At 33.8% G+C, this 72,089-nt stretch overlaps 7 protein-coding genes and 1 pseudogene across 8 annotated transcripts; 3 read left to right on the forward strand and 5 right to left on the reverse strand.

The window, feature by feature from the left end:
• Positions 1 to 8,938: 8,938 nt before the first annotated feature.
• LOC105787342 (late embryogenesis abundant protein D-113) lies at positions 8,939 to 9,439 on the forward strand. Its single transcript, XM_012613703.2, has 2 exons — positions 8,939 to 9,025; positions 9,185 to 9,439. The coding sequence occupies exons 1-2, from the start codon at positions 8,939 to 8,941 to the stop codon at positions 9,437 to 9,439; spliced, it is 342 nt and encodes a 113-aa protein (XP_012469157.1).
• A 1,299-nt stretch (positions 9,440 to 10,738) lies between these two features.
• LOC105786181 (amino acid permease 3-like) lies at positions 10,739 to 12,563 on the forward strand (annotated as a pseudogene).
• An 804-nt stretch (positions 12,564 to 13,367) lies between these two features.
• On the forward strand, positions 13,368 to 14,270 carry LOC105786182 (late embryogenesis abundant protein 46). The gene is made up of 2 exons (XM_012612517.2): positions 13,368 to 13,525; positions 13,597 to 14,270. The coding sequence occupies exons 1-2, from the start codon at positions 13,439 to 13,441 to the stop codon at positions 14,002 to 14,004; spliced, it is 495 nt and encodes a 164-aa protein (XP_012467971.1). The 5' UTR covers positions 13,368 to 13,438; the 3' UTR covers positions 14,005 to 14,270.
• Positions 14,271 to 28,116: 13,846 nt separating this feature from the next.
• On the reverse strand, positions 28,117 to 30,425 carry LOC105786184 (zinc finger CCCH domain-containing protein 14). The gene is made up of 3 exons (XM_012612519.2): positions 30,134 to 30,425; positions 29,858 to 29,918; positions 28,117 to 29,137 (listed from the first exon to the last, which is right to left on the reverse strand). The coding sequence occupies exons 1-3, from the start codon at positions 30,204 to 30,206 to the stop codon at positions 28,384 to 28,386; spliced, it is 888 nt and encodes a 295-aa protein (XP_012467973.1). The 5' UTR covers positions 30,207 to 30,425; the 3' UTR covers positions 28,117 to 28,383.
• An 802-nt stretch (positions 30,426 to 31,227) lies between these two features.
• Positions 31,228 to 33,035, reverse strand: LOC105786185 (rhodanese-like domain-containing protein 9, chloroplastic). The gene is made up of 5 exons (XM_012612520.2): positions 32,870 to 33,035; positions 32,161 to 32,399; positions 31,917 to 32,067; positions 31,616 to 31,701; positions 31,228 to 31,527 (listed from the first exon to the last, which is right to left on the reverse strand). Exons 1-5 carry the CDS (start codon positions 32,917 to 32,919, stop codon positions 31,352 to 31,354), a joined length of 702 nt encoding a protein of 233 aa, XP_012467974.1. The 5' UTR covers positions 32,920 to 33,035; the 3' UTR covers positions 31,228 to 31,351.
• A 2,656-nt stretch (positions 33,036 to 35,691) lies between these two features.
• Positions 35,692 to 38,015, reverse strand: LOC105786186 (outer envelope pore protein 16-3, chloroplastic/mitochondrial). Its single transcript, XM_012612522.2, has 3 exons — positions 37,874 to 38,015; positions 36,735 to 37,075; positions 35,692 to 36,025 (listed from the first exon to the last, which is right to left on the reverse strand). Exons 2-3 carry the CDS (start codon positions 37,069 to 37,071, stop codon positions 35,880 to 35,882), a joined length of 483 nt encoding a protein of 160 aa, XP_012467976.1. The 5' UTR covers positions 37,072 to 37,075; positions 37,874 to 38,015; the 3' UTR covers positions 35,692 to 35,879.
• Positions 38,016 to 38,523: 508 nt separating this feature from the next.
• LOC105786188 (uncharacterized) lies at positions 38,524 to 44,943 on the reverse strand. Of its 2 annotated transcripts, none has more exons than XM_052634831.1 (2): positions 44,816 to 44,943; positions 38,524 to 39,229 (listed from the first exon to the last, which is right to left on the reverse strand). In XM_052634831.1, exon 2 carries the CDS (start codon positions 39,194 to 39,196, stop codon positions 38,780 to 38,782), a length of 417 nt encoding a protein of 138 aa, XP_052490791.1. In that variant the 5' UTR covers positions 39,197 to 39,229; positions 44,816 to 44,943; the 3' UTR covers positions 38,524 to 38,779. The 2 variants fall into 2 exon arrangements, with proteins under 2 accessions (XP_052490791.1, XP_012467978.1); XM_012612524.2 differs by lacking the exon at positions 44,816 to 44,943 and adding an exon at positions 40,076 to 40,452.
• Positions 42,887 to 44,809, reverse strand: LOC105787093 (transcription termination factor MTEF18, mitochondrial). The gene has a single exon (XM_012613540.2). The coding sequence runs from the start codon at positions 44,685 to 44,687 to the stop codon at positions 42,948 to 42,950; it is 1,740 nt and encodes a 579-aa protein (XP_012468994.2). The 5' UTR covers positions 44,688 to 44,809; the 3' UTR covers positions 42,887 to 42,947.
• Positions 44,944 to 72,089: the final 27,146 nt, after the last annotated feature.

Below are 72,089 nucleotides of genomic sequence, written 5' to 3' on the forward strand. Positions count from 1 at the left end.
TTGAGTATTATTATAAATAAATCATTGCAATATATGTAAAAATAATTTAAAATATAAAATTTATTAATATATAACAATATATGTAAAAACAATTTTTGAAAAATATTTCGAAATCCGCCAAACAGTAGAAAATATTTTACATGATTCAATCAAACACCGAAAATATTTTCCAGTAAATCATTTTCTGAGAAAAGTAAAACATTTTCCGAAATAATTTTACGGAAAATATTTTACCGGCAATCAAACAGACCCTAAATTTTAATTGATTTAATCGATTTATACTATTTTTAATTTTTCTTTCCTTAGATATCAATAAATTTTGGATCCAACCAACCAACCAAATGTTAATTCTCCTTCCAATTTTTGTAAGTTTGTATATTTTTATAATCCTTCTATTTCTCAAATTTTATCTCATCTACTTCATAATCCGTGATAGATCATCTATGTTTCAAATTCAACCATTTAGCGATCACCCAATATATTTTCATATAGGACTTAATATAATAGTGAATCAAATTATTTTGATAAAAAATTCATCTCTCGAACCAAATTTCTCAATTCGAGAAAGAATTGTTAAAATTGTGATTCCATGTTATCCTTATCACTTTTCAATAGAAAAATGACAAGTTAGATTTTTTTTCTCTTGAAAAAATTCAAATCCAACTAAATATGCTAAAAATCAAGAGAAAAAAATCTGATTTATCATTCTCCTATTGAAAACGGATAGAAATGACATAGAATTGTAGTTTCATACAATCCATTCTCACCATATCTGTTTTTTTTTCCAAAAATAGTTATCTCAAAGCCGACCTTATTTAGTACGGCTTAAAGTAGCTCTTAGATAAAAATTAGGTAGCTAAAGTGGTTAGGAAATTTGGACCGTGGGGTCAAACTTTTAAGAAAAATTAAAATGTTGATAAAAGTCTTATAAATTAAAATATAATATTTTTTCTTTTCTTCATTTACTTCATTAGTAGGCATTCTTTTAAAATATTTTCCATTTTTGTTAACTATTTAGGCTAAATATGTCTAAGCCTTAAACACATAAAAGTTTTCATGAAATCAATAAATCATTAATAATTTTCTTTCACAAAAATAAACATTACTTAGTATTTTTGGTGTCATGAGAATGTAATATATCAATTTTCCAAACACAAGATTCACGATAATCACACTAGTAACACTAATTTTTAAATAAAATGTTAAATTTTAATCAATCCTAATTTCTTCAATGATTTGTATTAATCATCTTCTAAAAATAATTACCCACTCACGATGTTAGGAATCTCTTACAAAATCATTCAATGAAGAAAAAACTAAATACTACATAAAATCCTAATCTATCATAAGAAAAGCCATAATCCTATATTTTTAGAGATTAATAGTAAATCACGAAAAGAAAAAGAAGAATTGTTACCAAAGTGGGAGACCAACATGAAAAATTGAACACTCATCCTGTAAAAGTTGTAGAGAATAAGAGAATAAAAAATTGAGAAAAAAGGGATGAGTGTCGAAAGAAAATAAAAAAAAATTAGAGATTTTTGGGTTTTAGTGATTGGGGAGGAATTCATTTATTTATTTTATATAAAATAATTTAATTCTATAAGATAATTATTTTTAAAAGAAAATTTGTGGGATCAATTTTTGTGAGATTATATTTTGATTTTTTTTGAAATAATACATCAATTATATAATTTTTTAAACCTTATTATTGTTCGTAAAAATTGAAGTTATTTATTTATAGACTAATTTAACTTTTGTTCAATTTTTTATTTATTGTATATTATATTAATTGAATTCTACGTTATAATTGATCGTGCATATATTTATATATTGCTTGTACTTAACAACTGTGGACCAACTAGCCCTACCCTGAGACAATTTAACATGTTTTACTCCTATTTTCATATTAATCTTAATATTTTCTCTTTCAATCAAATTTCAATTGAATCGAATGGATTTTGAGGCAGGATAAAATTATATTTAAAATTTAAGTTAATTTGATGAATTTTGCCCAACACATTCAATTAGGGTTATGGAAAAACATCTACATTTATAAATGTTGATTCTATATATGCTCCACCTAAATTCTTTTATTGATTTTTAAAAAAATAGTATTATAAAACTATATATATTTATAATTTATTCATGAAAATAATTTCAGTATATATAATCCTTTAGTATATCTATATGGTAGCATATATAAAATATGTACAACATATGTTCACATATAGATAATTTTCTTTGGGTAATAACACATATTTTTAATATATATTTAATATGTATCACTCTCTTCATAATCAATTGAATTGATAGATCGGATCAGTTAGACCAAAAATCAATTAAGGTATTAATTCGAAAAAAGGTTGAATTTGTAATAGGCCCAATTTGTCCGGGGCCCATTCAGAATAAGTAGAAGAAAAAAACCAAAAAATAATTAAATGTCCACAGTCTAAATACATGGGCCCAACGTGCCCAAACCGTTTTAACCTAAACTACCCAAATTTAACCTAACCCCAAGCCCAATCACTAAACCCAATTACAATAACCACATAACCCACTATCTAAAAAGCCCAATCAGCCCAAAGCTAAGAAAACAAGAAACCCTAGGGTTTCTGCAGTATCCAGTGCCACAACAATCAGGGCCCCCTCCCGCGCGTGCTACGCCTCCGCGCGTACGTGCTTCTTCTCCTCCAGGCCGTACCTGCAACAAACGAAAGACGAACAACGTAGCACCAAACAAAAAAAGGACAAATAACAGTTGTAAAAAATTCAGATTTTATTTATTTTGGATTTTTCGGCACTATAAAGGCCAATTTAAAAAAAAATCTGTAAGGGGATGAATATTGTATGAAATCCTAGAAAGAAAAGCAATAAAAAAAACAGTTCTTAAAGGTGATTTCAAAGTTTTTATTTTTCTCTCTTCAACCTGTTCTTTGTTTTGATGTCTATATATATATATAAGTAATAAAATAAAGAGAGGGAAGGAGAAGGAGTTTTACCTTCGTGGGTGCGCCGATGAAGCCTTCTTCTCCTCAGGGCGAATCGGAGTTGAATGGGCGGAGGCCTAGGATTTGAAACGCTAAAGAACGAGGGAAAACAGAGAGTTTTTGGATTCTCGACCACCGTGTGTCTGCAATGGCGTCATTGGTAACCGACGACCGACCTTGATGGTTTGGTGAGCAGTAGCCACGGATTCGGTTTTGAAAAAGAGAGAGGTTTTCCGATTTTTTTTGGAAAATAAGGGAAGAAATGAAATTTTTAAGAAAAAATCTGGTTTTATAGAGGACCTAAACAGCGCCGTTTTGAGCCTCAACCTCAATGGCAAAAAACAACGTCGTTTGCCCACAGCGACCCGCGCGGTGACTTGACCAGGGGAAGGATCCGCGCGTTTTCCAAAACTTGGGCATATTGCGCAAAAGGTCATTTTTCTTTTGCAGGATCTTTAAATCGGTCCTTTTTTTATTTTTTAATTTTTGCCCCGCATTTTGATATTGTTTCATTTCAGTCCGCATCACTGCGCTGCGTTTTAGGGAATGGAATAATTTCCAACCTAGCCCCCTTCATAATTCTCGAGTTGCAGTTTGGACCCTCCGTGTTTTTAAACTACATTTGTGGCCTGTTATTTCTGTTTTGACTGCGATTTAGTCCCTCTTGCGTTTTCTAATTACTCAACTATTATTATTATTATTGTTATTATTAATGTTATTATAACTATTAGTATTATTATTTATATTGGGTTATACGTCTATTTACCTATGTACATATGTAATTATTTTGTTATTTATATTATTACTTTAAGTTTCGAATCCTTATCATATATTAATAGTTAGTTTCAAGACGTATTTTTTATGTAGTATTATTTTATATTATAAATAAAATTATATTACCACTTTAGATTTATTATACATTTATTTTAAAATTTATTATGTATTATTGTTTAATCTTCATTATGTATTGTTATTATAAATATACGTACATATACATATTATTTAATGTACTTTGATTTACTTTTACGTAATACTTACTTTAAAATTTATTTGGACACTATTATTTTATGTAGTATTTATCTTTAACCGTATTTTTAATTTATTTCAAATTTTCATTTATATACTATTCATTTTAAATTCATTTTAATATATAACTTCCTTTCTTTCATATTTTTTTAGCTATTTCAAATTTGTACATTGGGTTGGTGTTTGTGTTGATCCGCTTGTCACTTTTTTAAGATTAACTTTTAATTCATTTTGCTTGCTAATATTGATGTTAGTATTTGCGTAATATAGGATATAAAATTGTTGCTCTTATGTATATGATATTGTTTATGCGTATATATCGAATCTTTGTTATTCATTAATGCATGCTTTAGTTTACAAATTATCATTTCGCGTTGTACATTATTATTCAATCGTTTTTATTTATTCAAAAGATTACAAATGTTAAAGTTATTTCATGCAAAAATTTTCAAAATGACGCAATATTCAAAATTTGGAATCCTCGAGAGAATTGAGCCATAATGTATTGGGTTCCAATTTTCCTCATTGAATCTAAATAATCGAGGATATGCTTTAATCAAAACACATAAATAAAAGCTCATTCTCGAGAATTCGATACGTTGTCCTAATACATTGGATATGACATGTTATTTTCTCGAGACAAGGATTCTTCTAAAAATAAAGGCAATATGCGATATTTAGGAATTTTGGGAAATTGAACCCTAACTTACTGGGTTTTGATTTTTCATTTGACCCAAATAACCAAATACCCTTCTTAAAATGCATAGGTTTCGAAAATCAAAAGATAGACTTAATTTTGAGGATTTAAAATGTTGCACTCTAACTTACTTAGTGCGACAATTTATTCCTTTGAAATAAATGAGCCTTATCATTCAATTCATTTTTATTCAAGATAAAAGGATCGTATTTTAAAATCTTTTCAAAATTTCGACATTAAGACATTAACAATCAATTCGGTACCAATTTTGGGCGTCACGAGGGTGCTAACTCTTCCTCGTACGTAACCGACTCCCGAACCTGTTTTCTCAAAATTCGTAGACCTAAAATCATTTTTTAATGGTGAACCGATCACACCTCAATAAAAGATCTATGGAGACTCTAATTTTTATTTTTTAAAGTCGACAACAAACTTTTTTGTTTTTCAAAAAATGGTTTCGACAGAATTAAATTAAAAACTCGATTGAACTGATTTTGTTTAAATTTTTAACGAATTTTTAATCATTTATTTAATTAAACCGAACAAACTAATCAATTTGAACAAATCAAGAATTGATGACTTGATTGATTTGATCATCAATCTAATTTTAAAAATCTTGGTATACATAAAATATTATATAAAAAGTATATAGAATACCATAAGGTGTAAAATAGTAACTTCGAAAATTTGAGTCGCCAAAGCGGAGTAAGCATTACCCTACTACTAGCAAGACTCCCGAATCGATGTGAGTCAGTACAAAATTTGTGGAGCCGCTTGGGTTTCTATATACCTGCATCTGATTAAGATTACCATTTTTTTTAAGAAAAAGAACCATATAAAAATAGAAATATAAACATTACACATAATAGTATAAGACTTCAAATTAGTATACAAATGCCACTGTTTCCAAAAAGAGTGCAACTATAACACTGAAAAGTTTGGAAACAAACAAAAGGTTTATTATCTTGATCAACTGTCAATAATTGCATCTTAGTCTTGTCATTATCAGGCTAATTTGACAGAGAATTTCGGTCAAACAATTAACCACTTTCAATAGTCCCGAAGAGATCATATTGCACTAGTGACGCATAGAAAACCAAGTCTCAAATGTCTTATCCTAAAAAAATCTATAATTGGTTTTTTTTAATTTTTATAATTTTTCAAGTTTAAATTTTTTTTTTGGGGATTTTTAATGGTCTTTATGTAACTTTTATTTTATTTTTTGACACATGACAACATGTAATTGGTTAGTTTAATTTTTTAACGAACAATCATATTAGAGTAATGGGTACCAAAATGATAATTTGACCATAAAAACTCAGACTTGATGAGCTCATTTAATTTGAATTAAAGTGGATGAAAAAAATGGTTGTGATGGATGTTTAGTCTCAAATTAGACAAAAAGTGCAACATTGGTGTTTGGGATGAAAACAATAAAACTAAAAAAAGGGTCAAATTTCAAAATAGTTGGTCATGGGATGAAAACAAGAGCAACACCTCATTTCAAGATTAAACTTCTATTAACAAGTACCCAAACTGACTTCATATCATGTCCACCAGACAAGAAACATGTTAAATTGCGGGGTTTTGATTAGTGTGAAGAAGAAAACTAAATGCAGGCGATCAAGGAAAAAGCAACAAGCGTAGTGGCTTCGGCCAAATCTGGCTTGGTAAAGGCCAAGCACACTGTTGAAGAGAAGGTCTAATAGATTAGTGTTGTTTTATGACCACAACTTATTATTTCACCAACATAAACCAACCCAAGTTTTATTGCTTCGAAGCTTAATATTTTATTATAAAATTTTAACATTCGGATCATGTGGTGGTGCAGCTGGAGAAAGCAAAAGGCACAGACAAAAAGCATAAAGAAACGGGGAGCCAAATGAAAGAGGAGAGCATCCAACCAACAGATGAAACTTGACGAAGAAGAGGATCTTAAGCATGACGCTTTCTCCCTTACAATTTTTGTAATTTTTATCTTTTTTTGATTCTTTAAGTTTGATCCGCCTACTTCATCCATAAAATAAATTTATTGTGAAAGATTTATGATTCAAATTTAGCCAAACCAAGTTACTTGGGTTGATTGTCAAAAAAAAATTATGAATCAATTTTTTTTGGTGAATAGACTTAAAACAGTTCAATTGCATTATATTAAACTGAGCAGAAACACCACTTGTTTTATCAGAGTAAAGGATTGCTAGCATCTCCTTAGGAGGATCACCTGTAGGCCCTCTTTCCCTTCCGAGACCATTTTAAATATATATCAGCAGCTTGGTTATCCTCCCTTGAGACTTGTCGTAAATTCAATATTGCTGATGAAGTGTCTTGGAGAACCTTGACCTCCAAGCAATTACTTTGAATCATCACCCTTTGGTACCTTCGGCCTTGAAAAAGAATTAGATCATTCAAAATACCTATAATTCGGTATCAAACATTGCCTCAAATAACAGTTGTACCTCAGAATCCAATCTCCATTTCTGCCACATTAGAAAAACAATAGGGAAAAAGAACTTTGTCCATTAAATTTTGTAAAAATGGAAGGTCAAACCTTGGGGAAAATTTAGTTAAGACTTAATCAATACGTCATAGTTTGAGAGACTATGCAACAACTACTTTAGACGTCTTGCACAGAACTATTAGGCATATAAGTATTACGCGATGTAGTTTAGGTAAAGTTGTATAAATAAATAAATAAAAAGTGTAATTTATGCTGAAGGGGGAAAAAATTCATATCCGGTATCCTATAAAGAAATATTGTTCAAAATTTTTAAAAATATTTTTTACGACATGTCAAGTTTTGAATATTTGTATAAGTTCCATAAAATATTTTCCCCCATCACATCATATAACACAAGCTTGGGAAAAATGATTTAAATTAATGCTTAATGTCAACAATCTTTTATTAAATTACACTTAGTCAAACTCAACACAAATGGTCTTATTTCGGCTCTTAGTAATAATGCTTCGATTGGAGGAGTTTCAGAGATTCTTGTGCAAATTGGCTGTGTGGTTTTGCTATAAGGACTGGCAAGGATATAATTTTTAAAGTCAAATCAAGAGCTATTTTAGAAGGACTCGTCATAGTATGGGATACTGGTTTTAGACCAACAGAATTGGAATGTGATAATGCTTTGTAAGTTGAAACAATCCTAGCTGGAGGTGTTGTAAATAGTAGGATGTCGGAGTTGTGCCTGATCCACTATCTCTTATGCCACGACTGGGAAGTGCAAATTCAACATATTCCTAAGGACCACAACAAAGTTGCTAATCTTATGGCTAAAATTGCCAGCTTAAATTACAACAACTTGCAATCGTTTGAAGAACCTCCGATTTCAATCCAAGATTTACTTAATGACAATCTTGCTACCATATCCAATGTCGCCCGTTAGTGTTTTCTTTACCTTATAGTCAATATTTTGCAGTATTTTTTACTGAAAAAAATTAATGTGTCTTAAAACACTTTTCTCTTGTTAAATCATAACAAAATGTAACGAAGTGATATTAAAATTATTCAAATAGTTAATTGAGATTTAAACTTTGTTGCATGCATAAAAAGGTTTATATAACAAATCAAAATTATACCCTAATACAAGGGCCATTATAATTTGAAATTAAAGCTTGATGAACTTATTTTATCGAAATTAATAAATGAAAATAAATATAGATTCAAATGCTTTGATTAAAATGGATAAAAAAGAAGGTTAAAGTCTGCAATTAGTCTTTATACGATGACAAATTTTGAGATTTAGTCCTTGTACTTAAAAGTTAAAATTAAGTCTTCCTACTTCTTTATTTAAAATCTTAATCCAATCATTAAAATCATAAGTATTTTTAGTCAAATTGTCAAATTGAATTTTTGTTAGGTTCTCATATAATGTGACATATGAGTAACAAAAAATAAACATGTTAAACTGACAAATTTGGATAAAACTACCAATAACATTAATAATGCTTGGGTTATGATTTTAAACTAAAAAAAAACAAAAGGATTGATTATTTAACTTTTAAAGTATAGGGACCAAATCTCAAATTCTAAATATGTAAAGGGACTAAGTGCATATTTTAACCAAAAAAGAACGGGTCTATTGGATCTTTGTTCTAGATTTAGATAAACAAGTGAATGGAACAGTACTTCCCTCATTTTATGTTTAACGAACCAAAAAAATCATGTTAAATTGGGAATACCATGCAAGATTTTGATTAATGTGTGGAGGAAGAACATAAAATGCAAGCTATAAAGGAAAATGCATCCAATGCAACGGCTTCAGCCAAATCTGGGTTGGAAAAGGTCAAAGCCATCGTCGAAGACAAGGTGGTCTATTAGATGAACATGAAGGAACCCAATGTTTTTTTTTTTAATGTCTTTCAAGTGTAATGACAAAGTAAAATGTTATTACAATTATTTTAACGCGATATGTTTGATTTTAACAATGGTGGATATATATATATATATATGTGTGTGGTGGTGCAGTTGGTGAAAACGAAAGGTAATAATAGTAATGACGCTAAGCAGGAAGAAACGGTGAGCCCAAAGAAAGAGGTGAGGATGGAGCAGGCGGAACTCGATGAAGAAGAGGCACGCCTACACGATGCTGTGACCAAGCATATGGGAGGAGACGGTGGATTCACGGCTGCAGGTACTGATCTTAACTCTCAAGGTGGGTGGATTCCCATCTATCCAACCGCTGCACATTACAATGGAGCTCGCAGTTTTTCTCTCAAGTAGTAGTCTTCATTATGTAATGTCGGTATCTTGATTTTGTGTCACCATGGTACTTGAATTGATTTTGTGTTAAATATATTTTCAACCACTTGTTGAGTTAATTTATGTATTCTTTTTTTAATTTTGGGTAAATTACACCCATAAATATTTAAATATTAGTTTCTTTATTATCTACATTGTCATTTTCTTTAATCTATTTTAGTAAAAAGGAGGTTTAAATTTATTACTGCCAATGTTTTTGGAATCGAATGATAGGAGACTAATTAGACCATCGATTTTTGATTTGATTGGTTCATTTAGTTTTAAGTAAATAAATTATTAAAATTTTAAAAATAAATTTAATCATCAATGTTATTGACATTTAATTTTTTCGTCACTCTCCCATTAAATCATTAATAAAATACTGTTGCGGCCTTTTTAATGGCTTGGTAACAAATCTTGTCCTCCAATATTTACATATATTATCAATTTAATTCTAATTTTAAAAATTCAATAAATTTAACCATCAACTTTACATATTCTATCAATTTAGTTTTGATTCTAAAATTTTAAAATAAAAAGTTATTTAAAATTCATTTTCTACAAAAACATATAACATTAATAGAATTTTATATATTTTATTGTTTTTATAGTTTTTACAATTTTAAGTATTTTTATGGAAAATATTTTTTTATAATTTTTATTTTTATTTTTATTTTTTAACGTTTTTAGAATAAAATTAAATTGAAAAATGTGTAAAGTGAATGATGGAATTTGTTGAATTTTTAAAATTCAATATCAAATTAATAAATTTTGTAAATATTAGATGACTATATTTATTATCATGCTAATAAAAAAACACCATATTAACATTCCACTAATTATTTAATCAAAGAGTAGTTAAAATATAAATGTTGATAATATTAATGATTAAATTTTATTTTTTTCAGAATTTAATGAATAAGAACTTGCGACTTCGAATAGAATTTTATTTCAATAGTAAAGCATGTGAATGTAAGTGTAACACATTATTCAAAAATTAAAAGCGAAATCAACTTTTTTTTAATTTGAATTGATTTAGAGTTTGCATCATTATATAAAAGTTATTTTATATTGATATTTTATATATTTTATAATTAAATTTATATAAAATATTGTTGGTATATAAATAATTCGATTGAAAATAATAATAATAGTTTATTTAAATTTGATTTAATATAAACTTAATGAATAGCCTTGTTACCATTTATAACACTCTCTTCCTTGATCTCTAGGTGTTTTTTTGGTTTTTTTCTGTGTAAATCTCAGTGTCACTTGGCAAAGATGGGAGAGAAGTGTGCTGGGAAAACTCAGCTTCACAACAACCAAGCTTTTGATCTCTCCGTGCTTCCACAAGGTGGTTCCAAATGCTTTGATGATGACGGCCGACTCAAGCGAACTGGTAAATTCCACCAAGTTTATGACGACATCCCTTTGCACCAAACACTTGCTTATGTGATGTCACTGTTTTTTCCCTGTGCCAGGAACTGTATGGACGGCAAGTGCTCATATTATTACGGCTGTGATTGGTTCTGGCATCCTGTCCCTGGCTTGGGCCACTGCTCAGCTTGGATGGATAGCTGGTCCAGCAGTTATGTTTTTCTTCTCTTTTGTAACTTACTACACTTCTACTCTTCTTTCTGCTTGTTACCGCCGTGATGACCCTGTTAATGGCAAGAGAAACTATACTTACATGGATGCTGTCAGATCCAATCTTGGTAAACTAAAATGAAACTTTCATTTGCATTAACAAAATGTGAGGATTCTTCCTAAACTTGTAAACTTAACCTTTTTGTTTTTCAGGTGGGTTTAAGGTGAAGATATGTGGGTGGGTTCAATACTTGAACCTTTTTGGAATTGCCATTGGATACACAATTGCATCATCAATTAGCATGATGTGAGTTCCTTAACACAAGGGTTCCAGCCAGAACATGTTTGCTTTCTTTACTTGCGTTTGTTTGGGGGGCTAACAGGTTTTTTTTTTCTTTGTTTGTTGGTGTTTTCATTATAACGGGGCTATAAAAAGGTCTAGTTGCTTCCATGAAAGCGGTGGCAAGAATCGATTTCACATGAATAGCAACCCTTGTAGGATTGCTTTTGGCATTGCTGAGATCATTTTCTCTCAAGTTCCTGACTTTGATCTATTATGGTGGCTTTCCATTGTTGCTGCTGTTGTCCTTCAGTTACTCTACAATTGGGATTGGACTTGCTCTTGGAGTTGCTAAAATAGTAGGTATGTATTAACAGCATTCTTTTAGACACTTAAAATGCAATCAGCCTGATGTTGTTGAGATGAACTTTTTAGAAAGGAAAATGGGTACGGTTTAGCTGACTTAGGGTGCTTTGTTTGGATAATGTACCAGCGAATGGAAAAATTAGGGAAAGCCTGACTAGGACCAGTGTTGGAACCGTTACTCAAACACAAAAAACATTTAGGTTCCAGGGACTTGGAGATATAGCTTTTTGCCTTTCTTACTCCCTCATACTCATTGAAATTCAGGTATGTCATGTAACTTCATTTTATCTAATTTATCTAACTCCAATAACAGTATGATACTTGTATAGGACACACTTAACGCTCCACCATCCGAATCAAAGACAATGACCAAGGCAACTTTGTTAGGTGTTGGAGTGACAACCTTGTTCTGCATGTTGTGTGGTTGCATGGGCTATGCTACTTTCAGAGACTTGTCCCCCGGAAACTATGAAGCACCGACATGGCTCTTCCGCCATCGTACCGGTGTCATACGGGTAAGCTCGGATATGTACAAGACACGCTGGGATACGACAAAAAGAAAGAGTTGGACACAGTCAAGAAACCGAAGTTGGAAAACGGACACTGGCGATGAAGAAGAGAAGGGAAGAAGAAGTAGTTCCACAGCGGGCAGTTTCTTTGGGTTTATATTAAACGCATCATTTTCTCTCCAAGTGTCCTTCTAGCTGATTGGATTTGGAGGACTTGGTTATTTATTATAACAAGCAATGGGTTATATTTTGGATTATACACTTACACTTAACCCCATAATCCAATGTCATATTTGCTTCTTTTTTGTAGCAAATCGAAAAAGGATGCTCCATTTCCTACCATTTAACAGTTTGATGCGCCGAATCATAAGCCAATAGAATAGAAAAAAGAAGAAAGTGTTGAAAGTTGAAAGAAGGGGCAGGGGTGTGCAAAATTCGGGTAAAACTGAAAAAATTCGGTTAATTGACCGAATTCGGTTAATCGGTCAGTTAATCGAATTTTTTCGGTCGGGAGTCGGTTAATTATTTTTTGATTTTTCGGTTAACGGTTAATTCGGTTCGAAACCGGTCGGTTAATCGAATTTTTTCGGTTAACCGAAAAAATTAATAAATAAAAGTATAATATATAAATAGGTCCACTATTCATCTAAACCCAATCTAAACCCAAGTATTTAACCCAACTCAATTATCCAACCCAACCCAATCATAAAATTAAATTACAAATAATTTAATAAATAAAAATAAAATTTTAAAACTAAGACTAAAATTAAAGTCTAAAAGTCTAAAAATAATTTAATTATGTAGTGATTCAATTCGGTTAATTCGGTTAATTCGGGTAATTCGGGTAATTTGGGTAATTCGATTAATTCAGTTAATTCGATTAATTTAGTTAATTTTTAACCAAAAATTAAAAAAAAACATATAATTTCCCTAGAAGGGGAAGGTGAATTGGCATGGAAATCAACATTAGTCCTCCTAATAGGACCTCCTCTCACCGCATATCCTCAGCTCGCCATGTGTCAGGTCAAAACTTCCCTCCCCAAATGCAAACCGCCATAAATAAATAACAACGTGGCAGCACCTTAGAAAAAGACATCTCAGTAAGTGCCACGCGTAATTTTTAGCAATAAGTGGCAGAAACCCACATCCCCCTTTGCTTCTATTTAATTGAAAAACGATAAAGCTGCAAAAAACCATGTTCATTTTGACAAGTTTGATCCATTGAAGAAGAAAAGAAAAATGCAGTCCATGAAGGAAAAAGCAGCCAACGTCGCGGCTTCGGCCAAATCTGGCTTGGAAAAGACCAAGGCTACCATGGAAGAGAAGGTGGTCCTTTCATTTCCTTCTCCTTGTATTTTATACACCAAAAACTTATTCTAATTTGGATTATGGTGCAGGTGGAGAAAGCAAGAAGCAATGACCAAATGGAGAAACAAATTGCCAAGGAAAGGAAAGAGGAGAGGATCCACCAGGCGGAGCTTAACAAACTAGAGGCTCGTCAGCATAATGCGGCGGCGAAACAAGCCGGAGCGGAGGGCGGATTCACCGCAACGGGAACTGGTACTTACAAAGCAACTGGGACTCACTCTTATTCCACCACAGGGGAACGTGGACAATCCACTGGAGCTCATCAGATGTCGGCGTTGCCTGGACATGGGAGTGGGCAGCCTGCAGGGCAAGTGGTTGAGGGTACTGCTGCTGCCCATCCTATTGGGTCAAATCTTGGTGTGGGAGGGGCCAAATCACATAATACTCGAGTGGAAGGAAATCCCCATGGATATGGTACTGGAGGGACTACCAGTTAATCCCTTTTTTCTTGTTTTATTAAAGGAAATAAGTAATGCAAAACATGATGCAGTTATGTTATGATAGAAATCAAATATTGAGCTTCATAGTCTGAAACAAGGTTTTTGCATGAAGCTTGAGCCTAATGGTTATGATAACGCATAGACATTAACTTCAACAAAAATCAACTTTTATTGAATGAGTAAATTAAATTTGTATGTTTTTAGGGAATTAAAGCAAAGTTTTCGATAGGTGATCGCTTTTGGTCACTCACTTTGACAGCTAACATTTTATCAATTAGCTGACCACATGAATAATCTATTAACTTGGCATTCTCCAACCTTCTCCTCTCCCCTCTCCCCTCTCCCCTCTCCCCCTTCCAACTCCCGCCGTTATCTTCTCATTGTTGATCCTTGTTTCGAAGCTTAAAAAATTTAAGTATGGCCAATTGTTACAATTTATTTGTGCAATTTTTACTATAGCAAATTAAATATTATTGATTGGCTATTTACCTCATCCACATATAATTAGGTTTAAATTACAATTGTACTAAAAATTTAATTAATTATATCATATTATTGACTCAAAATGGAAGCTATTAAACTAAATGGTGTGATAATTTACAGGCCTGTTAGAATGTAGTAATTTGACAAGAGAACAAAGACCATTCTATCAATAATGTGAACTTATTATTCCAAAAATGAAATGTAAAATTATAAGAGTCATAAAGATATAATGATATTACTGTTTTTCTATTAGTAGGGATGCATATCAATATTGTAGGGCCCAGTTTTTGACCCAGGGTCAATTACAAACCCAAAACCTAGAACTTAATTACAATACCCAAACTTAAGCCCAACCAGGCCCAATACACAAATTCTCAATAGTCAAACTAACTGAAACCCTAGCCTAGCGCCGCATGTCCACTTGCCCTGCCCTCTGACATTGCCGCCGCCTGTCACCGTCGCCCACCTGCTCCATCAACATCAGTTACCTGCAAACAATAAAGAGAAAGCAAAGCACAGCACAAGTGGAGGGGATAGGATTTTGTTTTTTTATTCCGGTATAAAAATCGATTGTAAACAGATTGTAATGGGGGAAAATCAGTTTTAAAGAGACTGATCTTTACATCTGTAAAAGGGGAGATTTTGGAAAAAAGAAAAATTAAAAAAAGAAATAAAAAGCAGAAGTTTTTAAGGTGATTTTTTGGCTTTTATTTTCTTTTTTTTTATTTAGAAATAATAAGAAAAGGGAAGAGTTTACCTCTATTCGCCGTCATCGGAGTGTTCGGAGGTCCCAAGGAGTGCGTCGGAAGAAAACGGGAGGCTTTTTAGCTTTTTAGCCGCCGTGTATGGCGGCGCCGGCGCCGATGATCGGCGGCCGGCGCTGCAGCCGACGACCACTTCCTTGGCTGGACCTTGGCCGATTTCTGGAGCAGGGGAGAGTGTTTTTTGAAAATTTCTTTTTCTTTTCTGAAAAGTGGGAAGAATGAAATTTTTGAAAAAATTTTAGCTTAAATAGGCTTCCAAAACGACGTCGTTTTGGGCAGCCTTCTCAGGCACCAAAGCGGCGTTGTTTTGACCTGACCCGTTGGTCGACCAGACCCGCTCCAGGGGGATCCGCATGTTTTCAAGGGATGGGCTAATTGCACTTTTAGCCCTTCCGCTTTTTAATGGTTTTATAATCAAGTCTTTTAGTTTTTTTTTAATTTCTCCCTATGATTTTTTTCGTTTTTTAATTTAGTCCCTTCTGAAACCACGTCATTTTAAAGGAGAAGGACAAATTGCCTTTTAGTCCCTCCATGCTTTGCGCGTGTTCAGAATAGTCCTTTCCCCTTATTTATTTGCAGATTTAAACCCCCACTTTCGTTTTAAAGTTTAATTTAGTCCTTTTGGTTATTTGTTTACTTTCTTAATAAATTTCATATTATTACTGTTATTATTAATTATTGTTATTGTTATTTGCTCATTATATTTTTAAATTTGAAATTTTCAGTTATATATACATACATGTGTTTTTATATAATATATATAATATGCATATTTTATAATCTATCTATATATACATATACGTACCTATATATATATTTATATTTTATAATTTTTATACATATCTATATACATGTCTATATATGTATTTTATTTTCATAAATATATATATACTTACATGTTCTTCATATTTTTAGATATGTATTTTATATATGTTCTTTATATTTTATGATTCATATATATACCTATATATATACTTTTTATATTTTATGATAGTTACATATGTATATATGTATATGCTTACTTATATATATATATATTTTATATAATAATTTTAAAATATGTAAATACATATATTTTCATATTTCCATAATTTTATGTATATACATATATATATTTTGTAGTTTTATAGTTTTATACATTTTCTTTGTTTATTTCTTTATTTATATTTTTATTATTTGTTTTGAAAGAATGTTTTAATTTTATTGCTTATATGCTTGCGATTGTGTACTATATTAGTTTGTCTTTGTATTTATTTTATTTTGTAGCCCTTGCTTGTATTATTTTGTTTACATCATCATAATTGTCATTCCATTACGTCAATTTTTACCTAGATTCAAAAAAAAAAAAATTTTAAAAATATAAGTAATACTCGATATTTGGGATCTTCGAGAGAATCGAGCCCTAACGTATTGGGTTCCGATTTTCTTCGTTGAATCTAAATAATCGAGATTACTCTTTTAAATATATATATAATAAAAAAACTCATTATCGAGAATTCAATACGTTGTATCCTAACGTATTGGATATGACATGTTGTTTTCCCGATATGAGAATTTTTTCTAAAAAATAATAAAGGCAGTATTTTGCATTTAGATTTGAGAAAGTCGTGCCCTAACTTACTGGGTTTCGATTTTCACAATAAATCTAAATACGTGAATATTTTCAAACTCAAGTTTTAAACGATCTCGGGAATTAAAAAAATTGTGTCCTAACTTACTGATCGTGACCCTTTTTTTTTCGAGATAGCTAAATATCTTTTAAATAAGTAAATTTTGACATTCATTCGCGTATTGGGAATTCGAGACATTGCGTCCTAACTTACTGGATATGATACTTTTTTTTTCTCGATTAACGTGAAATATGCTTCTTTTCCCAAAAATTTTCAACATTTTAATACAAGGATCGTATTTTTAAAATTCTTCAAATGTTTTTAATTCTTGACATCAAGACATTAACTAATCAACTAGGTACCAATTTTTTGGGCGGTACGAGGGTGTTAATCCTTCCTCGTACGTAACCGAATCCCGAACCCGTTTTTCTGAATTTCGTAGACCAAAATCGTTGTTTTAATAAAATCAAATCGTTTATTAAAAACAACCACTTTTCGAGGTGATCCGATCACACCTCATCAAAAAGGATCGGTGGCGACTCCCATTTTAATTTTTGTTTTCAAAATCCAAGTCGACCCCGTTTTATCAAAAAAATGGTGTCAACAGCTTGGCGACTCCACTGGGGATCCAAAATAAGTGAGTCGAGCCACAAGTTGATTACTTTTTGTCTTTTTGTTGAAAATTGAAAACTTGATTTAAATATATCATCCTTTCATTGCATTTCATTCAACATTATTACAATTTTCATTGTTGTGGTTTATAATTGCTGTGTTGGTTTAAATTTTGGTATCTTTCTGCACATTACATGGCATGACCTTTGGTCACACCCTTTTCAAGTGGGAGTGAGAAGCTACTCCTTCGTGAGGTTTTCACCTCCGTGCAGGATAGTGGATCGCTTTCAGGATACATTTGTACTTATGTCTTCGTGAGATTTACATCTCCGTGCAGTCATAGGGAAATGTATTCCCCTAAACCAAACTCGATCCATATGAGCCTATAATGGGTGAGAATCGAGGAATCTACTGGTTCGGGTACCTTTGCTTTAGAACCAAAACCACATGTAGAAGACCTTAGGAGCCCACCCTAGGTAGAACCACTTCAAACCCCTAGTAGTCACCTGAATAAGTGTTTTATTTATTCTTGCTTGCTTTTGCTTTGTACTAACCTGTTTTCTTTTTTGTTATGATTGCATTGCATTTTCATCATAAAAAAAGAGGCGTTGATTCACGTTCAGTTGTTAAATAGAAAGTTTGTCATAAGAAAATGGGTTTCTTGATAAAGTGGATGATAATACGGTTGTCCGAATATGGTCCAAGAAAACGTGATAGTTTAATGGATGACTACACGACTATTGCTCTGTTGCCCGAGGATTCAAGATGACAAAGATTATTCGAGAGCCGCTGAACTTTCTTAAAGAGGAGCCAACGAGCATCACGACGATGAATAAGTAACGAGTCGCGGCCCAGATAAAGCAAAAAGGAGATAGAAGAGATGTCCCTTTTAAGGAGTTCGTGAGATTTATCTTAACGCTCGAATAAAGAAGAGGATCGAATGTCTCCGTCTATGAGGGCAAAGCCGTATATATATCCGCTTTATGTAAAGAGATTTGTTTTCTAGTAAAGTTGTTCTAATAGAATTGAACCAAGAATCAACGTCTCTTTTTGCATTCATTTCATGCATTTGCATTACATTGCATCATATGCATTAGATTTTTACAAAATGACCCTAATTAATTAAAATTATTACAGTTACCCTGGAAACCAAAAAAATTTGCCAACTAGATATCACTACGGTACCCGTCGTAAAACTAAAGCAATGGACCAGAGATTAGAAAGACTGGAACAATTGCAAAAGGAGATGCAAGATTAGATGCAAGAAAAGCTAGCTAAAGCAGCTAGACATGGAAGAATCCCAAAGAGATTTATTGAGTCATTTAAAGCAGTTAATGGCTGGGGGGCATGATAAGGGAAAGAACCTTGTGGTAAATTCTGGAGATGATCACGAAGACCCTGCCTATCTTCCAGGTTTCGCCCCAACTAATATCCAGGCGCAACCAGAGGTGTACCCAAAAAGGGTACCTGTCACCATTAGATTTCAATACCAAGTCGGTGCCCCGGCATCGATGAACTTTCCAACAGGCTCGGGTTCTAATCCCGGGGATAATCATACCAATCCTGTAGTTCCTGATCTCGACGACGTAGCAGAAATAGAGAATGCAATAGCGGACCTGCCAAAACAACTAGAAGACCGGTGTAAGTAGCTAGAGGAGAAGTTTAAAGCCATGGAAAATGCCGATTACCATCGAGGAATGGACGCTAAAGATTTGAGCTTGGTACCAGATTTGGTGCTCCCTCCCAAATTTAAAATGCCGGAGTTTAAGAAGTATAACGGGACTAGTTGCCCTGAGGCTCATGTCACTATGTTCTGTCGAAGGATGACAGGATACATCAACAATGATCAATTGTTAATTCATTACTTCCAAGATAGTTTGACCGGGTCGGTTGCCAAATGGTACAACTAGTTGAGCCGTGCCGACATCCACTCATAGAAGGACTTGGCACAGACTTTTATGAAGTAATACAGCCATGTAACAGACATGACACCTGACAGAATTACACTGCAGAATATGGAAAAGAAGCCAAGTGAGAGCTTCAGACAATATGCCTAAAGATGGAGAGAGGTAGCGACACAAGTTCAGTCACCTCTTTTGGAGAAAGAAACCATAATGCTTTTCATCAACACTCTGAAAGCACCGTTCATTAACCATATGTTAGAAAGTGCTACCATGAGCTTCTCAGATGTAGTGATGTCTGGCGAGATGATTGAAAATGCCATAAGAAGTGGGAAGATAGATGTGGGGAAAAGTGCCAAAAGATCAACCCCAAAGCACAAAGAAAATGAAGTGAGCAACCTGAGCTTGTATAATAAAGGGTATTCAAAAGTAGTCACTGTAGGCCAGCCAAGGACGGTAGCAGCTAGCTATCAAGGCCTCTCAAAGCAATAATCTAACTCGAGGCCAAACACAGAAAGACTCCAGTTCACACCCATCTCGGTGACGTATAAGGAGTTATAGCAGAATCTGTTTGATGTGCATGTAATATCCCCTTTCTACTCAAAACCCCCACAACCGTCGTACCCCAAATGGTACGATGCGAATGCACAATGCGATTATCATGCGGGAATTACGGGGCATTCCATAGAAAATTGCATTACCTTTAAAAAAGTGGTTGAAAGGCTTATCAGTATGGGCATTGTCAAATTGGATGATTTATCTAGTGCAGAAATTCGCTACCCAATCATGATTGATAATAGAGTGAATACAATGCATGAAGAAGTTGAGAAATGTTCACATCAATGCTATTTGTGAAAAAGAAATTGAAGAAGAGACCTTATGAGATATTCGCTCTTATAAACCTGGGAGTGTTCTAAATAATGGGACAGCAGAAGAGACCCTGTAGTATTTAGAGTCTACTTAGAGTAATATTCAGAACACACTTGTTGCTTTCAGCCTAGAGGCAACAAGAACTCTTTTGCGAAATAGGCTCATGTCTGAACGTCGTTATTTTAATGAAATATATCTTTGCGATCATTTTTGAGTCAATATTCTTTCATTCTTTATGAATAATTATTCTTTCATTCTTTTTCTTCCAAATCAACCTTTCATTCATAATCATACTGTACAGATAATTTTTCTTAAATTCATACATTCTTTGTATATTCTTTTGCACCTACAATAGGTCCTTGGATATCAACGACATGAGTGACGCTGCTACAGACTCAGAATCTCCTTTTGAGTGAGACATGTGTTTAGAGGGATCTCATGACTTTGAAGGTGACATAGATTGTAGCCTATCTCCAGACTTGTTGAGGATGGTAGAATAAGATCCTACCTTACAAAGAATCAATGGAGTCCATGAAGGTCATTTGGTCAATCTCGCCAAAAGATTCTGATGGTCATCAATTTATCTTCGTAGGTAGAAGCCGCTTCATGTGCCAATGTCACAAAGTCGACAGTCAGCAAATTCTTGAAAAATATATATGTCGGTATAGAATGCCAAAAAGGATCATATCCGACAACGCACTAAATTTGAACAACAGCACAATATCAAAAGTTTGTAGTCTGTTCACGATTAATGTCATATCGCCCAAAAAAAAGAAGAGAAAGAAGAAGAAGGAGAAGAGTTTGCCCTAGATGATTTCACGAGAGGGGTCTGGTATTGAAGAAGATCTTCCCCATGCAAAAGAACTTCATGCCAAGCTGGGAAGAACCTTATGTGAAAGGCCTTATCTGGAAAAGCGTCAATCTTGATCGGAAGGGATAACAAGGACATGCCTAATCCTATGAGTTCAGATTCAATAAAAAATATAAAAAAAGAGGAAAAAAAGAGAAAAAGAAAAAGAAAGAAGAAGAGAAAAGAAAAAAGAAAAAAAGAAAAGGAGAGGCCAAGGTAAAAACCTGCAAAGGGCGCCTTGAGACCAAAAGGGATTTGAGTTGAAAACCCGAAAAGAGCGGCTCAAATTTTGGATCAAATTGGGGCATGAGGTGATCAAAGCAGCTCAAATTTTGATCAGATCGGGGCATGTGATTATCTTGCTATACCTAAATCAACAAGAAAGGGTAGGCAACATCTTGAGGCATCGACAAAGTCCAGTAGATCTCCTAAACACATGTCAAACTCAGAAAGATCTTCAGAAAGTTTGTACAGAGAAGTTCAAGCTGCGATATCTGGGGCACCTAACCTTCATACTATTTATATATTGAATTTGTTATTCTTGGAATACTTCTTTCTCAAAATACGTGTTCCCAATCAATTCCTCTTTTATTCTTGATAATTTATTCATTTCAAGTTATGCTTCCAAATCAATTTTATTTTTATCCATGGTTATGATCCTTTTGCAAGCATGTTGCATTGGAATAATGATTAATGGACTAATAATACTTTCACAATGGAAGTTTTGCATATTTACTCTAGAAGTTTTTAAATGATATAGGAACCTAAAACAGGACTATTGTTTAGAACACACCAAGTTCAAAGGTTGAAATGTCTAAGAAGGAAAAGTCTAAATTCAGACTATCCTTTCAGATTTTGTTGTCCAAACATTGATAGAACAAAATGACAAGATATCATGTAGGTGACAAGCAGTGATATCCAAGTGAGAAGAAGATGGTGTCCTAAAATTACAGTGGACTTAACCTTGAAGATTACAGCGGATAGAACTCTGGAGATTACAGTGGGGGTAATCCGATTAAGTAAGAAATGAGTGTTACCAGTCGAGCAAGATAGCATTCTGACGTGTTAGTAATGAAACCTTGATGAAGAACGAGGAATAATAACTCAAACATTAAGGAATCATCTTCATGACATTCTGCAAATGTCATTTATACGCGTCTAGTTAGGAGCAGTTGATTCATTCTGATCATGTCATCCTAATCACTAGGCACAATTAGGTTTATAAAATAGAACATACAGGTCATGTTCTCCAGAGAACAGATCAATGAAGATAGCAGATCTTGCCCTCCCTGATCGACAAATGAAGCGGATCGAAGATACCACTTTGCCTTCCTCTGATCGACAATGAGCAGATCAAGATAGCAGACCTTGTCTTCCTATATTGGCAGCGAAGTAGATCGAAGATAGCAGATCTCGTCTTCCTATATTGGCAGCAAAGTAGATCGAAGATAGCAGATCTTGTCTTCCTGTATTGGCAGCGAAGTAGATCAAAAATAGTAGATCTTACTTTTCTGTACTGACAGTGAAGCAGATCAAAGATACTATAGTTTGCAATAAAGCAGACTGAAGATAGCAGATCTTGTCTTCCTGTATTGGCAGTAAAGTAGATCGAAGATAGCAGATCTTGTCTTTCTATATTGGCAGCGAAGTAGATCGAAAATAACAGATCTTATCTTCCTGTATTGGCAGTGAAGTAGATCGAAGATAGCAGATCTTGCCTTCCTATACTGACAGTGAAGCAGATCGAAGATACCATAGTTTTCAGTAAAGCAGACTAAAGATAGCAGATCTTGCCTTCCTGTACTGGCAGCAAAGCAGATCGAAGACACCAGCCTTGTCTTCCTGTATTGACAGCGGAACAGACTAAAGATAGCAGATCATGCCTTCTTGTACCGATAGCGAAGCAGATCGAAGACACCAGCCTTGCCTTCCTGTATTGACAGCGGAGCAAACTGAAGATAGCAGACCTTGTCTTCCTGTATTGGCAGCGAAGTAGATCGAAGATAGCAGATCTCGTCTTTCTATATTGGCAGCAAAGTAGATCGAAGATAGCAGATCTTTTCTTCCTGTATTGGCAGCGAAGTAGATCGAATATAGCAGATCTTGCTTTTCTATACTGACAGTGAAGCAGATCGAAGATACTATAGTTTGCAATAAAGCAGACTGAAAATAGCAGATCTTGTCTTCCTGTATTGGCAGTGAAGTAGATCAAAGATAGCAGATCTTGTCTTCCTGTATTGGTAGCGAAGTAGATAAAAAATAGTAGATCTTATCTTCCTGTATTGGCAGCGAAGTAGATCGAAGATAGCAGATCTTACCTTCCTATACTGACAATGAAGCAGATCGAAGATACCATAGTTTTCAGTAAAGCAGACTGAAGATAGCAGATCTTGTCTTCCTATACTGGCATCAAAGTAGATCGAAGACACCAGCCTTGCCTTCCTGTACTGACAGCAGAGCAGACTGAAGATAGCAGATCTTACCTTCATGTACTAACAGTGAAGCAGATTGAAGACACCATAGTTTGTAGCAAAGCAAACTGAAGATAGCAGATCTTGCCTTCCTGTACTGGCAGCGAAGCAGATCGGAAAACAACGAATCTTATCTCCCCAGCGTTAAGACTGAAAGCATCAGATCTTGTCTTTCAGATTGGCGCCAAGTAGATCAAGATGATGATCTTATCTCTAAAGTTGCCGTAGAGCAGTTCGCATCCAATCTTATCTCCCTGAAGTTGCAGTGGAGTAGATTGAAGTTAGTAGTCCTATCTCCCTTATGTTGCAGTGAAGTGGATTAAAACCACAGATCTTATCTCTCTGAAGTTGCAGTAGAGCAGATCGCATCCAATCTTATCTCCCTGAAGTTGCAGTGGAATAGATTGAAGAAATCAATCCTATCTTCCTGAAGTTGCAGTGAAGCGGATTAAAATGACAGATCTTATCTCTCTAATTTTGCAGTAGAGCGGATCACACCATGACAAGTCTTATCTCCCTAAAGTTGCAGTGGAGCAGACTGGAGATAACAAACTTTATCTCCCTGAAGTTAAAATGGAGCAGATTGAAGCTACTAATCTTATCTCCCTGAAGTTGCAGTGGAGCGGATTAAAATGATAAATCCTATACCTCTGAAGTTGCAATAGGTCGAATTAAATCTATCATAGCAAATCTTATCTCCCTGATGTTGCAGTGGAACAGACTAAAACCACGAATCTAGTCCCCCTGAAGTTGCTGCAAAGAAGATTGAAGCTACAAGTCAGATCTCTCTGAAGTGCAGTGGAGTGGATTGAAGCAACACGACACCGTGGACTGGAGTAAAACTACTTGAGAAAGAGAAGTGCCAGAAGACGTCAAGATTCAGCAACACCGAGCAAAAATTGGTCCCTTTTGATGTCTTTACTCTATTCTCGTTACACGACAATGAGCAAAGAGGGGCAGCTGTAGGGCCCAATTTTTGACCCAGGGCCCAATTACAAACCCAATACCCAAAACCCAGAACCCAATTATAATACCAAAACCCAAGCCCAAACAGGCCCAATACCCAAATTCCCAATAGTCAAACTAGGGTTTTAGTTTTCTGAAGCCCTAGCCTAGCGCCACACGTCCACTTGCCCTGCCCTCTGATATTGCCCCCGCCTGTCACCGTCGCCCACCTGCTCCATCAACATCAGTTACCTGCAAACAATAAAGAGAAAGCAAAGCACAACACAAGTAGAGGGGATAGGATTTTTTTTATTTCGATATAAAAACCGATTGTAAACCGATTGTAAGGGGGAAATCGGTTTTAAAGAGACCGATCTTTGCATCTGTAAAAAGGGAGATTTTGGAAAAAAAATAAAAAAAGAAATAAAAAACAGAAGTTTTTAAGGTGATTTTTTGGCTTTTATTTTCTTTCTTTTTATTTCGAAATAATAAGAAAAGGGAAGAGTTTACCTCTATTTGCCGTCACCGGAGTGTTCAGAGGCCCGAAGGAGTGCGTCGGAAGAAAAATAGAGGCTTTTTAGCTTTCCTACCGGTGTGTATGGTAATGGCCACGCGATGACTGACCGGTCGATCGTCGGCGGTCAACGATCGGTTCCTTGGCTGGACCTTGGCCGATTTCTGGAGTGGGGGAAGAGTGTTTTTTGAATTTTTTTTTCTTTTCTGAAAAGTGGGAATAATGAAATTTTTGAAAACATTTTAGCTTAAATAGGTTTCCAAAACGACGTCGTTTTGGGTAGCCTTCTCAGGCACCAAAGCGGCGCCGTTTTGACCTGACCCGTTGGCCGACCCGACCCGTTCCAGGGGGATCCGCGTGTTTTCAAGAGATGGGCTAATTGTACTTTTAGCCCTTCCGCTTTTTAATGGTTTTATAATCAAGTCTTTTAGTTTTTTTTTAATTTCTCCCTATGATTTTTTTCGTTTTTTAATTTAGTCCCTTCTGAAATCACGTCGTTTTAAAGGAAAAGTACAAATTGCCTTTTTAGTCCCTCCATGTCTTGCGCGTGTTCAGAATAGTCCTTTCCCCTTATTTATTTGTAGATTTAAACCCCCACTTTTGTTTTAAAGTTTAATTTAGTCCTTTTGGTTATTTGTTTACTTTCTTAATAAATTTCATATTATTACTGTTATTATTAATTATTGTTATTGTTATTTGCTCATTATATTTTTTAAATTTGAAATTTTCGTTATATATACATACATGTGTTTTTATATAATATATATAATATGCATATTTTATAATCTATCTATATATACATATACGTACCTATATATATTTTATATTTCATAATTTTTATACATATCTATATACATGTCTATATATGTATTTTATTTTCATAAATATATATATACTTACATGTTCTTCATATTTTTAGATATGTATTTTATATATGTTCTTTATATTTTATGATTCATATATATACCTATATATATATATATACTTTTATATTTTATGATAGTTACATACGTATATATGTATATGCTTACTTATATATATATTTTATATAATAATTTTAAAATATGTACATACATATATTTTTCATATTTCTATAATTTTATGTATATACACATATATATATCTTTTATATTTTATAGTTTTATACATTTTCTTTGTTTATTTCTTTATTTATATTTTCATTATTTGTTTTGAAAGAATGTTTTAATTTTATTGCTTATATGCTTGCGATTGTGTACTATACTAGTTTGTCTTTGTATTTATTTTATTTTGTAGCCCTTGCTTGTATTATTTTGCTTACATCATCATAATTGTCATTCCATTACGTCAATTTTTACCTAGATTCAAAAAAAAAATTTAAAAATATAAGTAATACTCGATATTTAGGATCTTCGAGAGAATCGAGCCCTAACGTATTGGGTTCCGATTTTCTTCGTTGAATCTAAATAATCGAGATTACTCTTTTAAATATATATATAATAAAAAACTCATTATCAGGAATTCAATACGTTGTGTCCTAACGTATTGGATATGACATGTTGTTTTCCCGATATGAGAATTTTTTTCTAAAAAATAATAAAGGCAGTATTTTGCATTTAGATTTGAGAAAGTCGTGCCCTTACTTACTGGGTTTCGATTTTCACAATAAATCTAAATGCGTGAATATTTTCAAACTCAAGTTTTAAACAATCTCGGGAATTAAAAAAATTGTGTCCTAACTTACTGGTCGTGACCCTTTTTTTTTGAGATAGCTAAATATCTTTTAAATAAGTAAATTTTGACATTCATTCGCGTATCGGGAATTCGAGACATTATGTCCTAACTTACTGGATATGATACTTTTTTTTTCTCGATTAACGTGAAATATGCTTCTTTTCCCAAAAATTTTCAACATTTTAATACAAGGATCGTATTTTTAAAATTCTTCAAAGTTTTTTAATTCTTGACATCAAGACATTAACTAATCAACTAGGTACCAATTTTTTGGGCGTTACGAGGGTGCTAATCCTTCCTCGTACGTAACCGACTCCCGAACCCGTTTTTCTGAATTTCGTGGACCAAAATCGTTGTTTTAATAAAATCAAATCGTTTATTAAAAACAACCACTTTTCGAGGTGATCCGATCACACCTCATAAAAAAGGATCGGTGGCGACTCCCGATTTTAATTTTCGTTTTCAAAATCCAATTCGATCCCGTTTTATCAAAAAAAATGGTGTCAACAAATATCAATTAATTTTAATTTATTTTGTTCTGTAATTTCAGATTTATCAAAAATTTTAAAAAAAGAGAGTAAATATTTAATATATATATATATAGATAGACAGATAGATATTTAATATTAAAAAATTTGAAATGTGAAATATTAATTTCAATAAAAAATTATTATTTATTACGAGTAAAAGAATTTGAACTTCAATATTTTTCAATTCAATTAGTAGGGTATCTAGATGGTCGGTTCGTTATTAATCGAACCGAGCTAGAATTAACTGAATTAATTGAATTGTATAATTTTTAACTGTTAACCGAATAAAAAGTTTCAAAAAGAATTAACCGAATTGAATTTATATGTTTCTGCGTTTTGGTTAAAACAAGTATAAAATATATAAAAGAATAGATTGAAATTAGTTGAAATATATATATACTTTTTGTCTTGAAAGTTAACCAAATTAATTGAAATTTTATGTTTTCAAACACTACATAATTAAACACACTACATTAAGTCTTGAGATTAACACATAATCAACACATAATATTAATTATTAAGTTCAATTAATTCAGTTAATTATCTAATTTCAAGTCGAATTAATCAATATCCAAAATTTTAAAAATTATCAACCGACTTCTGACCGAACTAAGTTCGGTCATTGACAAATTAACCGAATTAAATCAATTTAACCAATTAATTTAATGTTAACCAAAGTTTGAATTCTACTAATACAGATTTGAAATTTTGATGGGTGCAAAACGGATTGCACCGATTTATTACTGAAAGAATATGCAGCAGTCGACAGGATTACTCTGAAATGACTCAAATCAAGTATCTCCTTAATGAAATGGAATTGTCTGGTAAAAGAGAAAAAAAATAAAATAAAAAAAAGGACTTCAACGCATAAACTTGGATTATTTGGCCTACCAATCAAAACGCTTACAAAACAACATTAGATACTGAAAAATTGCGGATACCAAACCTGAGAGTCATGAAGTAAGAGACTAATTAAGTAAAAAACTCAAACAGTAAAAACACAGCAATTCAACGGCTAGCATGTTAAACAAGGGCTCTATCTGATACAACACTTCATTACATGAATCTCCTGCTATTAACTACTTGGAATGCACTAGTAACCAATGCAAGCCCTCACACTACTGACTTCCGCAACTCCGCTGCACCATGTGCAAAGTGACATCTTTCTCCAAACGTGCAACTTCCCTTTGCAAAATTGTCGCACAACTTCGTTTTGTAGTTGCTTCCTGGATGCCCTTGACCACCATGCGCACCAGGTGTTTTGGCAGGACCTGGAACCGGACCTAGGCTGCTGATTAGTTCTCTAACCATTGCACTCGCTTCTTTAATTTGCTCAAATGATCCTTCAAGCTCGATGTTCCTAAGTGATGGATCTGACTCATGCTCCCGAATAGATAGCTTTGCTCCTGTTTGACGACATATCTGTTTCGAGTGCACACCACCTTTCCCTATGATGGCTCCTGCAAGGGAAGCATCCACACTAATTTTTGCAGTTGCTGAAGCACCAAATGTAGCAGCAGGACCTGATGGGGGCGGTGGTTCCATCCGACTGCCCATACGACCAGGAAGAGGTGCCATGGAACGGGGATCATCTTGAGATGGAGCAATAGGCTTGCCAAGTTCCCACTCTCCATGTGCAAAATGACATTTGTCACCATACTTACAACCTTCAGGGCCACTAAATTTGTTGCATAAGCGAGTTTTGACTTGGGAGCCAGATCCATGCGGGACTGCAGCTGTTGCTGTCACATTTCTAGAAGCCGGTGGAACAGCTGGTGCAAGGTTCATCATCTGGGCCACCGCATTGTAACCTCCAGGAACATAGTGCAGGAAATGGCAGCTCTCACCAAATTGACAACCAGCAGTACTGCAATTAAAACAACACAGGAATCAGCTAAATATAAACCATTAGAAGATGACATACATACACTTCACCGGTATAAGACGTCAAACCCAGAAATTCAGTAGACCAGAAACCTAGCTAGAGCAAGCACACAGCAAATATATCAAAGCTTAAATGCATAACAGCGAAAAGAACCAGACCACACTAGTTCCCTGTCATGTTTTCTATTAGGGTTTGCAATCACCGGATCAACAAAACAAACCACAAAACCTTCATCCAGAAAATAGTAAAACAACATCAAACATGAAAGAGCTCCAATGACATAATTTTGACAAAAACACATCATACCTGAATTTCATCATGCTTCGATTTATAACTTACCATCGGACTCGATAACTGTACCGGTTTTGAAAGTTTTTACCATTTAATTCAATCTTAGGTACAGTTTATAAGTTGAAACAAATGATACATCTTTGATATAATTTGCCTTTTTCACCAAGCAGATCTCTGTTAATCACTAACTTGATTATGATCAAACAACAGTAATGTACCTGTCATAGCTCAATACCCCACATTTGATTAGCAAAATCACAAATTTTTAACTATCAGTATTGGCTAATTTATAAAGTTAAATTCTTTACAGTATATGCATTAGAAATGAATTATTAAAAAAACAGAATTTAAGTACAATATAAACTGAACAACACCAATATTTATTATTTAGGTAGGTATAAGAATTTTAACCTGAAAAATTTGGTGCAAGGCTTCGATTTGCTTCCTACACCAGTTGATAAAGATTCCATTTCTGTTGCACAACATTAATTAATTACTTTTTCTCTTTTATTGAAATTACCTCCAAAAAATTACACGTTATTAATTCTTCATTTAAGCTGTTATTGAAATTTAATTACTAATAATTATATAATTAATTACTTCTATATTAACACTTGAACAAGCTGGTGAATATTAACAGGAACAAAGACCACATATTAGAGAGAAAAAAGGAGGGGAGGGGCAAACCTGGCTTAGATTTCTTGATGCCGCCATTAGCATTAAACCCAGCTTCACGTCTTCCTCTTTTACGAGTATCCATTTGAGAACTTTGCTTTTAATGAAAAATCACAGATCCATATCCAAAGGAAAAAGATACCAACCAAAAAATCAAATGACTGCAAGAGTTTCAGGAACCCTAAAAACCCAAGAAAGAGGAATGTAAAAGCCCAGAGAGAGAAGGAAGAAGAAGAGTAACCCTAGCTTGGGAGAAGATGAGGAAGAGAAACAAAGCCAGAGAGAGTGGGAAAAAAGGTTGAAAGATAGAGATATTTAATAGCTAGTAGCTAGGGCTGAAAATTCACGGCCATAATAATCCAAAAGAATCTTAGCCATTTTGAGGTCCTTTTTGGGCTTTATTTCTAATCCAACTTCGATTAGGTCCAAATCAGCCTAACTTTCTTTATATCCATTCAAGTCCAGCCCCTGACTGCCATTTCCTCTTGGGTTAGTTTTACTTGATACCCTCCATACTATAAACTAATTTTTAAATTGGTTCCCTAACTTCAAAATGTTTCAATTTAATCCTTGAACTAAAGTACTTCTAGCCAATTAACTTTGGCATTAAATGTCAATTTGGATCTGATGTGATATTTTTTTTAAAAATATGCATTAATAATTATTTTTTTTGATATGTTAGATTCAAGTTAATATTTCACGTCAAAAACTAATGATTAGACGGATAAAAGTAAGAAAATGAAACGAGGATTCAAAATGATAGTGCTATATATATAAATATATAGATCTATTATCGACCCCTTGAAAAAGCAAAATGAGCTAACTAAAGAATATTGAAGTAAGTATGGAATCGATTTAATCAATTTGGTTCAGTTGATTTTGGAAATTAACTCAATTGCAGGATCGGTTTATTTGATTATGTCAGTTGATTATTGAATTTCATAATCAAACGCGACTAAACCGACATACTATTTAACTAATATTTGTATTCAGTTTCGTCTATTGAACTCAACTTGTGACAACCTATACTTTTTTAACAAATCTCACCACCATCATTTCTTTCATACTCAACCTTGAATTTTCAGCATATTTTTTGAGCAATCATCTTTAAAAGAAAAGGATTTAACAAAATAAAATATACAGTGTGAATGACGAAACTCCATGTTTAGAATTCCCTTGTTGGCATTGGCACTGTGAAAACTACAAAACTTTAAGGTTCCTCGCAAAGGGCTACCTTACAGGACTCATCTGAAGCAGCTTCTCCGCTTGATCCGGGAACAAAGTTATAAACAGATATGCACAGATGAGTACAGTTCCGAGCACAGCCGAAATCTTGCCTTGAATTGTCACCAAACCAGCTTTGCCAGCATCTTGCAACTCAGCTTTACCTACGGAATCAAATGTACCTGCAAAAAACAAGAACCATTTCATGTTTTTGTTCCTTGCATACATCACAAGCATGGTCATTACAACAGCACGCGGTTGATGTTTAACCTGGTTTTACAGTTTGAAGCCCTGATGTTATACATGCTATATTCTGGAAACCAGCTTGCTCCAATTTATTGGCAGCAGCAGTAGACCTTCACATTGAAAAAAGAAGTTCAGTTCCATCAATGATTACTCACATTGAGGCTAAAATGAAGATAAGGGCATCGAAATAAATTCAGACCATTCATCAGTTGAGTATATTCAATGCAGAATAGCCTTTAATCGGATCTAGAATGAATCGGATTCGGATGTATACTAATAAACCAGATTGCAAATCAAGCATATCCAGAGCATGGTAAGAACTAACCTCAGCCCCTCTTGACATACAAGTAACAATTTAGATTCGGGCGAAAACTGACTTTTCACGGACTGTACAAATTCAGGATTGAGTTTTGTAAATGGCAACCCAAAGAATAAGCCTGAAAAGTTATTGTGCAAAGTCCTCTTAACAATTGTGCCTGCACAAACAGAACAGATCAACATGTAAGTTATGTAGTACTTAAACTGAGAAATGAGCTGAGTTTAGAAGGAATGGAGATAGGAGGTTTCACCAGGATCATTGTCTGTGTTTTCAATGAAAAGGGGAACATGATAACATGATTTGATATGAGCTCGATCGAACTGAGATTTATCGCGGACGTCGACAACGGCATAACCCTCAACAGCTATAAGTTTTTTGGCTTCTTCAGCATTTACAAAATTGACTTCAGCTCTAATGCTTAAGTTTCTTCTCCGGATAGGTGTGGCTCTTCCATAGTTGGTCTTTAATTCCAACCAGGTTTTCCTAGTGCTGAAATCTCATCTCAATTCATTACTTCCAATGTTCATATCTTCTTTTTTATTTAAATTTCTACAGTAGTTGTGATATTAAGTACAAATATCCCAACAAAAATGTTCATGCATAGAGCAAAATCAAACTGCATTGAACAAACTACTACATTCTAAGATCACTAACCCATAGACATAGGAAAACTCAAAAATTCATGTTCGTTTTTTTTTTTTGTCCATTTTCTAAGGAATCCAAACAAAAATTTACACAACAAATTACTCCGATCCCACATTTCTTGGTAAACACAGTGATCTTTACTGTAGAACATTTTCAATTTTAGCACTCAATATGTATATTTCTTCGAGAAACTTGTCTTTCCAAACTCAAAATAAAGCTCAATATTGGAGCATTCTAATTTTCTCAGAAACCAAACAGTAGACCCAAATATCAGGTTTCGAAATTGAGCAAATTTGAGAAGAAAAGAAGTTTACCTTGTAGAAGAGAGGGTCAAATAATAACAAGTAGTAGCAATTCCAGCCATTGAAAGAAATATCTACTTGGTTTTGTTGCTGCTGCTCCTCTCCGTGTTTTCAGAGTGGTTACACTGGAGCCAGCTTAGAATTGAGGATAGCCACGAGATTGACCCAAGAAATTTGGAAGGAGCAATGGGTTTCTGCCACGTGTACATCAAAATCGGATATATGATATTATTATTTCTGGAGCCTTCCTCCTTTGATTTTGCTTTACAAGAACAAGCAATATAAAAAGTTGAAACTACATTGTATGGTATTATTATTATTTCTGCCACTCGTTTGATATTTAAGTTCTTTTTCCTATTTTGGCAATTGAGTTTGGTTTAAATGTTTATTATGGTATCCGAATTTTCTCAATTTGATATCTATATTTTTTTACCTAATGAGTTTTAGCTCAATTGACATCGAGCTTATTGTCACCGCAAGAGGGCATGCATTTAAACGCGTTGAAGCATTATTATCTTTATTATACCCCTACCTCAATTGGGAAACGTGACAACACAGGAACCAACCAAAAGATACTCACTAGCAACTCTTTGCCTTGTACCATCCGAATGGTACCCCTCATGGGAGGGACTGTCCATCCAATTAAATCCTCTATTAAGCCATTTGCTATTAACGGGTTGATACGGAATGAATGGAGGAAGCAGAAGAAAAATCGAATTTAAGTTGTTCGACTCGAAAAGGAAAGATTTGGATCCGATCTAAAAAGAAGAAATAAAGAAATTTAGTAATAAAGAAATCAAAAATAGTAAAAGAAGAAATTTGAGAATAAAAAATAAATAAGAAATAGAAATTAAAAAAGAAAAAATGTGAAAGATAGACGAGTAAATCGATGAATATGATAATAGAAAGATAAATGTCCAATTGAAGCATTTGAGATATAAATCCCAACAAACTCAATTAATGGCTCTAATAAACCCTCCGAGAAATAATCCTTGGCAAAATTAAAAGGTGAAGAATGAATTCCACGACTCCTTGAAGAAAATCGAGAAAAAAACTACTTCTAAAAACCACAAAAAATAAATCTTACACAAAGAAACAAACTCCCAGAGAAAAATTTATTAATGAAAACCAAATTATCTGCTTAATGAACAATAAAGAAACCTTTATATAAGCTACTAAGTACATCCAACTAAAACTCTAAAGTATACTAAAACTCTATTTAATCTAAATAAGTAGTTTTGAACATTGTTTTTTGTTAACAAATAACTTAAAATACTTAATAATTATAAAAAATTCGTAATAAAAAATAAAAAAATAATAAGAGATATTAAATACAATATTGGACTCATGTATAATAAAAATTAAACCTAGGACTTGAATCCAATATGAAACGCTTGAGGTTGTGGGATTGATTAGGGTCCTTATAATGAAACGCTTAAGCTTGTTAACGTTCTCCACATGAGCTTGTCATCATAGATTGGGAGTTTAGGCCCACAAACAAAATTAATCCCTTCTAATTCATCCTTGCTCCAAAATCTATTGTCTTGAAGCTTCAACTCTTCTTCTCGAATTTTTTTTTTTGTGATAAAGTCTTGAACGAATAAGTTGAATAAGTTGAATTTTTTTTTGTAGGACTTTAGCTGCTTGGATTTGGATCTTGTGATTGGGTCTTGAGGGAAACTAATCACATTTCCATTATGACATTTGAATTGGACCAAGCTGCTTGTATCACAAGTGCATTCTCCTGAAGAGGGGATCACCTGGAAACCATTACCTCTCCTGTAAATATCCCAAGTTACCACATAGAAAGGAGGCTCTCTCCTTCCCACCAACAAATCTTAAGATGCTAAGCTCTCATCTTTCTCCTCTCCATTCTCCTACTTTTTCGACTCTCGGCCTCGGCTTGGGTGAACTCATCTTTTTCGGCACCACTCACTCTCCTCTTTTTCCATGATATTCTATATAAACAATCTTCCTATTTAAGAGTTGGGAGGAGTTATAAGTAGTTCTAAACGTTGTATAAAAAAATATCTATATTTTTTTATTAGAGCACACATAAAAAATATTAATTGGGACATATAATATCATTTGATCTAGATATCAAATTCAACATTGAAATTAAATTTAAGTACAAAATGATACATTAACTCTTATTTTTATAAGTTATAGAATTATTAATTATGAAAATGAATTGTTGATAAGGCAAACTCATAAAGTTCTAAAATGGCATGAGAAATGGATCTGAGACACCCCATTGTTGTGAAAAGATAAAAGGTATAAAATAATCAAATATTAAAATTGGTAATTAAATAAGTTAATTGTATTAAAATTGAATTATTATTTGATATATTTTAGTGAAATTTTTAACTTCATAAATTGACACGTGCCCTTAATTAGCATTTTAGAAAAATAAAATTAAATAAATGAGACAACTCATTTTTTTAATCTCACTTGTAATTTATAGAATCTAAGAACTCGACCGTTAATATATCTATTCAGTCCTTTTACTATTAGGAAGTGGGCATATTGGACCCGTCATAATGAATTGAAGTGCTTAGGCCCTTCTGCTTTTAAATTTGAAGCTAATTGGCAAAACTGAAACGTGAGTCACGGGATTCGTCCTAATTTATGGTGTGGCACGTGAACATTGGGACCTAGATGGCATGTCATTTGGCAATGTCAACATGGAACCCTAAATTTAACAAGTGCAATTATGGATTTCACATTTAGCTAAAGCTATAACAGATTTATGGCAAAGATCTTCTCTTTCATTTCATTAACAACGATACTCATTATAACAGGCACCAATATTTAACAAATGCAACAATTCGTCGTCAAGAATTCCATAAATTCGGATGCATTTTTATTCAAACCAACATCCTCACTTTAAAAGTGAACAGCAAAAAGCAAAATGGAGTCCGCGAGTATGATTATATCTTCCAAAAACAAAGACAGATCATCGAACAGGATCGATTATCTCACGTTTCACTGGAAGTGCCTTCTCAACAGCGACATGCAAGATTTATGACTCAACAGGCCTTTTCTTGGTGGTGTATGGGTAATACTCCTTCCCTGTGTCCAGCCTTGTAGTCTGACCTCCAGCATCAATCACCGCAGAGGTGAATGCCAGAGCTGATCCGGCAGAAATAGCTGTTGAGATGCTCCTCCCTAGGAAATACATAACACGTAACATTACAAGTGGCCAAAGCTGATTAAGTTTAACATAGATCAAGAAACCCATAAAAGGGCATCGACAATCCATTTTATTCTCCTTAAAAGCACAAAAACTTATGGAGATCAACTATATTAAGTAATGCCTTTACTCAACCCTCTGCTTCGAAAGTCAAACTCAGACCCCTAACTCCAAGGATTTTTATCACAACATATTTCAGCTCAAAATTGTCAAGTCTTGCTCGACTCTACAGATAGTTCACTGTACAGATGAAACAACAAAGCAAGCAACTATCGAAATGTACGATAAAAAAAAGAAGAAGGAAATGATAGGTGAAATCAGAAAGTATTAACTTTTACTATTCACAAGATGCAGAACTCCTACCACTACACGTATAACAAGTAAATATGTTTAGTAAATATCAACAAGACAAACAAAAACAAGTCAAAGCAATACTGGAATATATGAGTATAACTTTAGCACCATTCTTTAGATGGTAGAGGAGATCCTAAGAACCATCACAAGTTTTGAAATTGTGAAGAGGTAAAGTTTTCTAAGGTTAAAGTTTTCACTGACTTAGTTTAGATGAATCATCCAAGCTATGCCAATTATCAGAAAATATTGCTGTAAGAAACAATAAAATCAGATAGAAAGTCACGAGGCGCACAAAGCATACCAGACTAGCACTCTGAATAAAATTTATACCTTTGAAACCGAGAATGGAAGCCCCAGCCACGAAACCACCAACAGCACCATTGACAAAGTCTCTCTTCATCCTATAATTCTGCAACAGTTGCTCAACACCAATATAGACTCCCCCAATTGCAGCAAATGTCATTCCATAATTTCCCATCATCTTTAGCGTTCTTACAAGCCCAGGTATGGCAACACTTCTCTCAACACGAGGCACATCATACCATGTAGCAACAACGGTTCCCCAGATAGTTCCAGCAACAAAACCAGTAGTTGCACCCTTGATTGTTTTCATTGTTGGAGTGTCATCATCCTCATAATACCTAAGCTCTGAGGGATCCGCAGCCATCTTACTGCATAACAACCAATATCGAATGTGTTGAGCCACAGAACTTTGTCTAGCATATATATTATAGGAAAAGGAAATGACCCAATTAAAATACATCTGCAAAGTAACAAGGATTGGGCGTGGGATACATAGAGGAAGGTAGTTCTCTCCATCCCATAAATCCCATCCTTTCCTGAGACTCAAGCTTGAGAATCTCAGACTTCTAAGTTCAATTTCAAATTTTAACCATTTGGTATACTTTCTGGAACACAACAACGAGCATATCATCTAAAGCAAATTAGAATTCAAAATGGACCTTCGATAATACCGGAAAACAACACAAATTCAATGCATAAAATCAACATAATCATACTGTCATATGTTCAAAATAATATAGAAAAGCACTTACAACTTGAAATAAAAACACATCCATATATTTGAAACCGTTAAATACAGTGAAAAAGGGCAATGAACCAATCATTTTCAGTTTAATTGCACAGCTGCGAACCAACAATGCCTATGTACCAAATTAAAACATCTTTTTATTTCGAAAATGAGAAAAAAGAATTTCTGAAATGCTAATTTACTATCGGTCAGATCCCAACGGAAAAAATCATATTAAATTGAAAAAAAAAGAGAGGAAACGAAGGAATTGAGAATAGATCAAATCAAGCAAATCACAGGATTAGATTAGATTTATGAAAAGAAAACCCTAGATTATGCAGCTGACTCCAATAAATTGAAAGCGATAAGGTGTAGGAAAATAGCGGTAATTAATTAAGAAGAGAAAAAAGAGAAGGAAGAGAAAATGGAGGAAAATTACCTTTCGGAGGAAATTGGAGAAGACGAAGTGAAAGAGTGAGGGAGTTTAGCTCAGAAAGGTTTTCGAGAAGTTCATTTGCTTCTTGATGATGCGCTACTAAACCTGTTACCCGCCCCGCCCGGCTCCAATAAATTCGGGTCTGGATAATTTTAAAAATACATAAATATTAATTAAAATGAATTAACTTTCATTTTTTTGACGTATTGTAATAAATAATTAGTTTTTAATAATTAACTAATAATTCTAAATTTTTAAGTTTATCGGGTGGAATTATGTCAGAGTAATTGGATGAAAATATAATTATGATAGTATAAATTGTAATCAGAGAACTACTTAGACAATATAATTACTATTAAAATTAACAAAAATAAATAAAGTAATTTTATTAATAACTCGAGTTCTCACCCCGTTCCAATTGAATTCAATTTAATTTAACGAGAGCTACTAATTTAATGATTACACATTATTGAGTACGAAAGTTTGGAAAAAATTGGCACAAGTAACCCACAAAGATTCCCTTTGGCTCACTGCTCGGCACATACGCAAGCATTTCTCCACCGGTTCTCGACCTTACAGACTTCATCTTCTTTCTCTAACTCTGCATAAAACCACTCATTCTCTCTACTATGTTACATACAACCTGGTCTCCATTAAGAAAATTAACAAGATAGATATAAAAACAAGGTTCCTTACAGATGTTGCAGAGAGACAAATTTCTCATCTGAATAACAAGATTTTCTCAGAGAAAAAAAAAATCACTAGTTTTCTTTTTAAAATTTGTGATGACACCATGGAATATTACAAGCATGTACTGCAAACTTATCAAAATGGAATACTTGGAACCCCAAAAAACAAATACCATATAACAACAAGAAACATCTCAATCCATACATGACCTCACAACCATTACTTGCACTCGACAACAGCTTCAGCAGCCCGTCGAGGCTTGTTTTTGCGTCTGCTACCGTTTTGTCGGTACCCAACCGATTTAGTTGCCTCATCGGTGCTTGACTTTGTCGTAATGCCATTTCCTTTCTTGATTGAATCTATGTTTTCTTTTGCTTGCATTGATCTTTTCCTCTTCCGTCCGTTCTCTGTGACAGCCTGGTTTTTTATCTCTTTGGTAAGAACTGAAACTTTTATATCTTCACCATCTTCTTCAACCTTCTCTGCTTCATCTTCATCGATATCATCCTTCATCTGCTTTTGTGGCCTTCCTCTTCTCTTATATGCCGGTATTTTTTCATCTTCACCACTACCCGGATCTTCGAGAGACGAAACAACATTCTGCTTCTTTGCTTTTCCTCTTCCTCTTCTCATCATAAAACAACAACTTCAAACAACTAAAGAAGGTTTCTGCAAAGATGAAAAGATGGATTCAGGCCAAAATAATCCATATTAAGTAAGAAAAGATTAACCAATTAAAGATTAAGCAAAATACATATAGCATGTCATCAGTTTATATACATACAGGCAATACTAAATAAGTGAAACATTCATGCTGTCATTCCATCATTACAACAAAAGAAATTGCTTGTTTATGTGTCTGTATATATATATAATATGTATGTATGTATAATGTTCACTCTCCTAGAAACTTTGTAAAAACCCACCTAACTCAAAACAGAAACTCCTATTTGGTTCATCCAACTGCAGGTTTTCCCCATTTTTAATTAATAAGAAATGCATTTTCTTGTTTTAGTTCCTATTTTTTCTCTACATTTTCTAGGAATAAATCAAGGATAAAAGAGTTCATAAACACATAAATCATTGAATAGAACTATAATAAATCAAATAAAAAAGATTCAAGACAAATCAACCTTATCCCAAACTGAATTTAACCTGAAAATCCAAACAACCACAAAGCCAAACAAATCTTCAAGTTAAGAGTAACCAACAAAGAATAGAGAAACCCCCAAATCAATACCAAATACATAACTTCATGCTATTCACTTTGCAATATGAACTCATAACATCTTCAGTATATCAATCTAAGGTTTAAGTAAAGCAAAAGTTTTTATCATTTTCTGAATTACTAAAAGATAAAAGCATCTATGACTCCTATAATTTCACCACCAAACACAGCATTAACTCCTCATAAATGATAAATCAATACGACATCAAAGAAACATTTATATACACAGCTTTTTCTCTATGAATAAGGAAAGAAACATGAAAAATGAAGCTGATCTTAAAACATACATCAATATTCTGCATCTTTGAAACAAAATCCCATTTTTCAGAATCTCGTTGGCCAATCCAAGAAGTTACTATAACAGAAAAAAGAAAAGCTGGATTTTTTATTTCTTTCAAAGGTTGAGTGAAGCAAAGAAAGAAAGAAAGAAAGAAAGAAGTTTTTTTTTTCTTGGAAATCTATGATCTGAATGAGAAATAAAGAAAACCCAGATCAGTTAAAAGGAGAGATAAGCAAAGGCACAATGGGTTTTTAACAGAGCTCTAAGCCATGGAGTTGAGAAAGAGAAAATGTAGAGAAGGAAGAAGGGTAATAGATGAAGAGAAAAAAGTGTCAAAAAGATATGTATTGTATATTTCTTGGCTGTTCCTTAGAAGGGTTGTTTTCTAGTTCTAGTTCTAGTTCTAATCCTAGAGTTAGAAAAAATATTTTGTAGGGTAAAAAACTAAAGTAGAAAAAAGGTTAACTTAACAGACATTGCTTCAGTCCTCACTGCCAAAGAACAATTTGTCCACACTTTAGATCATCATCATCATCATCTCTCTCAACATTGGCTGTGGGTTTTTGACTGACACGTGTAGGGTGATAATGGCCATTATATCAGAAGAGTAAGGGTTTATTTTGGGTAAAAATACCATGAAAGTCCTTGTACTAGATATCATATTTGATTTTACTTAAAAATTAGATAAATTAACTCATATCCATTAGATCAAAGAATAAACTAATCATTTTTATTAAAAATTTTAATTCTACTTAGACCTACCCGTCTAAGCTTGAAGACCCACCTGAAAAGTAAGATGATTTGGGTAAAAATATAGGCCCAAAAAATAAACTTAGATAAAAAATAAAACTCTTTTAAAAAATGGACTAAACTCCAAACAATACTTTTTTGGCTCGGCCCTGACCCAAATTCAACAAAAAAAATTAGTTGTTTATTGTTGTTATGTTGTTTTGCTAATATTTTGTTGCTATTGTTTGAATATTATATAATTCTTATTTTATTATTAATTTTGCTACTATTTTAGATATATTTGCTTGTTTAATTGCAACTATATTAGTATTATTTAAGTATAAAAACTTTTTTATATGTACTTCTAAATTGTTAGGAAACATTTATTTCAATAATTTTGTTTTATTTAATATATTATATTTTTAAAATTCATTTTTATATAAAAAAATCTTTAAAAAATTAATATAGCCAGGTCGAACGGGTTCAAGTTTAGCATTTTTTATCCAAGCTGAGCTTGGGCAAAATTTTAGACCCACTTTTTCGGGTCAAGCTTGAGCTTAGAAAACAAACTTGATTTTTTTTCACTAGCCCGACCCAAACTTGACCCGACCAACTCTAATTCTACTACAAAACCAACATGGTTGACATAATAATCAAACAATGTGACACATGACAGACCATGTGTACCTTATATCAATGTATAGGGATCAATTTTTAATAATAGAAATAGATAAAATTTTTAACTAGAAAAATCAGTTTACTTTTAGATCTTATATACAGAGATTAATTTACCCATTTTTTTAGTAGAAGAAGTAAAATGTAATCCAACTCTTAATGCAAGGGTTTCTATGATATTTTTACCAAGGCATTTTACATTTTTATTTGTTTCTTTTCATGGTTGGCTAAAGGCTTGAAGGGAATTTCAAAGCTAAAACTAAAACAGATAATTTTAATAAGTATCTATTGACATGAGGTATAATCGTCATTGAGTAATAATATTGGAATATCCCAAAAGGAAAAAGAAAATTACACATGGAGTTATATTATATCTAAACATATAAACGATAAATGTCTGTATCTGATGAAATGGATCTGTCTTTGTAGTTGAATGGTGTTTTTCACACCATTACAAAAGATAAAGAAGGGTTTTTTTCCCTTTTTCTTTTAATTTATATAGTAATAACTTTTATTATTGGAGGATGGAAAAAAAAAAGACTTGGGTTTAGAGATTGTACGTTTTCAAGTTCCAACAATGGACAATGTTCCCTATTGAGGCACTTGGGGTGTTAATAAAATAGTTTCAAGTACCAAAATAAAGTACTTAGTAATTAAAGGGAGAAAAAAAAAAACCCCATGTGTTGACTACGGTATTCACCACTTCAGATGTGACCTGAGTTCAAGTCACGCTAGCCACATTTCTATTAAGAAATAAAAATAAAGATAGCTGAGGCTTAATTGATTGTTCAATGAATTTACCTTGAAAATTTAACCAAATTCCAAGTATGATTATATAGAAGTAGTTGATTTAGTCATTGTGGTGTTGTGAAAAAGCGAAAACAAAGAGTTAATTCCTTTTGACAAGTTATTGTCAATTATATATTATGCCACTCCCAAGTCCCAACAAATAATTGACAAACAAAGAGCATAACTCTCATACAAATATGTAGAACCAGAACAGATGAAAATACTATGGTACATGTACGTTAGATCAAAGAACAAACTGGTTCTTGTACATCAACATAAGGCATATGTGACACACCACGTGATACATAGTCATGCAATCTGATTCTTAGTACAGAGACCTCTATGGTATTTTTAACACCAGAACACAAAGCTGGTAACAAGTTATTAGTATCATGTCGGACTCACTTTGAAGTCAATGGTTATAATAAGTAATGCATATGGATGGATGTCTAAATGCTGAACCCTAAAAAAAGGAAAATAAAGCATAAAGTAGGAACCAGAATCTAAAACTTTATTACCTGACGCAAATAAGCTCTGTCCATACAGGCTAATCAGGCAGTTGAAGAAAACTGGTTCCTTTTTACTATGTATGAATGCAGGATAGGTGATGTTAAACAGCATAAAGTATCAGTGGAAAATTGCAAGAGATAACTCATAATGGTGCAATAAAATAGGTAAATAATGTATCATTTATCCATGCTAAGCTCTGCTTTTAGATCCTGCCAAACTCGAGGGCCACTAGGATGATGATTCACATATTGATTCAGGAATATTTTGTCTGAACATGCAACAATGGTGCTCAAGGCCAAGTCAGGCTCTGCTTTTTTATGATCTTTGAGCCAATTATACATTGCCATTCTAAGCCTGACCCTTTGTGTTGTATAGGAAAGAAAAGAGGGGAATGATACTAAAGACGATAAGGGGTAACCCAATTCGTTTACTAGAATATCAATCTTAGATTGGATAACAGTTTTTGATTGATTTAGGATTTGAGGGGATACGGTGACCATTTCAGACACGTCCGCCTTATCCAAACCAGCATTCACGATCGAATCAAATCTCTCTTGGAGCTCCCCTCCTCTGCCTCGAAACACCTTGAATGCTTTGTTCATCATGTTTGGGTTTTCTCCATATCCCAAGTCTAAAAGGAACTTCATCTTCAACCTTTTTGACTCTATATCCTCTCCTGAGTCTGGTAATGGCACAATTCTTAATCCAATAACCCATTTACTCAATTCTTGGGGATTCTCTTGGATGAATTTACAAAGCCTCTTTTTTCCAACATTCAAGTTACTAAGTAAACTATTTGTTTTCTTCAACCTGCATGAACCAAGTAATACAGTGTATGAACAAACAAGTTTCGCAATCTCATCCACCTCCATCTCAATCTCGTGAAAGAACACAAAACATTTAATAAGATTTGAAACGAATTGCTGAACTTGGATTTTTGGAAACTGTAGGAACATAGAAGATATCTGATCTATTGGATGTCCAAATTTCAACAGGAACCCGATTAGTGAAAACGTAGCATACCCAGAACCCTCAAACAAAAGCCCTGGATGCTGGCTGATTAACCTAACTAACTCATTGCTGCAGAACATCTCACTAAAGATGTTCAGAACACGAAGTATCAAACCCCAATTATATGAATCTTGATCTGCCAAATGCTCCTGAATCCAAGCATGATCAAATCCCATACTCCTCAAAATCTCTAATACCTTAATGAATTTCATATCTACATCACCAATCAAAACACAAGGGCTACAAACAATAATCTTAACCATAAAAGAGTGGCTAAGCCCCAGTTCTTGATAAGCTTGAAGCTTTAATGGCAAAGCACCAGATTCAAGTTGGAACACTTGAATTGCTTTCTTATATATCCGACCAATCTTATTTCGTTCAATCCCGAATTGACACAAGACCCTATAATTCTCAAAAAACAAAGAATCATCACTCAAAAACATCAAATTCCTAGGAAGTAAAGGAGTATACTCCCAAGGCTTCAATCCCAAACTCTCAAAGAAAGGTTCGAATTCATTAATGGGATGATAACGTAAAAACCGCGCCATAGAGCTTCTAACATCCTTAACAATGTTAACCTTTTCCAAAAGGTTTCGTAAAAAATGAGGTGAGTTTTTGCTCATGTTCTCCGCATCCATAAACGGAATACTCCTAGTCCAATGCAAATATTCCAACAAAGCAGCTTGAGCCTCTTTCAAAGTGGCCCGAGGGATTTTGGGAACCTCTAAAACCTCACGCTTCACTGCTACAGCTGATCCTTTTGACCTATAAAACCTAGGGTTTTGCCTTTGTGATAAGTGAAACGAACCCATTACAAAAACTGGGGGGTTGAGTTGGTTTTCAAAGAAACAAGAAGATACCCATTGGAGAATAGCTGATTTTCTAAGGTTTCGAAAATGGGTCATTATTAATTTGATAAAAAAATATGAATCTTTGCTAAAAATAAATAGGTAGAGAGAGCAGAAAAAGGAGGAACTTTTAAAGCTTGAAGAAGAAAACAAAAAAAGAGATGGCCTAAGTTTAGGTAATATACCTTGGATTTGGTAAGTTTTGAGAGGACCAATGGCAGTATGCTGGTTTAATCTTCGTCAAGTGATACAGTGGCAGCCATGAAGCAGCTGCAGTGACCCGCTGAGGTTTTACAAACTCGGATTCCGGCAGGGGTTTTGGACGACGCGGGTTTAGAATTAGACTTTAAACAAGTGTAGAATGGTTATTAATTTATGGGATAATGTAACTTTTGGCCCCTGAACTTGGCAAGCAGGTCTATATTGGCCCCTAAACTTGAAAGTTGTTATTCATTTAAGCCCATTATGTTAATCACCAATTCACCATGGAAAAAGAAATGGGGATTATGTAACTTTTGGCCCTTAAACTTGGCAAGCAGGTCTACATTTTCCCTTAAACTTTACAACTAGGTTCAGTTTGGTACCTGTACTTTTTTTGCTCACTTTGGCACTTGAACTTGACAACTAGATCCATTTTGATCCTCAAACTTGAAAATTCTCAAAGTTTGATGACATAACACTCTGAGATTGTGCCACATCATCACTTGAAGAATAAAAAAAAATTTAGATAATAATGTGGTACAATCTTAGAGTGTCATATTCAAGGTTTTAATAATCGAATTGATGGTTAAATAGGTTAGACCACCAATTTTTGATTCAACTAGTTCAATTGTCGGACCAAAAAAATAGTTTTACTTGACTTTTTAGATTTTTATGAATTTTTAATTAATTAATTAATTATTGTTGGTTCGATGGTCGAATCGACCGAACGGTTGAATCAAGAATTGGTGGTCTAACTTGTTCAACTATCGTTGTAGTTATTAAAACACTGAATATGACATTTTGAGATTGTGCCACATCTTCATCTAAAAAAAATTATTTTTCAAACTTTGAGTGTCACGTCATCAAACTTTTAGATTTTTCAAATTCACGAATCAAAATGAGTCTAGTTGTCAAGTTCAAGTGTCAAAATGAACTAAAAAAAAGTTGCAACTACCAAAGTGAAATTAGTCGTCAAGTTTAGGTGCCAAAGTGAACTTACTTACCAAGTTTAGAGACCAAAAGTTACATTATCCTCTTTTTTGTCACGGTCATTAATAAAATAGGTTTTAAAATAATAACGATTTTCAAATCTAGAGATAAAATTCGATAAAAAAAGAAGTTTAAAGGTCAAAAATATATTATCCCTTAAATTATAATCTTCTTTAATTATTAGATAAATTAAGCCTAAATATACTAAATTATTAATAAATTTGCGTTTTATTCATTAAACTTAAAAAAAATTAGGCTTAAGGGTGTAAAAAGCCTTCAAACTTTTTCAAAAAAAGTAATTAAGCCCCTCATTTTTTTGCACTCAATTGAGCACTTGAACTTTCAAAATACATAAAAAAAAGCCCTCAAACTTCTTAAAAAAATCAATTAAGCCCCTACTTTTGTTTTCACTCAATTGAGTACTTGAACTTTCAAAATGCATCAAAAAGACCCTCAAACTTTTTCAAGAAAAGCAATTAAGCCCCTGATCTTATTAAAATTAGAAAAAAGTTATAATAAATAATAAATTTTATAAAATTATTAAATTATAATAAAAATATAAAAATTAAAAATTATTAAAATTATAATTTTTTTATAAAAATCGTAAAAAAATAAAAAATTGTAAAATTTTGTAAAAATCATACAAAATTAACGACCTCTAATTTTTTCAGTTAAAGTCATCACGTGTCTCAACACAATGTGACGTGTGGCTAAAAATGATAAAAAATAAAAAAATCAATAAAAGTTATAGAAAAATTATAAAATACTTCTTTTGGTACAATAATTTTTATAATTTTTTTACGACTTTATAAAATTTTATAAATTTTTTTATATTTCTATATATTTTATAATTTTTTACGATTTTTATAAAATTTTACAATTTTTGTTCTAATTTTTAATAAAAGCAGGGGCTTAATTGATTTTTCAAAAAATGTTTGAGGGTCTTTTTAATGCATTTTGAAAGTTCAAGTACCCAATTGAGTGCAAAAAAAATATGGGCTTAATTGCTTTTTTTTGAAAAGGTTTGAAGGCCTTTTTATTACATTTTGAAAGTTTAAGTACTCAAAAAAAATTTCGGGACTTATTCTTTATGGCCGGCCCAATTGTGTAGGGATACTCTTTTTTTTCTAGGGTTTGTCTATATTTTCTTTACGCCATTGTCTCATCTTCCATAGCGTATGCAATCTGCAGTTTCGTTTTTCTTCCATTAAGAATGCATTGAAATCAATCTCTGTTTGGGTATCGTTCGGCACCTCAAATTCTGACGAAATGGGCAAAATTGACTCAAACATGATGCAACGATGAATGCCCAATGTAATTTAAAACAGAACGTAATTTAGGGGTTAGTGTCCCGATCTCTTGTCAAAATGGAGCATTCTTGCCATTATACGTGGTATTGGAACAAAATTGGTTCCTATAGAAACGCTATTAGAATGATCGGAAACTCATCATATTTGATTAACCCTTATTTTTATACACCAATGATTGGTCTATTAATTTTTAAGAATGAATTATATTGTAAGCCAGCAAAGTTATGCTTTATTTATTTTTATCATCCAATAATAACAAATTTTAAAATAATCACTTAACTATTCACATTTGTCTTCTTCTTCTTCTTCTGCTTCTTCTTTTAATATCCAATTTCATTAACTTTGTGATGGAGGTAAGACATGGAAGTTCTAAATTTAACTTAATGACAAATTTAACCCTCAATATTTACACATTGTGTTAATTTAATTATAATTCTAATAAAAAGAAATATATCACATTAAAATTTGTTAAAATGTTAGCAAAATTATTTATTTTAATATTCTTGATTTAAAAACATCATTTAAATAAATAAAATTAAATTTACTATGAATCATACATGTGAGATTTAAACAAAGTTTAAACAAAATGGATTTTAAAAAAGGGGAAAAAATTAAATAGTAATTTACACCACATTGGCTCAAAAGATGACATGAACAAGCCATACAATGTTAAAGCATCAAGAGATCAAATTCCTTTGATATCGCAAATTCTTTTTCATGTGAACCTCAATTTGAACTGTAATCTTAGTGATATGGTTAAGCCAAATGGTAGTTGAAATCTTGAGTTGTTTCGCGTTTGGTTATCTGAGGAAGTGGTCAAGGAGATAGTTTGTATTCCACCTCCTCATCCCTTTTTAGGATCAGATAGAATTATTTGGACATGTATGGCTTCAGGATCTTTTTCGATATGTAGTGCCTTTTGGTCTCTTAAGGAGCATTCTTGGAATGCGAAAGATGTATTCTAGAAGTATCAAGGGCTGCAGAGAGTTAAAATTTTCCTTTGGCTAGCTTTTAAGCAAAGGCTCTTGACTAATTTGGAGCGTTCTAAGCGGGGATTGGTCATAATAGCTCTTGTCTTGTTTGCGGTTGTGAAATTCAAGATACTCTCCATGCTCTTAGAGATTGCTCAGCTGCAAAGGAAGCTTGGTTACAGGTCATTCCTATCGATAGGCAAAATCATTTCTTCTCCAAATCCTTACAGAATTGGTTGAATTCTAATCTCCGCTCACATGTACGAGTGTCTGATCGAGGGGTTTCTTGTTCTTGTCTCTTCAGGTTAATTGCATGGCGTATTTGGAAAAACAGGAACCTGTTTATTTTTCAAGGCATTACTTGGATAGCTCTTGAAACCGTTAAGGTTTCCATTAGTTGGGCACAACAGTTCGATCTCAACCACAAAGGCAATCAACAACTTCCCTCTACGAATGCTCCTCAAACAACTATGGCCAATACGTGGGTTAACTTGTTCATTGATGGTGCAATTACTAGCGATACAGGAAGTCCTTTTACTGGGGGTGTTTTACAAGATCAACATGAGAGTTGGATTTTAGGTTTTAATCATTGTTTGAGACATCTTTGAACCGAAACTTTGGGGAATCTTGGATGGTTGATTAGTGATGCTTAGCAAATGGATTAAAAATGCCACAATTCAAACGGATAATCTGAAGGTTTCCAGGGTTTTACAAGAAAATATGATGGCAGACTCCAGTATCACTGTACTCAGAAGAGTTCAAAGAATTATGAGATTTGAAGGGAATTGGTGCATCAGATATGTCCCTAGAGATCTTAATAAAGTTCCTGATTATTTGGCGAAACTAAGTCTAACAGGGAGTTCAAGTCTTCAGGTTTATGATAGTGCCCCGAATGAACTTTTAGAGCTCATTCAACAAGATAAGAATAATGATGCTTTTATTCAATTTATATTTATGCAATTTTATTTCTATGCTTTTCACAAAAAAAAATACTTATTATGGAGAATAGCCAAACACAATAGACTTCACAAAAACACTAAATTTTCAAGAATGTATCATGTTCATAACAATAAAATCATCACAAATTTACTTTAACAAAAATTCATCCATCAATATGCAAACAAAATTATAAACAACTTATAACTCAAAAATATACTTTAGCTTATTGCGGTGTAATCTTTTACAAGCTATTTAAGCTTTTGTACTTTTTTAGCTTTCCCATGCATGGTTCTTCATTTTTCTTTTCCTGTAGCCTCTTTCCTGCATTTAATATATTGTGCTTTTACTCATTTTCATTGCAAAAATGTGACAAAGGCCCATGCATCCTTAAATGCATGGTGGAACATTAAGTCCCACCCATCATCTCACAATCCCTTGTTGTAACGCCCCATAATTTTTATTTTTGTTCTTGCGAAGGTGTGACACAACTGTATATCTACTTCAGTGGTTAAGTGTTCTGGGTGTGTGAGAGGTCCCAAGTTTAAGCCAGGACTTAGGCAAATTTTGGTATTTTTATGAATAAGTCAGTAGGCTTTTAAGTAAAAGTTGGCAAATAATTAACAAAATGGGCCTGCTGGTCTGGTGGATGAGTAAAGTGTTGGTGTAAAGGAGGTATTATGTTCAATTCTTTGTGATTGCGTGGAGACAGTATTTTTTCTCCAATTTCGACTAAGAGTTGTGTTGGGGCCAAATTCTGAGTAGTTGTGTTTTAGTGGGTTAATAGGGAGTGATTTTAGGAGATAATGGGGGAGAGATTATCAGAAAATAATCTGATTATCTTTTTGTTGCAGAAAAAAAGTAGAGTTTCAGTTTTCTCTCCAATTACCCAAACTTTTTCTGACATTTTCTTCTTCTTTTTTCCCTCATTTGCCGATTCTTTCCCCTAGTTGCTGCCGAAATTTCCATTATTTTATTCCCCTTTTATTTCTTTCTTTATTTTCGAAATGATTTGGTTATTCATTGTTGGTTGCGTGTGCTCGGTAAGTAACGATTTTGTCTATTATTAATCGTTCTTGGTTAATCTTTGAAAGGGGGATTTCTTTTTGGTGTTTAGGAGTTAATTAAGGGGCTGGTGGTTTTGAATCGACACTATGATTGTGCGAAGTCGTGGTTACTCAAGCAAGGTAAGGGTTTTCTTAGGTTTTTAGTCAAGTTCCTTCCAAAATAGGTTGATTAAAAATGAATTAAGTGATTAATCTAGAGATTTGTTGGTCGATTTTTAAGTTCTGGAGGCTTAGGAGTGCTTACGCATCAGAAACGATACCAGGTGTGTACCCAAAACGCAGAAAATGGGATTTGGCGAAAAGCCGAAATTACTTGCTATTGAGAAATAAGAGAAATGAGAGAAAATGATGTGAAAGATTGTAGAGAAAGGAAATAAGGGTGTTATAAACTTGGAAATCAATATTCTGCACTAAAATAGTTTTGGATAACAGCAGTATTCTAACTTTGAAAAATCATCAAAAATAGTGGAAATTGAGTAGAGGTTGAATAAAATACTAAATTAAATTTTATTGAGTCTAGTTTTTCATGGAAGAAACAGTGTAAGCAATGAAATTGTAAGTTATGAGATATAATGAATTTTGTGAGACAATGTTAGAATGGGTTCAGGTTCCCCTGTTCTGACTTTGAAAAAAATCATCAAAAATTGTAAAAAAAAATAATTAGGGGCTTAAATTTATATGTTTAAATCCTTAGTGAGTCTATTTTCACGAGAAACAAACGGAAGCATCATCTAAATTCCGTACTAAGAGATAAATAATTTTTAGTAAGGAATGGTTGAAGCTGTCAAACAGCAGAATCGGGATAGATTTGAAGATTTTACTGTACTTATTTGATGAACCGTAAAATCTAAAAATTTTATGGTAGAAAGGTATTTGAGTTTAGTTTCGAAAACATCAAGCGGATCTTAATTTGGAATTCTTTAGCTCAAGATATAAATAATTTAGGGACAATAACTCAAGTACACAGCTTTGAATGAACATATAAGTAAATAGTGAAAAAATATATAAATATTTAGCTAGCATAGGTTACATTAAAAATGGATCACACGGCCAAGGCCAATTTGGGCCGAGTAGACCACACGGGCACACATAAGCATGTGGACCTATTTTTACCAGAATATTTCTAAGGTTGCACGGGTCGCCCAAGTCGACTGTGAACCTACTGTAAGGTCGGTAAGCGTTACTTAAAACCTTAAATGTATGAAATTGACTGAATGATATATGTATTAAGCATGTTAATATCTGAACTGAATATATGTAGTGAAATTGCATAATAGCATATCATCCATTCTATGTTGCATTGCATTGGGTTGAGGGTTGTATTCGGAGGAAGTGTACTGAAATGTACTGAAATGCTTTAAGCCTAATTTTCTGGCAGCTCAGCTGCAAACTACTGTTTTGTGCCGCATTCGGTACTACTTAGAGTGTAAGGATGAATAGGTTAATTATATCCCCACATGGAGTGTAGGGTTGGACAGAGATGGTGTGTAGAGGCTGGATGGGTAGGATTTTGCTACTACACAAGCTCATTATCGCCATCGATCTTGTGATGGGCTAAGGCCCTACTTGCATTTTGACATCAGTCTTGAGATGGGCTAAGGCCCAAACTGTCATTGATACTGAAAAGGGCTTAGGCACAAGACTGTTCAACTGTGCACTGTGAATACTGATTGTTTGTTTGTTTCTGCAGAATTACACACTTAGTTTACGTAAACTCTCCCTTTTTGTTTAATGTGCACAGGTAATCCCCAGACTTAGACGGATCTGTGCGACGAAAGACTCAGTGGTGACCACATAAATTTTTGGACTTCATGGTTTTCAATTTACGTTTTATGATTTAATAATTATTGATTATTTGGGTTTTAATTTAAAGACCCTCTGGGACTTTGGTTTTAAATTTTGGGTGTTTATTTATTTATTTTACTTTATGGATTTATACCTGCTGGTCGTAGGAAATTCGATTTTCAAAAAGTTAAAGTAGTTTCTAAATGCATGATCACTTAGACTGTTTTATTAAAGCTTCCGCAACGAGGGATGTTTCAAAAAAATGTTTTAAATGAATAAAGACGACTTCCTAAGTTCTAACAAAGGTTTACTAAAGATAATAACATGGAATTTTTTCAACGTAACAACGAGGTTTCAAAAACACTATCGTTTAACATTGCCAGATACGGCCATAACGTCTAGGCTAGGTTTAGGGTGTTACATTTAGTGGTATCAGAGTCAGGTTGCAAAACTCGGCTATGGATTATGGGTTTTAAATTTGGTTTTTGAAAAATTGGTTTTTAAATGATTTGAAATATTTCTACTGGGTATGTGGTGCACGAAGTCTCCGACGCTGATCCTGTAAGTGTTCTGAAACTGAAACATACTATGATATTCTGAAACTGATATATGTTATGATATACTGAAACTACTATAGGTAGTATACTGTGAAAACACTCTAGATGATGTATATTAAGACTGTAGCAAAACTGATAGAGACTGCGATTTATGAAAATCACTTTGAATTACTGAAACTGTTAACATAAAACATTTGCTAGTAAATATTGAAACTGAAGCATAAAAATTCGTAATACAGAGAAATTTGAATAGACATGAGCGCACGAGGTATTCATAGACGTGGTACTCAAGGTTGAGTTAGAGGCCGTAGGGGAGTTCGATCTGAGTCCTCTTTCCTAGGTAATATACTGAATTTGGACACGAGTGAGACGCCTGTGTCACCTGCTATTGAGACTGAGTCTCATGATCACATGGCTGGGGATGACGCATTGTCCCAAGCTATGTTGATGATATTAGAGAGGGTCGCTGGTCCTAATACTGGATCTGGGGGCCGTGGGTCGGTTACAGAACGACTCCGATTAAATGGAGCTGAGCTCTTTAAGGGTGTCACTGGGGCCGCCCCTAGTGTGACTGAGTATTAGATTGAGGCTACAGAGAGGATCATGGATAACCTGAATTGTACCTTCGAGTAGAAATTAAAGGGTGTAGTCTCGCTGCTGCGTAATGAGGCTTATTAGTGGTGGCGTACTGTTAAGGAATACACTCAACTCGAACGTCTGACTTGGGAGTTCTTTAAGACCGCTTTCCAGGGGAAGTATGTGGGAGCTAGTTATGTGGACGCTCGTATGAGGGAGTTCTTGAATCTAACACAGGGAGATCGATTAGTGGCTGAGTGTGAGGCTTAATTCCTGTGACTGAGCCGCTATGCGCGAGGTATGGTGGTAATTGAATATTAGCGTTGTGTCCGCTTTGAGGGTGGCCTCAGAGATAATTTGCGAGTCCTGATAGCTCCGCAGAGGGAGTGTGATTTTTCTTCACTGGTTGAGAAGGCGAAGATCACCGAGGAGGTTAAGTGCGCTGAGCGCCAAAATCGTGATAGGGAGAGAGGTAGGAACAAGAGGGATTTGGAGCCCTCGAGTTCTGTGCAGAGGCCTAAGAAAAAGGCCAGAGCTTATGGGGTGAAAAATTGGTAGCTGAAAAACTGGTTCGCAAGGGATGTGAGGCGTATTTGGCCCACATAAGTGTTTCCGCTTTTGGAGACTTTACTGTTAAGGACATCAGAACTGTAAGGGATTTTTCGGATGTCTTTCCTGAGGAGCTACCAGGTTTACCTCTGAATCAAAAAGTGGAGTTTGGGATTAAGCTTTTTCCTGGTACAACTCCGGTGTCCATCGCTCCCTATCGAATGACACCGAATGAGCTTACGAAGCTCAAGGCTCAAATTTTAGAGTTATTAGATCGTGGGTTTATCCGCCTTGGTGTGTCCCCGTGGGGAGCACCGGTACTATTTGTTAAAAGAAAAGATGGATCTATGAGGATGTGTATCGACTACCGAAAACTAAATAAGTTAACTATTAAGAACAAGTATCCACTTCTGAGGATTGATGATTTGTTTGACCAGTTCCGAAGGGCGTCTATGTTCTTCAAAATTGACTAGCGTTCTAGGTATCATCAATTGAGGGTTAAGGAGGCTGATGTGCATAAGACGATATTTAGGATTCGTTATGGTCACTACGAGTTCCTAGTGATGCCATTTGGACTGACTAATGCAGCAGCATATTTCATGGATTTGATGAACTGAATGTTTCAGCCCTACCTGGATTGGTTTGTAGTGGTGTTCATCGATGACATATTGGTTTATTCGAGGACTGAGGATGAGCATGATGAGCACCTTAGGATTGTTCTTCAGATTTTGAGGGAAAAACAACTCTATGCTAAGTTTAGCAAGTGCGAGTTCTGGTTACGTAAAGTAACATTTCTGGGTCATGTGGTGTCTGCTGAGGGGATTCGAGTCGATCCTTAAAAAATTGAGGCTGTATTTGATTGGAAGCATTCTAAGAATGTGTCTGAGATCCGCAGCTTTTTGGGGTTGACAGGTTATTACCGATGGTTTGTGGAAGGATTTTCATTGATTGCAGCACCCTTGACTAAGCTACTACGTAAAGGTGTATCATTTGACTAGAGTAATTCGTAGCAAGAGAGCTTTGAGAAGATTAAGACTGTACTGACTGAGGCTATTATTTTGGTACAGCCTGAACCTGGAAAGGAGTTCACGGTTTAGAGTGATGCATCACATGTCAGTTTGGGATATGTGTTGATGTAAGATGGTAAGGTGGTTGCATATGCGTCTCGTTAGCTTAAGACACATGAGGTGAACTATCTGATGCACGATTTGGAGTTGGCCACCATAGTCTTTGCATTGAAAATCTAGGAGCATTATCTGTATGGTGAGAAGTGTATCATCTACACTGATCACAAAAGCCTCAAGTATCTCTTTACTCAAAAGGAGCTGAATTTAAGGCAACAAAGATGGGTTGAGCTGCTTAAAGATTACGACTGTACCATTGTATACCATCTTAGCAAGGCCAATGTGGTGGCCGATGCATTGAGCCGTAGGGCTATGACTGATCTGAGAGCGATGTTCGCTCGAATTAGCTTGTTCAACGATGGGAGTTTGTTGGCTGAGCTTCAAGTCAATCCAACTTGGATCGAGTAGATTAATGGTAGACAGTTGGAGGATGAGTCTTTGGGTCTTCTGTTTCGATAGATTGAAAGTGGTAGCACTATAGACTTTTAGTTGAACTCTGAGGGTGTGTTGTGTTTCTGAGCCCAGATATGTGCCGAATGATTCAGACTTGAGGTAGTCTATTTTGAGAGAGACGCATAGTAGCCCTTATGCTATACACCCTGGCGGAAATAAGATGTATCGAGATCTTCGAGAGTTGTATTGGTGGCCAGGGTTGAAGTGAGAGGTTATGAATTTTGTGGCTGGATGCCTAACTTGCTAGCAGGTTAAGGCTGAGCATAAATTACCTTCGGGATTGCTGCAACCGATTAAAATTCCGCTATAGAAGTGGGAACGAGGAATGATGGATTTCGTTAGTGGGTTGCCTTTAATACCCACTAAGAAAAATTCAGTGTGGGTCATCGTAGATCGATTGACTAAGTCTGCACACTTCATCTCAATTAGGACAAATTATTCTTTGCAGAAGCTGGCGAAACTCTATATTTCTGAGATAGTGAGACTGCATGGGGTTCGGTTTCGATCATCTCTGATAGGGATCCTCGTTTCATGTTTTGATTTTGGAAAAAGGTGCATGAGACTCTGGGTTCAAAGTTGGACTTTAGTACTGCGTTCCATCCTCAGACTGATGGTCAGTCAGAGAGGGTGATTCAGGTACTAGAGGATATGTTGAGTCGCTGTGCTATTGATTTCCGAGGCAGTTGAGAGGATTATCTGCCGTTAGCGGAGTTTGCCTATAATAATAGCTTCCAGTCTAGCATTCAGATGGCACCTTATGAGGCACTGTATGGTCGTAAGTGTCACACTCCTTTATGTTGGACTGAGTTGGGTAAGCGACGTGTTCTGGGTCCTGAGTTGGTCTCTGAGATAGAGGATAAGGTTAGATTGATTCGGGATAGTTTGAAAGCGGCTTTTGACAGGCATAAATCTTATGCATATTTGAAGAGGCATGAGATCGAGTATTCTGTGGGAGACTTCGTTTTTTTCAAGGTCTCACCATGAAAGAAGGTACTGAGGTTTGATCGTAAGGGCAAGTTAAGCCCTAGGTTTATTGGACCTTACCGTATTCTGAAGCGAGTGGGACCAGTTGCTTATCAGTTGGAGCTACCTTCGGCATTGGATCGTATCCATGATGTGTTCCATGTTTCTATGTTAAGGCGTTACTGCTTTGATCCTACTCATATTGCCGCTGTTGAGAAGATTAAGGTTAGGTCAGACTTGGCTTTTGAGGAGGAGCCTGTCCAGATTCTGGATCATGACGTAAAGGCTTTGAGGAAGAAGTCTATTCCTCTGGTGAAGGTTTTATGGCGTAATCATAACATTGAGGTGGCCACGTTAGAGCCTGAGGATGCGATGCGTTAGTAGTATCCTTATTTGTTCTGATCAAGTAAATTTCGAGGCCGAAATTTTCTTTTATGAGGTAGAGTTGTAACGCCCTAGAATTTTTATTTTTATTCTTGCGAAGGTGTGACACAACTGTATATCTGCTTCTGGCTGTGTGAGAGGTCCCAAGTTCAAGCCAGGACTTGAGCAAATTTTGCCCTATATTTGGTCAGTAGGCTTTTAAGTAAAAGTTGGCAAATAATTAACAGAATGAGTCTGCTGGTCTGGTGGATAAGTGGAGTGTTGGAGAAAGGAAATAAGGGTGCTATAAACTTGGAAATCAACATTCTGCACTAAAATAGTTTTGGATAGCAGCAGTAGTCTAACTCTGAAAAATCATCAAAAATAGTGGAAATTGAGTAGAGGTTGAATAAAGTAATAAATTAAAGTTTATTGAGTCTAGTTTTTCATGGAATAAGCAGTGTAAGCAATGAAATTGTAAGTTATGAGATATAATGAATTTTGTGAGACAAGGTTAGAATGGGTTCGGGTTCCCCTGTTCTGACTTTGGAAAAAATCATCAAAAATTGTAAAAAAATAATTAGGGGCTTAAATTTATATGTTTAAATCCTTAACGAGTCTATTTTCAAGAAAAACAAATGGAAACATCATCTAAATTTCGTACTAAGAGATAAATAATTTTTAGTAAGGAAAGGTTGAAGCTATCAAACAGCAGAATCGAGATAGATTTAAAGATTTTACTGTAGTTATTGATAAACTATAAAATCTAAAAATTGTATGGTAGAAAGTTATTTGAGTCTAGTTTCGAAAACATCAAGCGGATCTTAATTTGGAATTATGAAGCTTAAGATATAAATAATTTAGGGACAATGACTCAAGTAGACAGTTTTGAATGAACATATAAGTAAATAGTGAAAACATATATGAATATTTAGCTAGCATAGGTTACATTAAAAATGGATCACACGGAGTCCAATTTGGGCAGAGTGGGCCACATGGGTACACACGGGCATGTGGGCCCATTTTTACCGGAATGTTTCTAAGGTTGCACGGGTCGCCCAAGTCCACTGTGAACCTACTATAAGGTCGTTAAGCGCTACTTAAACCCCTAAATATGTGAAATTGACTAAATGATATCTGTATCGAGCATGTTACTATCTGAACCGAATATATGTACTGAAATTGCATAATAGCATATCATCCATTGTATGTTGCATTGCATTGGGTTGGGGGTTGTATTCGGAGAAAGTGTACTAAAAGGCTTTAAGCCTAATTTACTGGCAGCTCAGCTGCAAACTACTGTTTTGTGCCGCATTCGGTACTACTTGGAGTGTAGGGATGGGTGGGTTGATTATATCCCCACGTGGAGTGTAGGGTTGGACAGAGATGGTGTGTAGAGGTTGGATCGGTAGGATTTTGCTACTGCATAACTGTTATTGCTACTGATACTTTGATGGGCTAAGACCCTACTACATTTTTGACACTGTACTGAGATGGGCTAAGGCCCAAACTGTCACTGATACTGAAAAGGGCTTAGGCCCAAGACTGTTTAACTATGCACTATGAATGCTGTTTGTTTGTTTGTTTCTGCGGTATTACACATTGGGTTTCCATAAACTCACCCTTTTTGTTTAATGTGCACAAGTAATCTCCAGACTTAGACGGATCGGTGCGACGGAGGACTCAGCGGTGACCATCAAAATTTTTGGACTTCATGGTTTTCAATTTATGTTTTATGATTTAATTATTATTGATTATTTGGGTTGTAATTTAAGGACCCTCTGGGACTTTTGTTTTCAATTTTGAGTTTTTATTTATTTATTTTACTTTATGGATTTATACCTGCTGGTCGTAGGAAATTCGGTTTTCAAAAAGTTAAAGTAGTTTCTAAACGCATGATCACTTAGACTGTTTTATTAAAACTTCTGTAACGAGGGATGTTTCAAAACAAATGTTTTAAATGAATAAAGATGACTTCCTAAGTTCTAACAATGGTTTACTAAAGATAATAACATGGAATTTTTTAAACGTAACAACGAGTTTCAAAAACACTATCGTGTGACATTGCCAGATACGGCCATAATGTCTAGGCTAGGTTTGGGGTGTTACACCAGCTCTTTTTAATAATACTTGTTGATGCAAGACAATAATAAATGAAGAGAAAAGGAAAAGATGGTAGTGATGGTTAGGAAGTCAGATCACTTGAGTTAAGCAGAAAGCCAAAATATGCAAAGAGGAGGAGAATGATAGTCTAGTATGTTACTACCCCTTCTATGGGGTATTTATAGGTGAGGGGTTTCCTTGTCCAATTACGCCACTTCATCAACAATTTTGAGATAAGATGATCATGCCAGCCTAGGACATTTGTTGTCATGTAAGACTCTAGCATTCCCCGTATTGAAGGTGTAATGATCCTATTTTTGCTGGTTTCCAAAAATGTGATTTTGAAATCAAATTATGTAAATTTAATATGTGAAATTATGAATAGAAGAAATTATATATTTAGTATGAAAATATATTATTGAATTGTCGAGTAATTAAATTGAGAAAACAAGTAATTATAATGTAGGAACTAAATTGTAAAAGTTCAATCGTTATTAAATTTTAATTTAGAAAAATGTCACAAAGCTAAATTAGTAATTCAACCAAGGGCAAATAGTTATCAATAACCATTTTTATAACATAGATAAGTGGAGTGTGATGATTTCATCCATTCATTCTTTAATTAGGAAAAATAATTATATATTATAATCATTAAGTTAAGTTAATTAAGTTTAATTAAACCTATTAACCTAAGTATATATATATGATAAGTTGGTGGGAAAGAGATGAAGTCATCATTTTCCCTTGGTTTTGTAGTCGAAGGCTTGAAGAAAAGAAAGAAAAAAATAGGTTAATCTATTCCTTTCATTTCATTCCAAAATTCCACAAGGTAATTAAGTTAAGTTCATGAAATTTTTATAGATTTTTATTATTTAAGCTTAGTTTAACTAGGCTAAGTAATAGATTTTAAATTTGTTAAGTTTATACCAAGTTGCCATTAAAGAGTTGTTAGGTTCAAAGCTTGAAAATGATGGATGGCTAATTGTTAAGCTTAGATTTTGTTTAAATGTTTAGCTATACGATTAATTTTTATATTAGGAAAAATTGAATAAATTGAAAGCTATTAAGAAATTCGCTATAGATTAAAAGTATGAGGTCCCTAATGAATAATTATAAAATTAAATTTTGATTCGATAATAAATATCGAGAGATATGAGCAATTCAAATATAAGGACTAAGATGAATAAAATGCAAACTATGTCTTATTAATGTATATACATGTGATTGTGTTAAACTAATATTATTTCTATTATCGAATTTAATGTACTTAGCTAAAGACAACATTGGACCTTCTCGAGATAAAGGAAAGGCAAAAGTAGTAGGCGAGTAGCAAATAATTATTTCATGATTTGTTCTTAATACATAGCACGATAGGTGAGTATATTTATGCTATGGTTGAATTACGGAAATGAGATGAAAGTATATGTATATGATGATAAGCAAATGATGTCTTGATGCAAACACATGTATATAACATGAATGTGTGATGTACAATTAGAAAGCATGATAATGTGATGTATTGATATGCAATGATATGAAAATAAATTAAGTATGATATGAATTTGCCATGTGATGACTTAGAATATGTGAAATACGAATGCTATGAAACATTGAATACCTTATTACAATCTAGGATTAAATTTGGTATAGTTGGTATCTCATAAGATTAGTATATGGGGTTTACTTCGGTTTATACAGATGAGGCATGTAGTGCACATTATACTTCGGACATACTGATGAGGTGCTAGACACATTTATATAAATTACTTCAGTTTATACCAATGAGGCACGAAGTATTATATACTTTGGAATTGCTGATGATGCACTGAGTGTCAGTTATATTGGTGTGATGGTTGGTTGATCCGTGTATCCTTCATGAGTCCATGTCTGGTTAATAGAGATTATAAAACATGTAAATTGGTTAATGAATATTGAATGTTGATTTTTGAAATTGTATATGAACATCGTAGCATTGATGATAGCATGAAAAAGACCATGTGATTTGATTATTACGGACCCTGAAGACTAATATGGATATAACAAAAATCAATGGATTCAATTGTGAGAAATGAGAAAGTCAATATGTTATTATGAAATGTCAGAGAATACATGTGATTGAGATGGTATGGCAAATGTCTGATAGTTTAATATGTGTAATTGATTTTCATCATGATACTTGAAATTGAAATGGTATAATAGTTGAATTCAAAATAATGATATGTGATACGTTAAACAAGCATGAAAACATGATAAATAAAAGCATGAGACAAGAAAGATGGATATGATTTAATCTATTGTTGAATCTTATATATGTGTTATATTATTTCCAAATCATGTTAGCACCATTGAGCTCTATTGTCTGACGTGTAGGTTGTTTATTTCTGTGCGTAGGTAACTTAGATCTCGAGGACTTGAGAAGTATGATTGTCCCCTTACTAGACCCAATCGTCGGGTCTGAGCTATAGGATGTCATATCCGTTGCCAGAGCAACTACAATCAAATGCAACATAACTTTTATTGATTTAATACATTATATCTATTGACATGATTATTACATAATTATCTTATAATATATTATCTTATCCCGACTTTGTACAAGCTTGTGAAAACTCCTTTCATAACCTGATACCATTGAAAGACTAAACTGCAAAGTTTTGAAATATTTCAGGTTGGAGTTGCGACTTTTGGGGTTTAATGTTGCGACCTCCAAAACAATAGGTTGGCATCACAACTTAAGGAATAAAATGTAAAGTTTCCAAACTTCATCAAGTTAGTGTCACACTAATAGGGGTATAATGTCACAATATTGAAGGCTAGTGTCGCGATCTTGAGAGCAGTCTACTACAAGTTCAATCCATTTTTGGTTCCACCTTATCAATCACATAAAATGACCAAATTTTAGGACTTATAATTGCAAGCATAACAACTAAATTTTCATCCCAGCTTCTCAATTCACCATATCATGCCAGCTTATGCAATTAAAGCTTAAGAAACCTTTACAACCAAATGTTCAAATGGCATACACAACTCATGACAAAAAACTAGGCATAATTAGACCATAGATCAAGCTTAGTTATACATACCCATAGGCAGTAATCCAACAATAACATTCATAATTAGGGATGACCATTTACATATTAAATACCTTATATACATTCCACAACATGAGATACCAAAATGTACATATTTCTACCATCTTGATGATAGTGGAATATCTACACTAATCCGGCTTGGTGAATTCCGCAAGTTGGGGATCTACATGTAGGAAAAACAAAGATAGATAAGCATTTAATTCTTAGTGTGGGTTTGGATGGACGGTGCGTTTACCTGCAGTTAGTGTAAAAATAGTGGTAGCGGTGAGATACGATACTGTAACATGAGACAAAAAGTAAACTAAATGCACCGAACTTCACCGCTCATCCAAACCCACACTTAGTAAGTTCATATAAAAATTACAACACTTGCCTTGCTCATAGATGAACATGCTACTACCAAAAGGATTTGACATACATTTGGCTAAAACTTGGTACATAATGCCACAAAAAAATGCATAAAAAGCATAAGTATATAAATGTGTTAGGCATTATAGCATGTCCAAAACATCACCAACTTATTCCAATTCATACAAGATCATCATAATTTCATATACTATAATTAATTCACAAGTTCATACCATTTCAATTTAAATCACATATCATAATAGATTACCAAATTCGATTCATTTCATTTTCCGATTTCAAGATTCAATTTCAATGTTTCGCCTAATGGAACCCTAGTAAAACAGACTCGGACACTATAACAACCTAGTTTCCAGTGGTATTGAACCTCGTCTTTATAAATCAAGTCCGTAAATATTAAATACGAATATTTACGAAGTTAGTGTATAGATGAACTAAAATTTGGATAAGTAATTTAGCCGAAATAGTAATTAATTAAGGCCTAGAGACTAAATTGTAAAGTCCAATTGTTATAGATTTTTACTCAGGAAATGACTTGGAGACTTAAATTGCAATTATCTAAAGGGCCAAAATGGTTAATAAATAATTATTAAACACGTGCTAGTGGATGATAAGGATAATTGTGGATTAATTAAGGTCAGTTAAATAATAATCTAAGTATAAAATGAAATTTGGTGGATAGAGAGATAAAAAATTATCTTCTCCAACCGACCATAAGAGAAAAGAAGAAGCTTAACGCCATTGCTAGGGTTTTTTTTTAAGCTTTTGATCTTTAATTCAAGTAAGTACTTAACCATTTTTCTTAGATTTTTATGGAAATTGCATTATGGGAGCTTGATTTAGCTAACCCATCTACTAATTTGTAAAATTGGTAAAGTTTTTGGAAGTTTTCGTTGTTGAAAATTCAATGAAAGTGGTGTGAATTTGTTAGAAATTAAACTTAGTTTAAGAAGACTTAATTGTAAACCTTAGTTGTTAGTTTCGTACACTATGGACTAAATTGAATAAAATGAAAAAATGTTATGATAAGAATAGAAAACATAAGGTCCCTAATGAATTTTGGTGAAATTGGATTTTAATCCAAAATCTTAAATTGAAAGTTATGTTTCTCCTGATTTTAGGGACTAAATTGAATAAGTTTCAAAATATGCTTGAAGTGATAATTGATTATGAATTTGCTAGAAATTGATAATGTTTTATGTTTTATGACTACTTGTAGCTAACATCGACGCGAAACTTTCGAAAAGGAAAAAAAAGTGAGAGTTGTCGACGAGTGTCGCGAGACCATAATTTGTACATTTACAAATTAGGCTTGTATTAATTGATTGCATCTTCATATTAAATACATTTAGAAATATCAAGGTGAGTACCTAGTGATGATGAAAGCTATTGAATTGAGCTTGATTGTGAATTGTCGAAATGAGGGAATAAATTGAAGAAGTTGTAAAATATTATGAATTACTTGGAATATGATATGTGTTGTGAGATTGGATGAAAATGTATTGAACGACATGAAGCTTATGTGATATGTTAATTGATTGGTTTGTCATTATGAATATAATTGATAAATGGTAATTGTACTAAATTGTAAATAAATTGAATATTGGTACCCTATTAGTTGTTCGGGCTGTGTCAGATATAGTAGACATGCCATAAAATTGAGTTGTGTACGTGATTATGCGCTTATGCGCCATGATGCACTTTACATGCCAGGATTCACTTAGTGTGCCAGATATGCACTCCATGTGCTAGGATGCACATAGTGTGCTAATATGCACTTTGTGCGCCAGGATGTGTTCTGTATGCCAATATGCACGTTACGTGCCAATTACCTTACTCCATTTTATCCGGTGGTGCACTTTGGTGCCAGTCTGGTGTGCTGGTTGGATGATCTGAGTATCCGTTCGAGTCCAAGTAAGATTAATAGAGGTTGTAAATTGTGAGTTTGATAAATGATGTGAATATGGTAACATATGATGCTATTGAACTAAATATGCATATATGTGAATTGAGATAAAGGGAATTATGCTTATGATTGTGAAAATCAAATGAAAATAAGTCTTGAGGGCCAAAACAAACGTAAAGGAGTCAATAGACTCCAGAAACACGTTGAATAAGATGACAAAAAAGTAAATGAATTGTGTATTATACTAGATGTGTAATGTAATGTTGATGATAAGATATAATGAATGTATGATTCATGGCTAACATTGAATTGGTATGTAAGTAATTGTTGGTTATTGATAGGTAAGATGGAATTGGTCATACTTGTGGTAAATTGGATATGTTGTTTTGGTATTTGATACTAGTATTGTAACACCTTCTACCCAACCCGAGTCACTAAGTCCGGATATTGAATGTTACGATATACAAACACTTATCATAATTTCTAAGACATCTGTGTATAATCATTTTTCAACATACTTCATATTATTTCAATAAATATTTTCTGAACAAAGAGATAAGGAAAACATTCAAGAATACAATAGGCTTTTAAAATAATACAATACATTACAACAACATAAAATTTCATTGAAAGACAAACTCTTTAAGGCGTGGTATGCTATACGCCATACTCCTAAGATGTCCTCTGTATGCATAGTAACCTAAACTCGCCGTATTCTTGGCGCATTCCTGGCTTATTCCTTCCTAGCGTACTCACTATCACAACAAAACCTGAAACATGAACAAACATTTATAAGTTCACACGAACTTAGTGAGTTTTAATACAAAATACATTGGAGCCTTTCTAGTTGAATTCCTCATTTTGAAGATTTTGGAGTACACCTCTATTTTGGTGAATACAATTATAATATCAGATATATACTTATACGCCAACTACCATACTTAACGTATCAACTCTCACTTCACACCTTAGTTAACGTATCAACTCTCACTTCACACCTTAGTTGACTCCAGATTTTACCAGACGATATATATGTCTTTTTTTCTTTTAGATTAACGAAGGTACTTTTGAAAAGAATATCTATATAGAGCCCACTTGAATTTTCTCTTCAAACAAACATTTAACATTTCTCCCTAGAATGGTTGTTCGTAGATACTATTCCTTGGCGGATACTTTTTAACTATGTTACATTTGGCAAATTCCCATACTAAGTTTGGTAACTATTAGACTACCAATCAGAGCATATCCTGATTCAAACCCAAAACAAACTCATACTGATGATGAAACGTTCCAGATCATTCATAAGAATTCCAAACTTTTATGTTATATAACACAAGAACGCCCAAATTGACAAATGACTATGATTCCAAATAACCCCAGAACGAGACATGATACTATTCAGATATAACGGGTACCAGTGAGCTCAAATTTTGACCTTACATAGCGTAGAAAAACTCAGACCAACGAACACTTATACCTTTCATAACTACAAATACGCCCATATTCTATACTACCAGACTACTATGACAGATTCCCTCTTTAAAAAGACAAATACATACTTTCTTTCAAGAAACGTCCCTTAAGACTCATTCAATTTCATCACAAGACTAACCAAACCAAATTAAATTCAGATGTATCAGATTCTTATCATAGAATTATCTGTCAAAGAAATCTCTGAACTTAACCAGATCTTATCACAAAGGTGGATAACCAGATTCTGTCACGTAGGCATCCTCGAATACACCATATAGGAGTTTCAAAATTCGCCAAAAAGGCAACACAGAACATACCACTAAGGCCTAGAAAATTACACCACACAGGTAACACACAAGATCACATTTTTATTGTCCCGGCAGACATTCACAGAAGGTGTTATGAGTTTCTCCCTCATGGACTTATACATATCTTCATGTTGTGATCTTCCAGTTTGGTTTACATATTACCGAAGGCATCACCATGAGTATTCTTATTATCATATTATACCATGAGTCTCAACCACATGGACTTACACATCCTCATGTTGTGATTTGTTAGTCTAGTCTTCGTCTCACTGGAGGACACACCATGAGTGTATTCGTTGTCATATAATGCCGTGGGTATCTTCCACATGGACTTACGTATATCTTCATATCATGATTCACCAATCTGGTTAGCAATATAATTGCCCTACTAGAGGCATCACAAAGGTATGTTTTACTTAGAAATTACTTACCCAGATTTATTTACATACCTGAATAATTCTTACTTTCTCATATCAGATTTCACACGCATACTTATCATTTAAATTCTTATGCAAACAATACCTCACACATATTATCCTTACACATGTAGAATACTTACCATACTTCGCATACACATTTACCAGTGCAAATGGCATGTACCAAGGCTTTACTTTGTTCAAATGATGCAAATGGTCAATTTTGAGAATTGATAGTGTAAATTGATGAAATGGTTATTAGTTATGCTTGAAAATGGTGTGATGTTTTGGAAAATGGCTGTTAAATAGGTTGAATGCATGTTAATTGATCAATTTGGGTGTTGAAGGCATCCATGTGTGCTGCATTCTTTTTGGGCAATGTATAAAATTGAACTTTGTGGAAAATAGGGGTCATGCCGTGATGCCGATTCCCTAACATCGCGATGAGACCAAGTAAGCAAGTGGCATCGCAATGAGAAAGCCTCGACATCATGATGTCAATCTAACATTTTTCAAAATTTACAATTTGGTCCTAATTCGACCTCAAGTTAGCAAAAGAGCTTTCGTAAGCTCGTCTAAGACTCAAAAATGATTCTATAACATATTACTCACACATGTCACTCGTATTTAAATGCTGAATATTTTGAATTGAACATAATGTGTCGTAGTTGCTTCAAAAACGAATGTGACATCCTATAACTCGAGCATGACAATCGGGTTGGGTATGGGGTGTTACAAACACACAAGTGAACTACACCACACCAAGATAGGTTGTATGACCATAAACTAAACCACTTCAAGGCATCGAAATGCAAAGCTTGTAGGCATCAAATGTTTAAACATATTAAAATAAATCCCTCCACTACACCAAGGTCTATGTAGAGTCAATGAATACTCGATGATTCACAACAGATGTTGGATCATGAATTAACCTTTCATTGTAACACCCTATTTTTGGAAAAATTCTGGTTTAAAAATGGTTTTCTTGCACAACGAAAATTTAAATTTTGAAAACTAACTCGGTTTGTGATATTTATAGCAATAAAATTTAACTGAATTTGTACCTATGTTTTCAGCTTAGCGGATGTTCGTTGTTCCCGAATTTCAACCAAATGATCTTCTCCATTATTCTCGTACCACAAATTACTTTGAATGTGAGCTCAAACCGATTGAATCAAAACATGGAACTAGAAAAAGTTTTCTCTCTTTTTAGGGGTAAAAACGAAATTCTCTCTTCTTAATAGAAATCGATAGAATTGTCATTCCAAAAAAATATATGAAATAGTTGAGAATAAATTCTCTCTATTTTTTTTTGTAGAATAACAATCTCTCAAAGTTGTATAAGTAGCTGTACTGGTCCCTTCTATTTATATGAAGAGAAGGTAGAACCATTGTTGAGTTGTAGTGGTTTATTTCAAATAGAAAATAACATCATACTTAGAATAGGATTAGGGTGGACGACACACCCTAGTATTCCTACTAGGGTTGCCGTCCCCATCATGTCCACGAGGAGTTTTTATGCCTCAATCACGTCGGATCCAATTACGAGTACTTCCTGAGCCTTTTTGACCCAATACTTTGTAATGCGATCGAACCCGATTCAGTTTTCTTGTTTACCAAAATAAACTTTAATATTTTATATAACAAATTTCTCATCCCTATTTTACCCACAACAAAATTTTGATGATTTTACCCCTAGTAAACTTTTGATGATTTTTCCCCTAATAAAATTTCAAGAAAATATGTTCAATATTTCAAACTTAACATGTTCACTATGACCGAACAATTTATTTTCATTTTCGAGCTTCAAAATAGTCTAAAAACATAAACCCATTCTTCAAATCATTTTTATGTAATCCATATAGGATTGCAAATGGACCTTTTCCATTTTCATTTTCATTTTTGGAAACCTACATTAATTTCCAAATGGTTCCATTTTTCCATTTTGGAAAAAACCATAATCATTCTTGAATGTTTTCCATTTCTCTTTTCCTAATCATATTGTACATTTCTATTGAAACACGCAATTCATTTATTGTTTGAACGAGCTAGTGGAGGGACCGATTAGACATATGTGGTTGAGGCTCAAATGATTTATAATTAAGTTTCGACTTTTCGTCTATTAATTATAAACTTATTTAGTCGCGAAGTCTTTCCATTATAGTATCGTGACTGAGCTCTCCCCAACGCCATACCATTATGAAAATAACTCAGTGCTCGTCCAATGAACTTGTCATAAGTGTGTTACCCTTATAGGATATGCTTGATCTCTTTGGGATAATATTCATTCTCCAAATATGATCTTATCTTATCTCATGGTAATTATTACATCTTCCTTCATGAAAAGTCAATCACTATCAAATAATGATCAAGTCATCTATCACAAAGATGGATGACTCGTGGCCACATTTACTTTCTATCAACCATGTAATGCCAATGAGAGGGTATCATTTACCCATGTTTTGGGCTATGAATTCCACTGTTTTGAATGAAACTACATACTACAAAAGTTGTACACCCAACACACCAGCTTTCTGTCATGCATACATAGCCTGCCATCCACTCAAGATTTAGGTATGTCACACTATGAACGTCACAAGTGAATAAATCTATAAATGGATTCATGATCTATTCTAATTGGGTCCTATCTGATGTACTATCAGTCCAGTCAGTCACATCTATGTCTCTATCTTTTAGGAGTTATCCGCTTCGATGCCCAAGACAAGGCATCCCCCTAATTGGACTTGACAAGTGAAATATTAGTCTTTTAATCAGTTTGTACATTTCTGATTAGACTAACGACATGTTTAAGTTTATCTACTAATACAAGTTGTCTTTTCGTACTACAATTCAACTACATAATACTGGTTAGTATTAGCTAAACATTTAGACAACTATTGAGCAACATTTGTTTCCATGTTGCTTTGCGTACAAAAACCATGTGAGGAAAATATACGAAGTATTAATGTAATTTATGAATAATTTTATTAACCAATCTATTTGAAAAAATTACAAGTGTACTTATACGAAAATACTACACTTAGGGCACCAAATCCAACACCTATACCTGACCTGATCGTCGAGTCCGAGCTACAGTGTGCTACGTTTGTTGTTGGAGAAACTACGGTCAATTTAGATATGAATACTCATCATTAATTATAAAAATATAAGGGTTATAAGCAAATTCCTGGGTTTTGTACGAGCTTATGAAAGCTTTAAAGTTAACCCGATATCGAACTAGGATTAAATTGTAAAAGTTTCAAAATATACGATTGACGTCACGATGTAAAGGGTTTTCTTCATCGCGACGTGACATACTGTTTTGCTCTCATCACAATGACAGGGTTCCTCATTGCACTATGGCCTGAAGCCCAAATCCTATCGCGATGACATACGTGTGATGTTGTGATGTTGGTAGCTGTCATTTACGACTACCGAATTTAATCCGCTATTCAACCAAAATTAACTGGTAATATAGAGTAAATAGGGAATCGTCCCATGAAGAAGCTTGCGTCAAATATATTTGAAGAGATGAGTAATGAAAAAAAAATGCATGAGAGAAAGAAAATAATGGGAGGGGTTATATTTTTTTTAAAAACAAAAACTGATCTAAGTTGCGAATAAGTTTTGGCTCAAATTGTGTATGCTAAAAAATTATCAAGAGAAAGAATACTTAGTTATCGACGCCTTAATCCACCAAGCCCAACTTCTTTGTGACTTTAAATTATTTTAATAGACTAAATTAGCAGCAAGACTGAAAAATCACTTACGAAGCGACTTCCTATCTCTAGTAAATTTTATTCAATTAGAAAACATTCATAATTGAGAATCTTCCTTTAATTACCTATTCGTTAACCAATTAAAGGTGCATTAAGTATTATAGAGACTTCACCTTGCATTAATCAAAGAAAAATCCTCCAGCGGCTTCTAAAATTAAATCCGTAATTGCTCTAATTAGCTGCAGGCCAATTAATCATCACCAATTCTAAGTCTAATTGAGAAATTCGATTACTCAATTTTCACTTAAATGATTATAAGAAAATTCCTAAATTAAATAGCTGATCAATCTAATTGATTTAGAAAAACTTCTCTGAACATTAAAACAAGCAATTCAAGAATGCCAAATTCGAATTTAAAACAAAATAAAATTTCAATTTCCTTGTGCGAGGTTTCATAAGTGTCTAACTAGGCGTAGTAATTTAACCACTCATAGCAAGTAAAAAAAACCAAAATCAATTGTAAACAAAATGAATTACAAATTGAATCTTGGAAAGAAAAAAATTCCTCAAGTCGTCGAGCTTCCCTTCTCTCAATTAGCTGAAACTTTGGGCTGCTACTCCAACTGCTTGATCGGCTTTTGCTGGTCCAATCTGAGATTCTGCTTGCTCGAGTTCTACGCCCTCCTGCTCTGTTCTCTCCTTTTTTTTTTCAGCTGCTGGTCACCTCTATTCATGGAATAATAATAACCTCCAATAATTCAAAATAAAATTTGATCCTATCCCCCTTTCTCCTAGCTGAACCCGTCGCATAAAAATAGCTTCAGCCTACTAGAGTTTTACTTTAATTAAACTCTTTAAGGTTGATTTGATTCCCTTGTTTCTATTAAAGTCGGCCACCGCTAGCAAGAAGGAAATTGAGAGAATTAATAATAATTCCCTTGTTGATTTTGTCGCATGTTTGGCCTGCTGTACTTCTAATTGGACCGAATTTTCCTCTTTGTCCCAATGACTTTTGTGGTAAATTTGGTCACTTAAATTTTATATTTTGATCATGTCAAATTAATTCTTCCAAACCAGCATGTCATCAACCTTCATCCAGCAGCTTTAGTCATGAAAATTAATTCTAAATCGAGCTCATACGGACATCAAAATGTTCCTTACCTGTGCATGAATTAAAATTAACATTAATTTGTTAAATTGGAGTGAAATCAAATTATTACGGCATGGCATGTACTTAATCAATTTAAGATAAATTATAACTTAATTAATCAAATATTAATCAACAATTTAAATAATTTAATTGAATAAGTTAAGCTCAAAATTGAACTTAACAAACGTCACCTACTGTTTTTGCATTTTCATTCAAAAACATTCAATTCCAAGCAAACCAATTCAAAACCACATTTTTACCTTATAAATGACCAAATGAGTAGTACTTATACATTTTTAACATGTCCAAAACACACTTATATCACATTCAAAACATCAATTCCATACAACCAACACAACCACCATCAATAACATTCAACTAACATATACATCACTTATTCTTCCAATGTTAAACATTCTCACTACTTAAACTATTTTTCGAGTCATACCGGATACACATCTATGTTATTTTTCTTTTCATTATTCACATTACAATTGTGTTACCATTCATGAAGTAATCCTTAATTACATCATAGTAATTCTATGTTGCATCCATATGTATACAATAAGCATATAACTTAACAAGCACTTGCTAAGTTCATGTATATATTTCATTCAAGATGCCATCACATATTTTGTACCTTAATCAACATATGAAAGTTCTAAGTTGCATACCCATATATAAATACATCAAACATATACCATGGTAAGGCATCAAATACAACTCTTTAAGTATAATTATTGCATTATATCAACAAAACTTAGCCTATTAGGTACATCCCAACTAGGCTCAAAAGTCAAAAATGAACAAACACTACTGAGATTGGGATTGTTGATTGGATATCGAAGTTGATGCTCAGGAAAAACACAAACTGAACCTAACCTACACACAGAAAACAAACCGCACGCTGAGTAAAACACTTTGTGGTAACCTATGATTCAAGATAAATAATGATACAAATGCATTGTGCAAAATTTAGTCCCAAGCAATATCAAACCATTCCATATGTATATGATACCTTCACTTCTATAATGGTACAAGTACAACTATGACTATACATATAAGTTCACCAACTTACCAA

The sequence above is a fragment of the Gossypium raimondii genome, chromosome 1 (genome assembly GCF_025698545.1).
Source record: "Gossypium raimondii isolate GPD5lz chromosome 1, ASM2569854v1, whole genome shotgun sequence".
Taxonomy (NCBI): domain Eukaryota; kingdom Viridiplantae; phylum Streptophyta; class Magnoliopsida; order Malvales; family Malvaceae; genus Gossypium; species Gossypium raimondii.

Bases quoted from the DNA above. Each gene is read 5' to 3' on its own strand.
- LOC105787342 (XM_012613703.2), top strand. From the start codon at position 8,939: ATGCAAGCTATAAAGGAAAATGCATCCAATGCAACGGCTTCAGCCAAA. The intron at 9,026-9,184 runs GTGGTCTATTAG...GTGGTGGTGCAG, and splicing joins AAGCCATCGTCGAAGACAAG to TTGGTGAAAACGAAAGGTAA.
- LOC105786182 (XM_012612517.2), top strand. From the start codon at position 13,439: ATGCAGTCCATGAAGGAAAAAGCAGCCAACGTCGCGGCTTCGGCCAAA. The intron at 13,526-13,596 runs GTGGTCCTTTCA...ATTATGGTGCAG, and splicing joins AGGCTACCATGGAAGAGAAG to GTGGAGAAAGCAAGAAGCAA.
- LOC105786184 (XM_012612519.2), bottom strand. From the start codon at position 30,206: ATGGATACTCGTAAAAGAGGAAGACGTGAAGCTGGGTTTAATGCTAAT. The intron at 29,919-30,133 runs GTTTGCCCCTCC...GTTGTGCAACAG, and splicing joins CATCAAGAAATCTAAGCCAG to AAATGGAATCTTTATCAACT. The intron at 29,138-29,857 runs GTTAAAATTCTT...TTTTAATTGCAG, and splicing joins CCTTGCACCAAATTTTTCAG to TACTGCTGGTTGTCAATTTG.
- LOC105786185 (XM_012612520.2), bottom strand. From the start codon at position 32,919: ATGGCTGGAATTGCTACTACTTGTTATTATTTGACCCTCTCTTCTACA. The intron at 32,400-32,869 runs GTAAACTTCTTT...ATGAGATTTCAG, and splicing joins TTGACCCTCTCTTCTACAAG to CACTAGGAAAACCTGGTTGG. The intron at 31,528-31,615 runs GTTAAACATCAA...TGTTTTTTGCAG, and splicing joins GCTTCAAACTGTAAAACCAG to GTACATTTGATTCCGTAGGT.
- LOC105786186 (XM_012612522.2), bottom strand. From the start codon at position 37,071: ATGGCTGCGGATCCCTCAGAGCTTAGGTATTATGAGGATGATGACACT. The intron at 36,026-36,734 runs GTATAAATTTTA...TGTATTTCCTAG, and splicing joins TTCCATTCTCGGTTTCAAAG to GGAGGAGCATCTCAACAGCT.
- LOC105786188 (XM_052634831.1), bottom strand. From the start codon at position 39,196: ATGATGAGAAGAGGAAGAGGAAAAGCAAAGAAGCAGAATGTTGTTTCG.
- LOC105787093 (XM_012613540.2), bottom strand. From the start codon at position 44,687: ATGACCCATTTTCGAAACCTTAGAAAATCAGCTATTCTCCAATGGGTA.